The sequence below is a fragment of the Camelus bactrianus genome, chromosome 12 (assembly GCF_048773025.1).
Source record: "Camelus bactrianus isolate YW-2024 breed Bactrian camel chromosome 12, ASM4877302v1, whole genome shotgun sequence".
Taxonomy (NCBI): domain Eukaryota; kingdom Metazoa; phylum Chordata; class Mammalia; order Artiodactyla; family Camelidae; genus Camelus; species Camelus bactrianus.
In genome coordinates, this window is record NC_133550.1 from 17,892,391 (window position 1) to 17,947,272 (window position 54,882).

Below are 54,882 nucleotides of genomic sequence, written 5' to 3' on the forward strand. Positions count from 1 at the left end.
GGCAGCAGGGGGAAGAGCTGAGGTGGGCACAGACAGGCCCTGGAGAGATTTCTAAATAAATGTTCTGGAACAATGGGGTAGATGCTTACAGGGATAAACAAACAAACAAACAAACAAAACACGTCAGATTCACACCCCACACCTTAAAAATGAAATAAATTGCGTGTGGATCAAAAATTTTAATGTAAAAATTAAACTCTAAAAGAACTCAAAGAAACCATGAGAAAAAAATTTAAATCTGTAAATTAAGCCAGAAGTCAAAAAATAAAATAATGATAAATTTGACCATAAAAAATAAAAATTTTTGCATGGCAAAAACCAAAAAAAATCACCATATGCGAAAACCAAAAAAATCAGCATAGGCAAAAACCAAAAAAATCTGCATAGGCAAAAACCAAAAAAAATCACCACAGGGAAAGTCAGACAAAATGTCAAACCATGAAGAAGTACTTGCAACTATCACTACAACGTTATTTCAGCAAAAGACTAGGCGTAGTCCCAATGTCCATCAAAAAGGAACTGGTTAAATAAATCGTGGTATATCCACACAATAGAACCCTGAGCAGCCATTAAATAATGAGAACGCTTTTAATGTGCTGATATGGAATCATCTCCAAGATACAAAGAATGAAGTTGCACGTAGACCAATGTGTGGAGCATGTTACCATACGAGCTAAGAGAGAGGAGGGATGATATTTACCATTTGTAAAGGGAGGGGAGCACAGTTGCTTAGCTATGCCTGCAATCTCTCTGGAAAGATACCTGAGAACTAGTCACATTGGTCCCCGCTGGGAGGGGAAGAAGGCGGCTGGGAGGGAGACTTCACTTTTTGCATCCTTGGAACTTTGAATGATGTGAATGAATTAGCTAGTAAAAATAATATTAAAGTTATGATTATTTTCTATTAAAAAGGACAAGAAAAGAAAAAAGGGGGAGAAATGACACAAGAATGGAAGAAGAGAAAGACCAAATGTACTTTTATTTCTTCATAGCCGATGCAAAGCTCGGGTCATGGTAAGATGGTGCCCCACCCACCACCCTCTCCTTCTTCACTGGCTATCCCAGCAGCCATGCTCACAGAGCATTTTAGGGAACAGTTGTCCTGTAAAAGCTCACCACCAAACCACGATTTTCACAAATTTGAGTTTCTAAGCCTTTGCTTTGAGCCGGGCACCGTGGATGTTATGGCTGGGATAAGCAGCCCTGATTCTGGGCAGGGAACGTGTACTCTGAGAAAACTGTGCGTTACATGATTGTGCAATGGAGCACCCTGGAGAAAAAAAAGAGGGGCTTATCCCCAGCCAAAACGTTAGAGGGGAGAGAGAAAGAGAGACTGAGAGAGGCAAGGAGAGAGGAGGGAAAGAGAGAAACAAAAGGAAGCAACTGAGTGTCCATCAACATGTGGCTGGAGTGCCACGGTGCTTGCATACAGGGGAACGCCATGTCACACAGCCATATGACAAAAGAAGAGGTGATTCTTGGTGCCCGGTTGTTGAATATTTTTCACCTCCTCTATGCCTAAGGCTGTGCTGTATGCCATAAGCATGAGGTGAGGAACCTGAGGTGTGGTGAAGCTTGATCAAAGGAAAACTCTTTTGAGAAAGGCCAGCTTGCAAGGAGTTTCCTCACTTCCGAAGTAGAGCAGGTGAGAGAGGGCTGGGCAGGGGAACTGGCCCACATTTTAGCCTATGTTCCTGTACTCTTGTCACTGCAGTATCACTATTTTGATACTGTCATCAACAGCAATCTCTTATCTAGGGAATCACTTTACAGTTTATCAGATTTTCAAGTATCACATCTCTGGCTGGGCAATAACCAACTGAGTGTTATTATCCCATGAGTTCAGCTCCCTACCTGCTGGAACTCTCTACTTATATGGAGAAACAGGATTTTGCACTTGAAGTTGACAGAGAAGAAGGAGGTAGATACAGTCGGAAGCCGCAAGCTCTCCTTTTGCCTCGGGTCAAAACTACTGCTGCCTTGGGCAAGTCCCCACCCTTCCTGCAGGGGCCAGCCGGGCCTCAGGTGAGAGGCAAGTGAGACACTTGCCTTGGGTGCAGACTTTTAGGGACACATGCCAAAAACTCAGCGATCAAGATCAAAAGTATTTTAAGGCAATTTTTAAAAAATGCAAAAAATCCATGATGAACAGAATGTCAACATTTTAAATAAAGATGAGAGCAGCACCGCTGATTTCTCCTTTAGCTTTAGGCTCCGTTACAGCTCACAGCTCTGCTCCCTAGGCCTCATTTCTCCATCTCTAAGTCAAGGGGTTTGGACCATTTGACCTCCCCGTAGCCTGCTGGGCCTTGATGCTTTATGGCTTGGTAATGAAGTGCTGCTGAAGAATTAGGGAGCGTTTAGCAAAGTGCTAATTGTACTGCTCAGACACAGTATGGGTGGGAGACAGGGAGACTTCATCCAGACAGTGGGACAGCAACGGAGCTGAGACAGCTGGAGGAGACAACATCTGGCCAGCTTTCTCTCTTTCCCCGGGGCTCAACCTCACCTATGCCGCCATGGATGGGAGAAAAATCCTCTCCCTGCCTCTTTCTTGATTTTCCCCTGGAAACGGGCTCATATCCAGTCAGAACTGAGAGAGAGCTTCATTCAGACGTGGCTTGTGGCCAGGGGCCTGCTGGCTAACAAAGCCTCCTGAGGATGCCTGGTAACCTACAGGTGAGACGGACGTCAGGGAGACAGACGTGCCTGCTCTGTCTGGCCTGGGACACCCCCAGCGCTGGCCCTCACTCCTCCCTCCTCCCTCCCTTGCCCCTAGATGGGCAAAGCATCATAGCTTGTTCTCTTGTAACCTGTCTGAGGGCATCCTTGTGTTGATGGAATCTTCTAAGGTCAGCATGGAATGTGTGAGACGGCCTAATGGACACAAGGCTTGAGAAACTCTATGAACGTGTCAAGACAAAGGAGCTAATAATCATATAGTTGCGGATCCCATTTCCACGGTGAATCACTTGCATCGCTGTATCACCCAAGTCAAGGATGATATTCCTCAGGGAGATGTGAAATTGACAATCCACACAAGGGCTGCATCTCCATCCCCTGGGACAGCCGTACTGTTCGCAGGACCCAGTTTTCTCAGAGCCTGACTTCAGATGTGCTTTCCCCAAGCTGGGAGATGAAGACTCATCTCTGAACATGTCATTCATCACTAGAAAGTGGCCGGGGCCTTTGAGGTCCTGTTCAGATCAACACGATGAGAGAATCCAGCTCTTCAGGAAAACCCACCTTTTCTCTTTGGCCCCAGTGACCCTCGGACGTTTGCTGAGCTGCAGGGAAGGGCAGCTGGAGACAAATGGCATTGGAAAAACCAGCCACCTCTGCCCTGGATGGGAAGAATAGCTCCCTTCATGGAGCTGCTCTGGGGTGCCAGGGTTATCCAGGTCCTAGAGTGAGGAAGTGAATCAGCCCTTCCCAGCCCTTCAGTCATCAGGCATGTTCAGTACCCTCTGGTGGTGTGGCATTTGGATGTGTTTTGTCAAAAACTAATGAACATCTCACTGAGGCGCTGGAAACAAACATACACCGCGGCCAGTTCTTACACTCGCTGAGGGTGAAAAACAACTCCCTTTGGCTTCCCAGCCAGCCGGGCCCAGCAAATGAATTTAGAGGCTGAGAAGTGAATCTCTGGCTCTCACATGGACTCATCCATCAAGAGTTTGACCCCGGCTGGCTGCATGGCCCGGGAGCAGCTGTTCTCAACTTTGGGTGCACACTGGAATCATCTGAGGAGGGGACTTAAAAAAGCACTGATGCCTGGGTTTCACAGCGCACCCCCCCACCAGAAATTCTGATTTAACTTGTCTGGGGTTCCATCACAGCAATGGGAGTTCTTCAAGCTCCCCCATATTAAGAGTTCTAATATGCAGTCAAATTTGGGAAACACTGCCCTGGACTAGTGCTTCTCAAACTTAACGTGCAAACACAAGACCTTGGGATTTTGCTAAAAATGCAGATTCTGGCTCAGTTGGTCTGGACGGGGTGGGGGGGCCTGCAATTCTGCATTTCTAACAGGCTCTCTGGCCACGTGATGGTGATTTGCAGACCACACTTTGAGTAGCAAGGATGTGATGGTACAAGATGATAGCTACTAGCCACATATAGCTAATTAATTAAAATTAAAGCCAGTTAAAATTAATTAAACTTAAAAAGTCAGTTCCTCAATTGCATTAGCCATGTTTCAAGTGCTCAGTCATCACGTGGGGCTAGTGGCTTCTGTGGCTAACTGAACCTTCTCCCACCCCAGTGCGTATCTCAGCAACAAAGAGCATCTTTAATGAGTAATTCACTATGTGTAAAGAAAGGTGAAGCGAGGAGCACCATAACCACAGGAAATGTTTCCAAGCTGGTAGAGTAAGTACGGCCACTCCTTTTGTGTGTCTGCAGACACACCACCCTGCACCTTTGCAAGCCGTGCAACCCAAGGCACCAAAGTGGTAAAAAAAAAAAAAAATCTCTTAATTAGTGCATGAACTTAGCCACTGTTTCTCAAAATCTCTCTGCCTCTTCCCTACCCTAGCCCTGATCATACTATTTACCAGCTCTCAGGCTAGAAAACTATCCTAGAGTTATTATTTGTATTAGTGCCACTGAGAATCAGTGAAGACAAAAGCAATCGCTGCCTTTTAGTTTACTGTCAAGGGCAGATACACAAATACACTCACAGGCATTCATATTAGGGGAAACTAACATTTGCTAAGTGCTCTCGTTTTATTAACATCAGTAGGTACAGTCTCACCAAGAGATAGCATATTAACTAAATTCAAGTAGAATGTAGTATTTACAACTCATCTAGAAAAGGGAGTGATGTGACACACTATTAGGCTGCAGTCCTCGAGCCTTTAGCTCCTGGGCACTTTGCCTGCAATTGCCACCCTCTGCCACCAGGTGGATGCTCTGTCTTGTCTGTGGGCAGTAACCTGACATAAGATTTCTATTTGAATACATTGTCCCTGACAAACTGGAACCGTTTATTAATCGAGTTAATTATAAAGATCACAGAGGATCAGTAATTTATAAGTGAAGTTACATGATTCCAAGCCAGATTTAAAGAGACAGAAATGCCTATATACAATCAGGTATCTTTTCCACTCATGAACTATTTCCTGACTGGGAAATACAGTTAAACCTTGAACAATGGTGAGTTTGAACTGTGCGGGTCCACTTATGCATGGATTTTTTTTCAGTAGAAAACATTACATACTACACAATCCACAGTTATTGAATTCGTGGATGCAGAACCAACCGGGTATGTGGAGGAACTGCAGATACCCAGGGCCAACAGTAAATTATACACAGATTTGGATTTTCGACTGCAGGAGGGTCGGCGCCCCTAAAACCCCTTCCCTTCAGGGAAAGGTCAACCGCATAGCGTTGGTGCTGTTGTGACCTGAGCAGAATCAGCTTCTCTCATGTCCTAGAGTTAGATCCTCTGGAGCCTCTCATGCAACTGGATCAAAAAGCCTTGTAGACTACTGTTTAGCACAGGGCTGTATTCAATTTCTTGGAGCTGTAGTGGAAAAGAATCTGGAAAAAAAAAAGATATGTGTATGTATAACCAAATTGCTTTACTTTACACATGAAACTAACATTGTAAATTGACTACACATGAATATAAAAAAGAATTTTTTAAAAAAGCCTTGTAGATAATTTCCCCCCAAATATCACTCTTCCCACAGTTATATCAAAAGTCTTTTTGTGTAAACTGAGGTTAACCACTATCTTAATCTTCCTAGCTTTCATGATAAACTTAGAAGTTCCTGTTCTCCATCCTAGGGAGAAGTTGTGCCCAAGTTTTGTGTCCACTTATCCCCAGTACCAAGGTTCCTTTTCAGGTCATATTGAAGTTTGTGAATCCTGAGTTTGTGTTGCTGATTTCAAAACAATTCAGACACCTTCAATTCTACACTTCAAATCCCAGGATATACATCAATCAACCTAGATCTGTCAGCTGTGATCCAAACTCACGGAAACATAACTAGCAAGGCAACAATGTTAATGGGCCTCACCTACATTAAACACAGAGAAATGAGATTGTTTCTTTGTGGTGTGGTATGGTAGGTCGGTGGGGCAAGGTAAATGAACACGTTGGAGACCACGGAAAGCATACCGAAGATAGTAAGTGACTTTCAGCCTCCCCTGGAAAGCGCGGTGCTGAGGCTCCACAGCTGAAGCTCATTAATCCTCACAGCCTGTGAGTAAATCGCTGTTATCCCTGTTTTATGGATGAAGTTCAGAGAAGCTGAGTAACTCGCCCGAGGGGACAGAGCTGGGAAGTGCAGTTGCCAGATCTCACCTGGGCAACTTCAAGGGCAACAGTAAGGATTTGTGCATTTCTGGGAACTTTTAGGATGAAACCGTACAGGCATCTTGATGGGCTGGCATAGGAGGATATTGTGGGGACCTCGCTGGTACCTGAGTTAATCCACCAGAGGGAAAAACTTACAATCAGGGATGGAGGTGGTGGAGAGAGGGGGATAATGGCAGATCTCTGGGAAGTCTAATGATTAGTAAGTAACACCATGGCACAGATGGGACCAAGCTGCTTTCACTGCCCAAGCTGCGTGTAAAGGGCTGTTCTCAGTGAAACGCTGGAGCGGCGCACTCAGGCGGATGGCCTTTGCACTGTGCTGCATCATACACACCACGTCCCGATACGTCATACTGCAACTGGTTTCCCTTGTATTTTGGCTTTTTATGTGGCTGTCTTCCTTGAGGCGGTGGTGATCTCCTTAAAGACACGATCTATGTCAAATAGACCTTTATTTGTGTCCCCGACACCTACCAAATGCCTGATGCAGAGCTGATGCTCAACCCAGCGCAGTGGATGGAATGCCAGCCGAGGGGTGGGAGGGGGAGAGAACAAGAAGGGAGACAGTCAAAGAGGACACCCTGGCTCTGAGCCCAGGAGTCTGGGGTGGGGTGGTTTCAAGGGCAGTGGCTGGGTGTCAGCGGAGGAGCTGGCCTGCGGGCCAGAGCAGGGTGCGGGCGTGCGGAGTCGGGGTGGTGCCCTGTCTGGCCCTGGACAGGTGCCTTGCTCCACAGGGCAGATGAGGTACCTTCACTGGATTTGCGGATGGGGAAGGGCGCACACACGTCTTTCTGCTCCTTCCCGAGGTTGTTTTTGGCAGAGGAGCCCACTAGAAGTTTACCACAGGTTCCCTTGAGCTTTTCAAGGACTTCCTGGAGGGCAGGTCCACCCCACCCACTGGGGTAGAATAAACTTGGTTTCCAGGCGCCTGGCTTTATAGGGGACGAGTGTGTGTGGCGGGGAGGTTGTACCCTGCTAGGCCCAGAGGCTCCCAGTCTAGCTCCTTGCTTTCCATTAATACATCCCACCCAGGAAGAATTCATGGGTCACGAGTCCCCAAGAGGCAGAGCTGGTGGAAAAAGGTAAGACGTCATTCCCATCCGTGGAGTTCCAGACTCAAGCTCAGAATGGGTCAGTTTCTTCCTAGCACCAATCCCACTTCCTGTCAGAGAAATGGAACGTAAGAAAAGTGACCTCCCACCTATTGCAGAAGGAGGTGGCCTTTGAGAGTTAACACACTCCCACCCCTGGCAGCAGGCTTTCCGAAGTCATGCGTCTGTCCCCTCCTCTGCAACCCTCAGTCCATCCTTCTCCCTCTGCTCACTTTTCCTTTCTGCCCCCGCCCCTTACCTTGGGCCCCTCCTTGCCATGCCTGCCCATGCAGGGCATGTATCATCCCACCGCCTGGAACTGCAGAGGACACCTGCTCTATCAGCTGGGGCCACAAATAACTATCCCCAATCCAATCTTCAGACCAGCACTTCTCCACCCTTAATGGGCACATGAGTTATCTGGAGATCCGGTAAAATGCCAACTCTGATTGAATGGATTCCAGGGACCACTTTTCCAGTAGCAAGAATTTAGAACACTTCCTCTGTAACAGCACTGTGCTAGGTAGATTTTGTGGGGAAAACTGGAAACGTAAAAACTATGGCCCCTGCTCTCAAGGAGGTATGGAAATAGACACGTGGATTTTTCTGCATGGTTGAGGGACAGGTGAATGAATGGATGAATGAATGGGGGCACAACTCCATGATACGGGCTACATATGCGTGCAAAGAGTTCAAGGGAGGGAGAGAGATGAGAGGTACAAGCCAGCCACTTTCACACATCTGGCGGGTTGGCGGCCCCTTGAAGGGTGGCCCCTGGAGCCACCGTCGTGCTGTGTCATTGCCTGGCGAGTGCCCAGAGCACATGCTCCCTGGCTCTTGGAGACAGCTGTGGCTGGACAACCACAGCTGCTTCACGTGTAACCTCTGCTGGGAGGGCTCCAACATCTCTGCCTCGAGGCGCTGGTGTTTTTCCCTTCACCCCAAGAACTGATGAGAGAGACATATGTTCCTTAAAGCCAGAAAACCATGCCCTTCAAGAAAATGCAAGATTTTGCATGAAAGGGTTTTGTTTGGGAAAAAAAAAAAAAAAAAGAGTGAAATGGGAAGGTCATTTCTTTATAAAAATACAGCTATGTCTTCAGAAAGTAAGCCTTTAGAAAACCCAGACATCATTCTCTTTTGCCCCAAAGGCCTATCTAGTAGGAGATAGGGAGAAGAGAGAAAAACGAGAGGTAAGAAAGGCAGGTCTGAGCCAGACCCAGTGACAACCAGTGGCATTCATGGGGTCCTGTCCCTAGTGCTACATCTTATTCCCACTGGCCCCCATGGCTGACTCCACACTGTGCTGGGACCCCTGCCATGTCTTCTGGTTCATCTGCTCTTCTTACTTTCTTATAGATGCCATCCTGTCCTCTCACTATACCTCCACATTTCAAAACCCCACCCATCCTGGGAGACTCACTTCTCCTAGGAAACCTCTCCCAGCTTGCTCTATGCCTTCCAGAATGCTGATCTTTCTGTTTTCATTTGCTCTGATTTTTAGGAGGGAAGATGGTACCTTGCTTGCAGCATTTGTAACAGTCTTTTTTTCTTATTCCCCTGCAGACTAATAGATAGTCTCTTAATCCTCTCTGTATCCCCAATTTATACAGAAACGAGTGTTCAGGATGAGCGCTAAACTGGATTTGTATGGCCCTGGGACAGGACAGAAGAGACGGGGTGGGATTCTTAATGCCGTTTGGGTTGAGAATACATAGTAACACATTTATGCTCCTATGAACCAGAAAGTACACCATAAATCTGGAAACCCTATCCTGGACAGTCCTGATCCTGTTACTCTGCCCCAAAAATGCCAAAGGAAAACATAAACACATCTTGAAAGGATGTCTGAACTGAGCCCAACAGAAACTGAGTGTCACTGAGCGAGCTGGCCCTGCTGTGCCTCCACCGTGGCCATCTGTGTGAAGTGTATGCATTCACCACCTGCCATATTTGGAGAGGGCTCACCTCTGTGGAATGTGACTCCTTCCTCACTTTATCACTATTTTTAAATGCGATTTGTGTAGAGGGAGAGAAAGAGATCTTTTCTTTACAGTCTGCCTACAAATATCTTTCCCAATAAGGCTATGTTTACATTGAGTCTAAATTTAATAACCCCGTAAAAGAGAGAAAAATAGGGAAAGTTATTTTGTCTACACAATGCAAAATGACTGGTTTAATCCACCTGTCTCACTGAGTTGGTCTGGTTTGGGGTAGATGCACTGATTGTGTCTGTTTAATTTCTCCCTGTTCTACCCCCTTTTAGGTCTGCTGTGAACGATGGGACCTTCACCCTCAGCCATCAATGCTCTTCTTCCACTAAGCGGAGGAAACAGCAGTTCTTTAACTCCATTTCTACAGTTCTAGACACCGCAGTGCTTCTTTACCGAGCTAGCACCACTAGGATATAAGATTTTTCACATTAAGGAATGAACATTTATTTTCATCATGTTTAATGGAGACCTTTCTAAAATGGAACACAGATTTCTTTGTTTCCCCCAAGAGATCATCTTAAACTTGAGTTAACACTTTACTGGACACTTAAGTTCATCACTGTGAACCACAGAGACAGCAGCAGATGCCAAAAACCAGAATGGATACTCCCTGGAGCCATCGAAGACTGTAGGGCTACTGACCCCTACCCTATTGGCCCCAGGCTACCGTGTTTTTATTGATTGTTCTTCTGTCTCCTCTCTTATGGTTCCCTCTTGCTGTTCTTACTGTGTTTCATCAACTGCTTTCCTGTCTCACCTCATTTTTCTCCATCTAATTGATGAGGTCAGATGACTGTCAGTTAATATAATATCTAAACTGTGAATTAATAGACACAGAATAAGAGGGACTCGCATATGCATAAAATGCATATGCTTTACTCCATAACACAAATTCTTGCTGTTCAGAATTCTGAATGGTGCTTCTTCCCCAGCTCACCGGTTTATTTTCCCTTCTTTTCAGTTTCTTGGCTATGTTCTGGATAGTGAGATTCCTGGGTAAGTCATCTCCAAATCAGTGATTTTTTTTTCCTCCCACATATGGGTTCAATTCCACTCAGAGTCAAAAATTAGAGGTTTTTAAGCTGTAGTTGTTTGGATTCATGAGTGGGTTGAATATTAATATTGGTATTTAGTTGACTTTAGAATTTAAATAATTTCCATAGTTTATTTTGGCTTTGTTAATTTAAATTTTAAATTTTATTTGGCTTTTGTCAATTCTTATCTCTGATGAAAAAACCTTTTCCCCCATGTGGAGTAAAGAACTAAATTTTGTATTCACAAATGAACCATGATTACTGGAAAGAATCCAGAGTTCTTATATGGCAATATAGTTCACTGGCAAAGATGACTCCTAGCTGCGGGGAAGGTACAGCTCAAGTGGTAGAATGTGGGCTTAGCATGCATGAGGTCCTGGGTTCAATCCCCAGTACCTCCTCTAAAAATCAATAAACCTAGTTACCTCCCCTCCAAAATAAAAAATAAGTAATACAATAATAAATAAGTAAAACATTTTTTAAAAAAAGATGAATCTCAGAATTAGAGGATGAAATCAAGAGCGACTTAGCAACAGAAGTATGTATCATTTTGTTGCCCGTTGATCTAGAGCACTTTGAAATTGGCTTCCATTTTTTCACATATTTTAATGTTTTCACCCCAAATTTTTTTTGGTTGACTTTTTATAGCCACTCGTATTTGAGGTCAATTGTGTGAATGCCTAGCTTTATAGCTGCCTATGTATTGTTTGTATCATAAAATAAATTATATTTTGCATCTAAATGCAATAGTCCACAGGGGTCTACCTACATCCTTCTATGTGCCAAAATTGTGCTAGGCACTGATCTTGTACCCCAGGGAGCTTCTAGGCTCATTGGTAAGATATGACAAATGACTACGGGGGTCGAGGGGGATGAAAATTACACAAGAAAGTATGTAGTTTTCAGTATAGTTGTGGATACAGGCTTCAAATACCAGAGGGATTCAGAAAGGCAGAGAGACATTGCGTTCTAGAGAAATCAGAGAAGGCTTCTCAGAGGGGCTTTAACGTAGACGGTCTTGAGAAATGTGTGTAATTTGACCATTCTACCCTCGGGGTGGAGAAGGAAGGACCCATGGCTCTAAGGAGGATGTGGGACACTGTGGGAGTCAGACCAGTTTTCTCCTCACAGGCTGGGGCTGGGGAAAGGCTCAGAACTTAATGCAAGGCCTTGAACAGAAAGAAGGTTGGGAAAAGAGCCAAAGAAGGCCCACGGCAGGTAGAGGAAAAGTTGGAACTCGTGCTTTAATCCTTCACCCGCCTCCCTCCAGACTGGACACAGCATGGAGGTATTTTTTAAACAATGAAAGTTCCTCGGCTTCCTGACCAGCATGCTTGTACTGAAGTTAAATTCTGCACACTTGGAATTCAGGGGTCTACTCTGAGAAACTTCAAAGCCCGCGGGGATGGAGAGAGGGAGGAGAAGCCCAGAGTCCCCTGTGAAGGCCGAGGCCTGAGCAGCTTCTCCCAAGTGCCTTCTGCTTCAAGGAGGCAAGTGCTGCAGAAACCCCAATGCTGGGAGTTCCAGTTAATCAAATTCCAAAGTCTAAGCTTCATGGAAATTTGCATTTTGCCTAAAGTTCTTTGGGGGACCTGACAATCCTCAGGGACAGAAACCATTTACTCAAGAGGAAGAAGGCCTGTTTGGGGGCTTTTCCTCCCTGATGTAAATGGAGACACTGGGAGCCAAGAGACAGCACAGCTGAGCCCACAGGAGAGAAGGCAGCGTTAGGCCAAGATGCCAGAGAGTGCTTACTGGGGAAGGTGAGGTGAGGTGGGAAGTGAGGGCCAGGGGGCCAACTAGGAAGTTCTGGCTTCTCCCCTGGCTCACAGAACTCCGTCCAGCTGGAGCGGCCTCCTCCCTCCTTGGCCAGGGCTGCAGCAGTGGCCGACCGTCCCTGGCCAGAACGGCTCAACCCGGCCGACAGCGCCCACTCCCCCCGGCGGCTCCCGGACCCCGGCCAGGAAGAGCAGACACCAGGTCTGAGCCTGGACCTAGACATTCCCCCACCTGGGCAGTGTGCACGGTTCAGTCTCCCCTCCTTCCGTCGTCCTCTGTGTCTCCTCGAACCCCCTCCCCAGGGCCTGCCCCGCCCCCCGCACCTTCACACAGGTCTCTCTCTGTGCTCTAACACACCGGCCCCTTTCCTGGCGCTTGGCTCCGGTCAACGTCTGCTGAGGTTCCAGAGGAGGCTCATTCATCGCATAGCTGAATGGGGGAAGGGCTGGGGGGCTGTCGTTCTGAACCTCCAGGTAGGAGCCCAGGGGCCAGGTGCTCCACAAAGGGGCTAGAAGATAGGTCGGGACGACCCACCAAATTTGGCTCTGCCGGCCATTCTCCAGGACTTAGGACTCCAGATACTTCGTGGGCTCTCCCTGCGCCCTTCCCCTCGCCCCCGGCCCATGGTCCCAACGCAGTGCCCCTCTCTCCCTCCCTCGCCGCTCCTTTCTACCGCTTCCCTTCCTCCCTCCCGAGTCTTTTCCGTCCACGGTCTAGGGCTCGCGGCCTGAGCCTCTGCAAACACCCCCCGCCCCTCCAATCCGGGCAGAACTCCGAGGGGAGGGGCCGGAGGCCCCCCTTCCCGCCTGTGGTCGGAGAGGGCAACGCCGCAGCCCCGGGTGGGGGGAGAACAGGGGCCGTCTCTGCGCCCCGCCTGATCAGGCCACTCGGCACACTAGGGGTGGGGGGCGGGAAGCAGGGCTAGCGGAGAGGGGGGGGGGGGTCTCGCCTGGGCAGGTGCGGGCTCTGGCTGGGCCCAGGCGGGCTCCGGGGGCGGGGTCTCAGGTTACAACCCCGCGGGGGGCCAGGGGCGGCCCGCGGTTTGGGCGAGTTCGCCAGCCTCGAGAGGGGCCGGGCGCATATAACGGACTCCTCCGCGGCGAGAAGACGCAGAGCGCTGCTGGGCTGCCGGGTCTCCTGCCTCCTCCTCCTGCTCCAAGGGCCTCCTGCATGAGGGCGCGGTAGAGACCCGGACCCACGCCGTGCTCCTGCCGCCTCGCTGCGCTCCGCCCGGGCCCGGCTCCGCCAGGCCCCGCGGTGAGCCATGATCCGCCTCGGGGCTCCCCAGACGCTGGTGCTGCTGACGCTGCTGGTCGCCGCTGTCCTTCGGTGTCATGGCCAGGATGTCCGTAAGTCGCCCACCCGCTCCCGCCTGCCACCCTTCTGTGCAGTCCCTCCGCATCCTCTTCCCTGGCCCCCTCCCGCCTGGAATCTGCGGGTCCAGGTTAGAACAGCTCCCGGGGTCAAGGCGCGCCGAGAGGTGGGCGCAGGATGCGCAGAAGCTCACCGAGCGGAGTTCTGAAAGTCAGGGGCTCTGTCCCAGGGTCCTCCGTGCGGGTGGCGGTTGGAGGCATTTGCAGGTCCCTACGTTGCTCAGGAATATTAAACAAGCAAAGTGTTGGGTCGGAGATTTGCGCACGGATTTAAGCGCGCTCTTTTCCACCAGCTTTGATAATTAGGCGTACACGCCACAACTCTTCTCTCCAAAGTACTCAGAATTCCACACAACAGGTTGTGGCCCATCAGTCTTACGAGAAGTAGGAGAGAAAGTGGACGAGCGAAGGAGAGAGCAAACGCCAAGGGACTGACTTCGCAGTCATGTCCAGGAGTTGGTGTCTGGGGGTTCAATGGGGAGTTAGACAAAGGAGATGCTCTGAAACTGGTAAGCTGAAATCCAAGGCCACAAAGAAAGGCTTTGGAGAGACGCTCTGAGACATCAGCGCCTCTAGAAGGAAGATTCCCTCTCCTAACGGCTGGCAAGGTGCAGCCCTCTTCGAATCTCGGCTTTCCCTTTGCCTCTAAGGGGTACATAAACTTCCCGTAGGAGAGGCCATCTGAAAGGCGATAACATTCCAATTAGACCCTGCTTTTCAAACGCCTTGGAAAACAGCTCCCCCTCCACGCCAAATAGCGCCCCCTCCCTGCCGTCTTCCCCTCTAACCACCCCCCTCAAGGTACTACAATGAGTTACTTTTCTAAAAGTTTCTGGAACTAACCCAGCCAGGCTCTGCAAGGGGTGTGTGTGTATGTGTGTGTGTAGCAGAGGAGGCGGACACAGTTGGTCGATTGTTATAACAAATTTCAACAGAATATAGTTAGAGATGGCAGTTTTACAGTCTGGTGCAAAGGCGATTCGAACTGTACCTTTCCATCGCCTCCTTTGGTAGTCCTACTGTCTGGGATTATATTTAGGACAAATGAAGCCTGGAAAGTGTATTAGGTAGAAAAGTTTTTCTTTTTTTCTTCTCTTTTTTCCACGTGTTTGGGCACGTTTCCGACTGCTGGGATTCCAGCCCTGTCTTTGTATGTTACAGATTGTAAATCAATCGCAGGGGAACTTTTTTTTTTTTTTTTTTTTTTTTTGAGGTGGGATATGGGAATCAAAGTTCCTCTGCCGACGAGGTTCTATGCCGTCTAGCCTGCCACCAGGCTATCTCCAGAGACAGTTTGGAAGCCTGCGGGCCCAGAAGGACTTTCCGTTCATTAGAGTGGCTGACCTGGGCAAGACTGGAGCCGGAGGCACAGCCGCAAGGAGCCCCGGGCTTGTGATTTTGGCAGGGGAGGGGGTGGACAGGGGCGGGGTCGAGTCGGATGATGAATTAAATTAGAGGCGCGTTCGCCGGCACTTGTTGGAATACAGTGTGTCTATTAAGTGGTCCTGGCTAGGGCTGGCTATGTATTTGTCCTAAATTTGCATGTACAACTCACAAAGCTGTTTTCTTGGCTGATGTCTGCCTTAGTGTACAGTGGAATTAGCTAGGTGACTCTAAAATAATTCCCAAATTCTCCATCTGGTAATAGAGGAGCTCACTGAAGTGACAAAGCACTCTCAGCGCCTCAACTTTCCTGGGAGGGAGTGAATTCCACAGTTTCTTGGGCCCAGTTCTTCCAGTCGCTCCTCCTCCTCCCCAGGGGGAGTGCACTGGAGCGGCTGATTTTGCGCTCTGGCGCATCCCAGCTCCGTAACCCCCTCCTCTGGGTCAGCGGACCCAAAGACGTGACGTGGAGAAAGACGTAGTCGTCTGCGTGGACGTCAGGAATGTCAGAAACCTAGAGCCCGGGCACGCCCCTCCTCCCCATCTTTCCACGAGTTTGAGAAACTTATTGGCGGTGGCGGCGGCTTTGACCCACATCTGCATTTCACAGCCCTCTCCTCCGAAAGTGCCTCTCGGCTCAGGGGAGAGACCTCAATCCTCCTTTGTGAGGCTTGTTTGCGTTGGGAGATTGGCAGCGATGGCTTCCAGATGGGGCTGAAACGCTGCCCGTATTTATTTAAACTGGTTCCTTGCGGAGACCTGTGAATCGGGCTCTGTGTGCGCTCGAGAAAAGCCCCATTCATGAGAGGAGAGGTCCGGTGGGTTCCCCCGGACTCCCCGACCCCCTCTCCCACAATGCCCCCCTGTGCCCGCCCGCAGCCACCTCCCGGGCTCCAGCCCTGCGCAAAGCCGGGGAAGCAAAACAGTTCTCCGAAAGAGGTGACTTTTTAATTGGTCTGCTACAAAGAATCAGTTATACCGCGCTGCGGTAATGAGGGGAACCCGATCAGGCGCGCCGGGATGCTATCGGCCACCGTTTCGAACAGCAATTATGGTGGTGCTGGGCTCCTCTGTCCACACCTAGAGGATCCGGTTACGGTGCTGGCTCCCTTCTGGGGCAGTCATTTAATCCCACTTTTCACCCTCCCAGTGTCTGTGGGCGAGCTGTATCCAGAGCCGCAGGCACAAAGAGTCACCCAAACGGCTCTCACACCCAGCTCAGCCGGCCCCGCCCCTGCTCCCGCGCATCCCAGGGCCTCCCTTCCGAGGGAAATTCGATCCGCATTCGGGGTGCACCCCCCTCTCTTGGCACTTTCTTCTCTTCCCCCCGGCCCCTTTTGGGTGAGGGTGGGTTCTTCCTTAGTCCGGACGGGAGACCAATAACCTCTCCTCCTTCCCCACCTCTGGCTTTCTACAGCTCCACCTTTTTTGGCGGTGGGTGTGTCCGAGCAGCTTCTGTGTGTACCCTCCGACCCCCCCCCCCACCCCTTGATTATCTTTCCTAAAGGCTGAGTGGATTTTTTCTAGTGGAAAAGAAAAAAGAAAGATTTATCTTTCAGAGTCACCTTAAAGAGCAGGGGGCAGGCCCATTCCTTTCTCCGCCCACCTGGTTTGTGGCCCTTTCCTATTATTCATCCCCTGCATCCTCCAATGCTTTGGGGATTTTGATGAGAAAAACAGCACCGGGCGCTCCCTAGCACGTGGTGCGGGCTCTGCGGCGCTTGGCGCTCTCTGGAGCGCTCTTGTCAGCACAGGTTTCGTCTGCAGGGAGAATTCCAGACGGCAGGGCGCTTGTGGAGAGGGACCAGTCCCTGCCCTTCTTGGGCTGCATTCTTGGAGGAGGCCAGGCCTGGGCTGGCTAATCTTAGCCCAGACCAGGCATTCAAAGCCCCGGTCCCCGCAGTGCCCCCTCCTCAAATTGGGCTGTTGTCTTCAGACAGAAGCAGGGTCTCTCCAGAGAGGGCTACACCCGGAGGTCAGCACCCGCAGCCAGGAGGGGTTCTTTGGCCCTGCTTGTCTCCCAGGGCCTTTTATTAGCACTGCTGATAAGGCGTGTAATGTTTGACTGGGCCTGCCCCCCTCCCCAAATTGGTCCTAATCCTAATATGCTTTAAAGAATGGGGCAAGATCCTAATTCTAACAGCTCCTCCTTTCACACACCCCTCACCCCCATGTGTGCACTTTTGGAGCCTGGTTCTTATAGAGTCTAATTTTTGTGGGCAGAATTTTCTACATGCCTTCTGAATTTTAGCTGTCAGTTGTATTTAGCAAATTCCATAATTCCCAGAGGAAGGCAGAAAAAAGAAGGTCTCTGTTCTTGTGCTGGGGAGGCGGGGCATCTCTCCATTTCCCTCTCCTCTATCTCTACAGTCCCCAAGGTCCCATTCAGAGGCTCATCCCCTCCTGCTACCAGTCAGCTTGCCCCTGACCCCAACATCATCAGGTCTCCCCTGCACTAGATGCATGAAGAGCATACAGCACAGTCTGCTGCCCTTACCTTCACTGCTGGGTCAGGATTTTCACTGGTGAATAGTGGAGTGCAGGGTGCACGGTAAATACTCTTCGACTACATGGAAGAATGAATGATGTCTTAGGAAAATAATGTTCAAGTTCTCTTTGTTCGGGTGGCCTGAGCCCGCATTCTTCAGCATTTGAATTATGTCAAGTTGACTACAACCTCTTTCTCTTTTTCTCTTCTGGCTCCTCACCCCCTCCTTCTCTTGGCTCTCTGCTTCCCCTGCCCCACCCCTGGTGCAGAGAAGGCTGGCAGCTGTGTGCAGGACGGGCAGAGGTATAATGATAAGGATGTGTGGAAGCCCGAGCCCTGCCGGATCTGTGTCTGTGACACTGGGACTGTCCTCTGCGACGACATAATCTGTGAAGACATGAAAGACTGCCTCAGCCCCGAGACCCCCTTCGGAGAATGCTGCCCCATCTGCTCAACTGACCTCCCCACTGCCAGTGGTCGTAATTTATTTATTTCCTGTTCCACATAAATAAATTACTTGCGGGGGCAGCAAATGCCCTGCCACAGATGCTGGTCCTCTCTGAGAAGCAGAGGGGCTGGTTATCCGTGGGACCCCAGCAGCAGCTGAGGCTGGAAGGAAAGGCTGCTTCTCGCTCGCAGGTTGAAACTGAGTGAGCCCGACACGCTAGAGGGGTCCTTCCTCACCTAACACCTCCAGAATATATGCTCCCCAGACGTGGAGGACAGATGTGATTCCACACATGTAGCCTCTCTGGAATCACCTGTGCAAATTACTAAGCGCCACAGTGGAGACTCGATGTTCCTTCCGGCTGAACCGCAGATGAATTCTCCTTCTATTACCCATGCCTGGTCTTCTCTGTCCAAGGCCTCCGAATACACGGTCTTCAGTGTGGAGAAAGCTCTGCTGGCCGGCAGGGAGACAGAGAGGGCAGGCCCCATTTTGGAAAGTGGAATATTGGGGGCAGTTTCCTTTTGTTTTTGCCTCTGTTGGAATTGACTGCCAATCAGGAAGCAAGTTATGGGGAGAAGGAGGAGCTGGGTTCTGGGAGTTCTGGCGGCAAAGATGGGGATGGGCCTGGAATAGAGCCCCGTGTGCTTACACGTTGCTGGGTTGCTATTAACTCCCAGCTAGTCACAGGGCTGGTGGAGGTGCGGGCGCACAGCAGGCCCCTCGCCTGCACTCGAACACGTGCCCTGTCTCCCTGGAGGAGGTGTGGGAACACGCGTCTAGGCCTCTAGGGTGGCCCTCACTGTTCCCTTCCTGCTCAAGCAGAGAAGACAGTGGAAAATGAAGCGAGCAGTTGCCTTTCCTTAACACTTCACTCACCCTGGAAAGCTGTTTGGGGAAGCTGCTTTTATGTCCAGATTCTCAGATCATTTCTGAGGGGCCCTATGGGAGTGAAGTGTTGATTGCCTTTTCAATTTTGCTGCTACAAAGGGGGAAGGGGTTATTGATTTGGGATGGCATTGGCTGCAATGCCCTCTGTAACTCCTCTGCTCTGCTGGTTTTTTTGTTTGTTTGTTTGTTTGGTGCTTGCTTCACGGAGACCCAGCTTGAATGTAAGACCTTTCTAACTACCTAACTCTTCTTCTGGGGTGGTGGTGGGGCGGTGCTTGGGCTACAGGAAGAGAAGAGACTGACTCTCGCAGTTTCTCAGTTTCGGGTGCTTTCTTTCTTGTGGCTGATTAGATCTCCAGTTCATCATTTTCTCTTTGTACGGCCCCTGCTCCATTATTTTGCATGCTGACTCCTTTCTGAATAACAAAATCTGGGTCATCTCTGTTCCTCACGGGACCTCAGCAACTCCAGGACCCCAGTGCCCTTAGCATCCCAACAGAGGGGTTCATGGGAGTAACAGGAAGTCGCCTCCTTCTCTGGTTGTGCCGCTTTCTCTGTTTGATCCCTTAAAGAGTGTTGGAATGACAAGAAGTTGTTCTCATCCACCTCATGAATCTTATATTTTCCTTCTCTATTTTTTCCCATTTGCAGGGCAACCAGGACCAAAGGTGAGGATTTTTGTTGTTTGCTTTTTCTTCCACCTTTACATTTCCTTTTCCGGAAGCAATGCTATGCTTATGCAGCCTGTGGTTCTTAGACACCAGCACTTATCTGTTTCAGAGGCCCCCCCAAGGCACGGGCTATCGGGCAGGGTTTTGTGATTGGGGCTTGGAGGGCTTGCTTGGCTCAATTCTGACAAACTTGTTTTGCGTTTCAGGGACAGAAAGGAGAACCTGGAGACATCAAGGATGTAAGTACAAATTATGTTGCATCTCCTGCTCTCACTGGGTCATTTCCTTGTGGTCCCCTCTAACTTGCCATCCTGTGGATCTCTCTCTCTCTCACAGATTGTAGGACCTAAAGGACCTCCAGGGCCTCAGGTAAGAAAAGGAGAACTCCCTTCCTCCATGCCTTCCTTGAGATCTGATACAGATCTGCAGGCCCCTGGTCTTGCTGTCATCTCAACACTTTCTTCATTTTCAGGGACCTGCAGGTGAACAAGGACCCCGAGGTGATCGTGGTGACAAAGGTGAAAAAGTGAGTAGAGAAACAATGCTGCCTGACCCTTGTGGACTCCCCAGGTTCTCTAAGCCCCCCTGCGCCCAAAATGCCTGACCGCCTCCTCAAGGGCAGCCTGCGGACAGATAGTTCTTGTATAAACACCACTTCACGCTGGGGCCTTTTTCTCTTTCTGCCAAGGGTGCTCCTGGACCTCGTGGCAGAGATGGAGAGCCTGGGACTCCTGGAAATCCTGGCCCCCCCGGTCCTCCTGGCCCCCCTGGCCCCCCTGGCCTTGGTGGAGTAAGTATCCTTATGTCCCCTTCCTTCAGGCTGTCCCTCCAGAAGAATGGCTTCTAAATTGCTATTTGCACTCACCTCACCTGGCTGGCTCCCAGGGCCGCCAGCAGTGTGTACACAGCTTGTCCATGGGCTTCTCCCCCAGGCCTATAATTTAGTGGAATCACATAGTAAGCATGAGACTGTGAAACTAAGGGATGACTTCTCTGGCTCACCGGGCTTCTGCAAAGAAAGTCTTCAATTACCTGACTTCCTGGCATCTGTGCTGTGTGGCTGATTCTTGGGAGTGGGTGGGGGGCTGGAGGAGAGGATGACTGGGCACTTGTAGTTCCCTGGAAGGAGAGTGACCACTGTCCTTGGAAGACATTTAATCCTCGTCTTTGCCAAGTACATTCCAAGCAACTATTTATTCTCATGAAAGAGCCCCACTGATTGAAGGTGTGTGGCTTGAGTCATTTTTGGAATCAAACCAATCAACAAATTATGTTATTGCCCGGTTTTTACAGGTTTGCCATTTTGATGTTTGTTATGTTTAAAATTTTTCAACTTGAAGGCCTCATAGATGCCCGCTACATCCCCTGCTAAAATATTTCAAGTCTGTTGATTTTAGTCTTTTGCTGGGCATTAAAATCTTGGAAAAGGAAAAAAAAACTTTAAGAGTGATATTTTTAGTTATATTTCTCAATTTATGTTAAATAACATATTTAATATTTTAGAATTAAAAAAAACCTGTAAAATGAAGTGTAAGTAACTGATACTCTTCCAAATGATACTTCATCTCCCAGGGAAATTATTATGGTGCTGTCATCTAATAACACATTTCCAAAACTATTTTTCAGGGATCATTCGTAATTCTGATCAATGCTGGTTTAGTCTCCAGACAATTAAGAGTTTATCTAAATAGAATTTTTTTTCTCTCCAGATGTAGCTTACCTAGCCAAGTAGGAAAAACACAGGGCCTCTCAAGCTTTTAATGTTGTTGGGTGTATTTGCAGAACTTTGCTGCCCAAATGGCTGGAGGATTTGATGAGAAGGCTGGTGGTGCCCAGATGGGAGTAATGCAGGGACCAATGGTAAGAAAAGACGCCAATTCTTTGCAGCTGAAATGGCAGGAGGTGGCCCATAGCAAAGCCAGGGACTCTGACAACCTCACTTTACAGATAATTGCTAAGAGCAGCTCTTCCCCGTCAGTTACGTAACCCCCAGTTTAGCTAGCCCAAAGTATTTGGTCTTCAATGGCGATGGATGCCAGTTTTAATGATGTGCTGGAGTGACTGAGAAGAATGAGGATGGAGAGAGGTATATAGGCTGGTCTGTTAGAAGGCCAGTCGTGTTGCTCTTGGAATGAGAACTGAAGAATGCAGACAGCAGCCACTGTTCTCCAGCATCCACAAGACTTCCAGCAGGAAATCTCAGTCCTGCAGCTCCGACTTGGCACATGCTAAATGAAACTCAGACTTTAGTAAACATGGCTGCTGTCCAGGAGAAAGCAAGGCCAGCTACTCTGTCCAAATGGTACCTATAAATAAAAATAGGTTGTGTGGGGAGGGGGAAATGAGAGGGAGCAGCCACTGCAGGCCCCCTGCCCACAGAGTAACTCCTTGTCCTTTGTCTGGGCTGTTGGCTGGGAGGAGGTGGCTCCCTGGAGGCCGTGGGCGAAGCCTTTCCAGTAAATCTCCTTGTGTTCTGTTCCAATGCAGGGCCCCATGGGACCTCGCGGACCTCCAGGCCCTGCTGGTGCTCCCGTAAGTACTGGGTCTTTCCTCTTGGAAACTGGAGATGCAGATGCTTTCACGTTCTCTGATATTAGTTTGTGGGATCAACCTGGTGTCATCACCTTACATTTTAGGGACCTCAAGGATTTCAAGGCAACCCTGGTGAACCTGGGGAACCTGGCGTGTCTGTGAGTACCGGCACGGGCCCTGCCCTCCTCCGGGGGAGCCTCCAATGATGTACCACTCAGACCCCAGTCCTGTCACCTCCTGGGCTCTGCCCAGTGCTTTCCCACAATGGAGGGCCCAAAGGACACCTGCATTTCCCCTCTGAGCTCTGGAGGAACTCTGACAGAGAACCAGATGTGGCAGGGACCACCCGGAACTCTGTTGTGTCAGTCCTGTTTCTGGGTCACCCCTCATCCGCTGTGTCCCACTATGATCTGCTCTGTGCCTCTGCTCAGATGCCAAGTGGGTTCTTCCATCTTTTTTTCCTTACAAGGGAACTAGCTTCCAAAAATTACAGTTTCAAAGTTTTGCCCACTGATGAGGTGTGTTCCCCTTCCAACCATTTCTTAAACTCTCTGATTTTGTTTGTAGGGTCCCATGGGTCCCCGTGGTCCTCCTGGCCCCCCTGGAAAACCTGGTGATGATGTGAGTACACTTGAGTAGTCAAACGAGTGGTCACCTCACTTGAAGGGGTCTGGAAAGGGGCTGCTGGCCTGGGTGGGGCTGCAGACACCGCTCGGCTTGGCCCAGGGTGGGAGTGTGCTGAGGGGCAGAGCTGGTGGAGGGAGACTTACTGCTACATTTCCACTGGCAACTCAGCTTGCAAGTGCCCTGGGGACTGCTTTGGACCCAGTGGGAAGGGAACTAATTAAATTACCATTAGCTCCAGGAAGAGAAATTGAGAAATGAGAGATGGGAAAGGGAAAACACAGGGGAAAGATGTAGAGAAGGAAAAACAAAGAAATGCTCAACAGCCTGCCATTATCTTAATTGCAAATGAGTTGGGAGAAGCTCGGCCTGAGGCAGGATGTCTGCAAGGGATGCCAAGGAAGGGAAGAGACAAGAGGCAGCCCCCCGGGCTATTCTTGGGGATGCAATTAGTTGGTGAAAGTCTCTTGAGGTTAGGGAGCGCTAGGCTGGTCAGCAGGGCCTGAGAGGGGAGAGGACACCCGCTAGGGGAGGCTGGGGGCCGTGGGGACGGAGGAGCTTGCCCAGGCCACAGGCTGCTGTCTGAGAGAATACGTGGTGACCCAGGAAAGGCCTGCAGGGGCGTCTGGGATCTGAAGGAGGCGGGGGAGATGAGGGAGCCCCTGGGCAGCGGCATGCGGGCCAGGAGGGGAGGCACCGCTCCGGACTGTGCCATCTGTGCTAACGTATCTTCTGAGGAAGCTGAGGTCTGTCTGTCTCCCTTCAGGGTGAAGCTGGAAAGCCTGGAAAAGCCGGTGAGAGAGGCCCTCCTGGCCCTCAGGTAAAACCCCACCTTGCCCAGCCTGAAACCTCGTTCCCATAGACCCCCTCCTTGCAGCCAAGGCAGTGGCCGCCCACCCAACTCCTCTAGTCCCATTAGCTCACTCCTAAAATGAAATTCCAACAGTCCCTATGTGCATCATGTCTTCATGCTGATGACCACGTCTCTGATCCTAATGTGGGCCCCGGAGGCTGGCAGTTTATACCCACTTTGCACAAGATGGGGTGAAGCACAGTGAGGGGGATTCTGGGACTGACTGAGAGACTGTCCCAGTGCTGAGCTTCCACTGCTCCCTGGCGGCCTGGGGAGCTGGGTCTGAAGGCTCTCGAGCATCCTGGGGCAGCCTTTACCCAGTTCTGAACATCTCCTCTTTTACAGGGTGCTCGCGGCTTCCCAGGAACCCCAGGCCTTCCTGGTGTCAAAGGTCACCGAGTAAGTATCGTAGGTGAGGGTGCTGGAAAGAAGGGATTGCTCAAGCGAGAGAAAAGCTTTTGGGGACATGAATGTCCCTATTCGGCTTCCCCAGAAGCATGATTGAATGTCTTCTCTTGTCGCATAGGGTTACCCAGGTCTAGATGGTGCTAAGGGAGAAGCTGGTGCTCCAGGTGTAAAGGTAAGAACCAAGAAGCGCACGGGGATGGGGAGCGGATGACAGGGAGGTGCTAGTGAGCTTGCTTAGTGTAGTTAGGACGTCCAAACAGCTTGGGTTGGGAACAACCAACCCTACATCCTAATGGACAAACAGCAGGTCTGGGGAGCTCTCTCCTTCACAGAACTAAAGTTTGGGGGTGTCAGTGCTAGCTGAAACCAGAGCTTTTGGCTTCTTCCCTGGGAGTTATCTGGGGGCTGGCAATGGGGTCCCAGTCACTGACCCTGTGCATCTTTTTTCCAGGGTGAGAGTGGTTCACCAGGAGAGAATGGTTCTCCAGGCCCAATGGTGAGTATGAGCAACACCCCTGGGGCCTCCAGACGCTCCTCAGACACCCTCTAAAGCCTGGTAGATGGCTCTGTTGTAAATGCCACTGCTCCCTTTATGCAAAGTAGATATTCAATTCTGTAGATTTGATCCAATTATGAGCAAAGAGCAAACTGTATCAAATAGATGATTTGTTCAAGGTTTCACCAACATTTCATCGAAAGAGCTTAACAAACTTAAGGTGTGCTTCAATTTTTTAAAAATTCTGTTTATTTTTAACATTTTGGGGAGCTCATTCATTGAAAGAAACAAGATGTACTTGTAACAAAGCTCCCACTACACAGCAGGAGGTTGCGTCAGGAGGGCGGGATCAGGGGTACCCAGAGCTTCGCCTCCTGGGCACTGCTTGCTCCCTCCCCTCCGGTGTCCCAGGAGGGCCTGCAGGTTAAGTGATGCCACAGAGTGTCAGTGAGTCAACTCATGCTTGTGCTGTCCTGGTGTGTGTTCCAGGGTCCCCGCGGCCTTCCTGGTGAGAGAGGACGGACTGGCCCTGCTGGCGCTGCGGTGAGTTAATTGACAAAACCCAGAGCCACCATTTGCCCAGCACTTCAGAGTTTACAAGGCACTTGCCTTTAGGTTTATTTCACTTGACCCTCAGCACAACCCTGCGGGCTGGAGAGAGTAGCATCACCCCGTGGAGATTCATGCTGAGTCACAGGTTCCCAGGCTGGGTCTGCACAGTTGAAGGATGGCGGGTGGGTGGTGGGAGGGCTCATTGGTGAGGGCAGGAGTCTCCTTAACTAGTCTGAATTATTCTGCTAATCCCCGCAGCACCACCCACTCCCCAGTCAATCCCATTTGAATTTATGGACAGACTTCAATTGGCTATAGTACTGTGCCCCTTTTTGTTCTTTCTGGTTGCTCAGATTATGCCCTGGAAAAGTATAACAGTTTAGCATCAACTCACTGACTTGACATTGCCACACTGCTGGTGATACCCCGGTGGCCACCACTTCACGGGCACTTCCTCTGTTTAATACCCGAGGTGCTATGTCTCATCCAATTTTCCCTCAAATCCTGTGAGGTAGATTCTATTGTTCTCCCCATTTTAGGGAAGAAGAAACTAAGGCACGGAAAGGTTAAATAGCTTAAGGCAAACAATGCTTTGCAGCCTCAGACTCTGGTGGCCTCTCGTTAGTGGGGGAAGATAAGAGCAGGAGGATTTGCAGCGATGGAGGGTGCAGGGGTTTAGCTCTGATCCCTTAGCAATAGAGAGCCCCGTGGGCGCCTGGTCAGGCGAGTGATGCGATGAAATCTGCATTTAAGAGAGATTACGCTCTCTGCTGATTTCACACCCAACCACCCAAGCTCTGCAGCCCCTCCTCGTGGGTCCCGGCAGGGCCGGCCAAAGTAAATTAGCTTCACTCAGTTGTACTGCTTTCCAGATAATGTATCTGTTTTGGCAGAGATTTCCCTCAAAAGCAGATCAGTGAAATAACAAGCAGCCTCGACCCCCATTTGTCAGCCAGAGCTGCTGGAGTGGCTTGTCCCAGGGTCACTTTGTGTGAGGGGATTAGAGAGTGCTGGGCTTGCCAAGAAACACCGCGATTTCTGCAGATTATCAAGACCTGGCTTGTGGCTTTTTGGCCAGGTTTGGAGCCACGGTGGCTGCGCCCTGTGAGGGGCGGAGATGAGCTGCATCCCTCATCCCTGTTCTCCTTCCTTCCTGGGCACGGGAGGCCCTGCTTCTGGCTTCTCCTCACTGGTCCCTGTCCTCACAGTAGTCAGGCTAGCAGGGGCTGCACAGGATTTGGCGGAGAACATTGACAACGTCATGTAGTTCCAAGTGCAGGCCTGGTGTCGAGGCCAGCCCGGAAGCTGAGCTGGGTTGGCCTCACCCTGCTGTGGTCATGTGTTCCCACCTCCTCAGGCCAGACCAGATGGTGCCCACTCTCCAGCCTTGCTGCAGGGGGAGCCCCGGATGCCCGCCCAGCTCTGGCCTCTCAGAGCAGCAGCACAGCTCCCCCTCGCTCACCGCAGCCCGGCCTCTCCGCCGGCCAGCTCCTGCAGGGAGGGTGCTCCAGAGCTTCTCCAAGGGGCCAGGCCAGCCCAGAAGGGGCTCTGGCCAATGCTGAGGCTTTATGCTCCCTGTGACTTTTCTTCTGTTATGTCTTCTCTTGCTGCCTTGTTTAATGCCAACCAGGAGAGTCTCAGTCAGGAGAAATGGATCATAGCCAGGAGGAAGATTTAGTCTTATTTAAAACAGGAGCTCCCCCTAAAGCATCCATCTTCAGCTTCAGAGGAGAGGCAGAGGCCGGCAGGCGGGACTCCGCTGAGGGAAAGTCGCCCTCTGGCCTGTTCCAGTTCCCTCCAAGGACCAGGTGGCAGGCCCAGCTCTGCCTACCCTAATGGTTCCCTGGGCCCTGAGGGGCCTTGAGAGAGAGACCAGACAAGCTCAGCACAAACCTGGGGGGAGCCCTCAAAGGGCTTCCTATAGAGGAGGAGCCGGCAGCCTCGCCTTTCTGTGAAAGGAGTCTCGGGATAACGAGCTCAGATGTGGTCCTCGGGCTGTGCCCAGTGCCCTGTCCCCATCACAGAGCTTCTTCCTGGGCTGGTGGCAGAAGTCCTGCAGCTTCTCTGTTTTCCTTAGAAGCAGGTTGTCTTGTGGGTTGGGAGTCGGGGTGCAGATCCTAGAGTTAGCCAAGCCCTAACCAAGGAGGTTAATCGAGCCCTAAAGTGCTTTCCACTGTGACAGGCAGGAGCGACTGAGTCAGGGCCACTGATTGGCTGTTTTATTTTGTTTGGCCCAATCCATCGAGTCTTTAAATGATAACTCAGCCTTGAAGTTGGAGATATTTGGGGTCTAAATGGAAGTTTAAGAAATGATGGAATAGCTGGGAAATTACTCAAGCATATTTAAGCTGAGAAGCAGCCCACTGCTTGCCCAGCCACTGTGGAGAGTTCTGGGGCCTCTTTGTGGATATTTAGCAGCTCACACCTCACCAGCCTCACTCTCAGCCCTGGGGCACCGGCTGGGTGGGCCAGGGCAGGAGGGGGACTGGTTGGGTGGGAGCCTCTCACAATGGCTGCTTCCTTCTCGCTCACAGGGTGCCCGTGGCAACGACGGTCAACCAGGCCCCGCAGGGCCTCCGGTAAGTTCGTTCATCCCCGGCAGGTCTACCTGAGTCCCAGTCAGAAGGCCAGTGAAGTTGGCAGTGTTTACTCAGTACCCACACAGTGCTCTGGCTTCTGCCGAAGGAAGGAGGACTAAATTTTCATTCTGCGCGAGCATGTCGATAACAAGCTTTTGAAGCAATAGTTTATTTTTCTCAGTCACCCTTTTGGCACTTTTTTTGAGGAGGGATAGGGAGGGAGGTGAAAGAATCACCTGCTTCTTGGCGTGTATATAGTCAGAAACTTGCTTTGCCTTGTGAAGCCAGGCTTGGGGACACTAGCAGTGGGGACCCTTTTCATCCAGGGACTTGCAGCCACAGTGGATGCAGAGCAGTATCAGTGCAGAGGTGGGAAGGAGCGTGTGGTGTAGAGGTGGCTCACCTGGGAGGCTGGAGAGATGCTGCCGAGTCAGCCTTCACCTCTCCACCCGTGTCCTTCCTCCAGGGTCCCGTGGGTCCTGCTGGCGGTCCTGGCTTCCCTGGAGCTCCCGGTGCCAAGGTGCGTGCCCTGCTCGTCGAGTCCGGAGACCCCCTTTCCCCATAACCCTTGCTGATTGCCCCCTGGGTGATCCCCCTTCCCTTCGGAGGAGTGTCCCACCCGCTCCCGCCCCCTCACCGCTGCTCTCCGTGGAGGCAAGGAAAAAGTCAGGCATTTCTCAGAGTCACCAGCTGGAAGGGAAAGTAAGATGGAATGATAAAAAGCTGGAGGTAGAGTTACAGCTTCAGAATGGGGAAAGGCAGAAAAAGATGGGGAGACACCCGAGAAGTGGGAGGGACCAGAAGACCAGGAACCGGAGGAAGGAAGGTAAAGCTCATCTGACTTTAGACCTGAAAGGGAGTTGGAAGGAAGTGGGCTGGGAGACGGTTCCATGCTTTCTTCTCACCCCTGCTTCATCTGAGGGGCTTGGCTCTTCCAAGCCATGTTAATAGGGTTCTTCCGAGGATTAGCAGAGGCCAGTGGGAGGCCAGCCAGTTCAGGGAAAGGCCCCCGTGGCCCAGGAGGGATTCCAATGCGCGTGAGTCCCTGGGAATTCTCTCCTGTTGCCGCCAGGACATGAATAAGGAGCCTCCATGTGGTCACTGGCATCAGGTTGCTTTTCCCCTCCTGGGGGTTTCCACGGCAACCAGACAGTGTCTGAGGCCCTGGGAGCCGGGTGAAGGAGACCCATTGTGGAGAGGGACAGCAGAAGGTGAGGGGGCCTGACCTTTAGAAAATAATAATTACAAAAGTGAAGCGAGAATGTTCTGAGAAGAAACCTGAGGAGGCTCTGCCCTCCCTCCAGGTCAGCAGTCCTCCCCAGGGACTCCGCGGTCCAGAGAGCCCAGACCGCAGCCAGTTGTAACTTTCAGGAAAAAAATGAATGTAAAAGCAGAGGCCATTTTGGGAAAAGTAGGGTCAGGGCGCTAGTCCCAGCTTGCTTTTGCCCTGGCTTTCTGGCTCCCTCCAAACAGGCTTGGCCCAGAGCCTGGTTCACACATCAGCCAGATACAGGCTGAGTGGTGCCCTGAGCTGAGATGTTCGAGAGCTTCAATGAAAGAAAAAATAGGTGGGGAGTGGGGGTAGAGGTGCCTGCCCATCTCAGCCATCCTTCCGTCGTCCCAGGTCACTGGGCTGGCAGGATCCTCCGGCTCGGGCTTTTCTGATGGGTGCTGGCAGGACCAGCATGATGTCTAGGCAGTGGCACGAATCCGTGTGTTTGCTTGTGGTGGTCACAGTAGAGAGGGGAGATGGAGAGTGGAGCGGTCGGGTAGGAAGTCATCAGGGCGGCGAGCTCAGCCAGGTGGCCCGTGTGGGAACACGTGTGGGAACCGGAGTGCCACATGCAGGGGGTGCACGTGCATGACTCAGGGTTTTGGTGCGTTCAAACAGCTTGTCCTGAACTGTTGCTGCCCCATGAGAGGTCTCTGTCCCCCTGACTTGTCCTCACACATCCCTCCCTGTCTCTTTCCAGGGTGAAGCTGGTCCTACTGGTGCTAGAGGTCCTGAAGGTGCCCAGGGTCCTCGCGGTGAACCTGGCACTCCTGGGTCCCCCGGGCCGGCTGGTGCCTCTGTAAGTGCAGCTTCTCTTTGGCCTGAAGGGTCTGGGGTCTGTGGCCTTGACACACTTGACTTGTGCTTAAATATGAAGGAAGTAGAGCCCCAGTCATCAAACCTCCATTCTGGCTCAGAGCCTGCCACCCCCCCATGTCTAGAGACCTTTTCCTCTATTGCTCACTCTCACCTTGAGATGTCCAGCAGGGCCATGCCTGGAATGGGCATCTGGTGGCCCAGCCCCTGGTCCTTGGGGGGGAGGGCTGGGACGTGGCTGGGGTTTATTCTTTGCTGCGTATTATATGACACTGTCTCCTTTTTCAGGGTAACCCCGGAGCTGATGGAATTCCTGGAGCTAAAGGATCTGCTGTGAGTGCTGCCCTTGGACTTGGCTCCTCCGGGTGGGGTCACTCTCTTTTTAACCCCGTCCTGATTCCCTTCTCTCTGCTCATGCTGACAGGGTGCTCCTGGCATTGCTGGTGCTCCCGGCTTCCCTGGGCCCCGTGGTCCACCCGGCCCTCAAGGTGCAACTGGTCCTCTGGGCCCAAAAGGTCAAACGGTAAGACCCAGAGTGATCCCCAAGTCCCACCCACGGCCTCGGAGTCAAACTCTTTCCTGTGCTCACACTGTGTCCTTCGGTGGGAGCCTTTAAGGGTTTCGGGAGGTGGAGGCAGGGCCATGGAGAGAACCAAGTGTGAGAAACTGCTTTTCTCTTTTGTCAAGGGTGAGCCCGGTATTGCTGGCTTCAAAGGTGAACAAGGCCCCAAGGGAGAACCGGTGAGTATCTGCTTACAGCCCTTGTCTTTCCAGGCGGCTGCTCCACAAAGTCCAGGGCACCCCTGGCCCACTGCCCACCTCCGCCGTAGCCCCGGCCCCTCATCTGGGCCCTCTCAGGCTGTGCCCAGAGAGAGCTGTGACAGGGCTGAGAAGCTGATGCAGCTTCAGCTCCCATCTTTGGCTTGATCGGCTTGACCAGTTGGAACTTTATACTCTCTCTCTTCCCACTGGGCCACTTCTGCTCCCCCCAGGCTGGTCCTTTGTGACTCCCCTTTCCCAGATGATCCCCCAGCCCTGAAACAATAGCCACAGCCACTTCCTCCACAGGCTGGGCCCGTGCTTGCCCCAGGGCCAGGCCAAGGCTCACCGTGTTTCTCTTTTGTGCTGGTTCTCAGGGCCCTGCTGGTCCCCAAGGAGCCCCCGGTCCTGCTGGTGAAGAAGGCAAAAGAGGTGCCCGTGGAGAGCCTGGTGGTGCTGGGCCCGCTGGTCCCCCTGGAGAAAGAGTAAGTGGGTGGGGAGTCCCATGTTCACTGGGGCGTGGCCTGGGGATGCAAGGCAAGTCCCTGTGGCTCTGGGTCTGTGCCAAGCATGTGGCCTTCTGGACACCATGCTCCTCTCTTCCCCACCTGCACCATAGGGGTAGGGAACCTTCTCCTTCTTCGTGTCCCTCACCCCCTGGGGATGACACGAAATAGAGCTCCTTCCCAAAAAGGTGGGGACAGGCCCCAAAAGTTAATCTCTCAGAATCTTGCAGGCCGTATCTTCTGCTCCACAGAAACTAGTTGGGGGTCTGGTGGGATGGACCCCCTGGGGCCTGGCTAGGCTTTCTGCAGCCACAGTTGGGTGAAGGGCAACTCTAACTCACTGCCTCTCTTCTCCACTTCTGCCTAGGGTGCTCCTGGCAACCGTGGTTTCCCAGGTCAAGATGGTCTGGCAGGTCCCAAGGTGAGTGGAGGGACAGGGACTGGGGTCCCCGCATCACTGGTCAGATGGCTTTCTGCTGACACCCTGCCTCCTCTTGTGTAGGGAGCCCCTGGAGAGCGAGGACCCAGTGGCCTTGCTGGTCCGAAGGGAGCCAATGGTGACCCTGGCCGTCCCGGAGAGCCTGGCCTTCCTGGAGCCAGAGTAAGTACGGAGCTGCTTTAGTTCTTGGCTTCTGACTCTGAACAGACCCCTCCTGCACCGCCCCACCTGGTCCCTCCAACCCTGTGCTGCCAGGATTGGACAGTCCTGGGGCTGCCCTGACACCCATCCTCTTCTCTCCCCTGAACAAAGGGTCTCACTGGTCGCCCTGGTGATGCTGGTCCTCAAGGCAAAGTTGGTCCTTCTGTAAGTCCATCATCTGGGGATGTTGGGAGGGGTTGGGGGATATGCTTGGGGAGGCAGATGGGAAAAGAGACCGGAGTTGGGTGGGGGCGGACTGTGAATTTGAAGTACTGTGGAGGGGGACAGATGGTAGGTCCTGGGGCCAGGTGTGGCCTGTGCAGTGGCTGTGAGTTCTGAAAATGCCACCCTCTTGTGCATTTGGGCTTTTCCTTGTGGGAAGACAAAGCCTGATACACACTTTCAGCAGCAAAACTTCTAAGCTAAGCAGTGCCTTGTCACTGATGGGGCCGGTGTGTGATATGGGCTGCTGGTTGCAACCCTGGCTGTATGTCTGGCCAGTGTCTAGCCCTGTCCCTGCTACACAGTAGGCACTTAGCGGATATTGGATGGATGAATGTGGTCGAGTGTCCATGTCCTGAGAATGGTTTTCTTTTTTTCAGGGAGCCCCTGGTGAAGACGGTCGCCCTGGACCTCCAGGTCCTCAGGGGGCTCGTGGGCAGCCTGGTGTCATGGGTTTCCCTGGTCCCAAAGGTGCCAATGTAAGTAAACACCTGTCCTTGTATTTCCTTCCACATGGTGCTACTGCCTCCCTGCCCCTGGGGAAAGGGCTGGCTCCTGAATAGAGTTAACCCAAGGGCCCTGATGAGCGGGCCCCACTGTGCCCTGGGCAGCTGGGGCCTCCATGCCCCGCAGGAGTGCATGTGATCTGGGGAACCCCAGGGCTCTTTAAAGCCCTCAGGACATCTCAGCTGTGACAGTGTTCCCTGGGGCAGGGCTCTGAGCTTAAGAGAGGTGCTGATAGTCGGCTTTAGCCTTTGCTGTTCATCAGGTCGTGGCCCCAAGCTCATCTCCCCAGCCTAGCGACCTACCCTACTCCCACCAAAACCTTCTGCCTCATGGCCCTGCACTCTTTCTTCCAGGGTGAGCCTGGCAAAGCTGGTGAGAAGGGACTGCCTGGTGCTCCTGGTCTGAGAGTAAGTACCCTCCCTACTGCCATGCCTTGGTGTTTGCTGGGTATCTGCAAAGAGAGGGAAATCTCTGGCCTGCCCCTGGGACCCCTAGTTGACCCTGTGGATTCCTGTGGCTGAGCCCATGCTGGGCCCTTTGGGAGTCCACAGGGGAGACATCTGGCTGCTGACAGCAGCCCAGGGAGATGGAGAAGGCTCCCATGCTGAGAAAGACTGAGGGAGAAGGAGGGGGCTGGGGAAGGATGGGAAGGGAAGGTGTGGAAATGGAGTTCAGGTGGGGGATCATCTGGAAACTCTGGGCCACACAGTGCACCTGCCCCGTCCTGGGGTTTGTAGAACTGAAGAAAAGTGGATCATTACATCACCCCTTTCTCTCTGTCTAGGGTCTTCCTGGCAAAGATGGTGAGACAGGTGCTGCAGGCCCCCCTGGACCCGCTGTAAGTACCTGCCCAGCCTCTCCAGGTGGCCCATGGGCAGGGGCTTGGTGGGCGGAGTAGTGGGGCTGACAGGTGTGGATCTGGGCTGATCTAGGACACCTGACCTAGACTGAGGACGGCAGAATGTCCCTGGGGGCAGTGTGGACCCCACCCTGGTTGTCAGGGATGTGAGTGTCCTCCCAGGGTGGGAGGACAGTGAGGCACACATGCACGCCTTGCTTGGGCAGTGCGGGACGGTGTCTGCCTGCCCTCCTGCAGGCCGCCCCAGACCCTTCTGGGCCCAGCTGAGGCTCCTAGCTTCTCTGGAACACTGGCTCAGCTCACCTTCATCTTCCTCTGCAGGGACCTGCTGGTGAACGAGGCGAGCAGGGTGCTCCTGGGCCATCTGGGTTCCAGGTAGGTGGCTGGACCAGCTTCCTGTTCAGTCCCTGTCCACGCCCAGGGCTCTGGGGGCAGCAGCAGGCACCGCGGGCGGAAGGCCCGCCCTCTAGAGGGGGCCCCGGGGATAAGTCTTCCCTGCACCCCCGGCTGTCGCCCTGTGCCAGCCTCCCTGGAGGGTGGGGCAGCAAACTCATTCCTTTCCTAACCAAAACCACTTTGATTTCTAGGGACTTCCTGGCCCTCCTGGTCCCCCAGGTGAAGGTGGAAAACCAGGTGACCAGGTGAGCATGGGATTCTTTGAACCTGCAGCCTGTTTAGGTGGGAAGTCTATTCTCAGGCCCAGGAGGCAAGGGCAGGAGGGCCCCAGGAGCCCCAGGAGGCCAGCCACCCCTCCCTCTACAGATGACAGTCTGAGCTCAGCCTCCAGCAGGAGGGACACTCGGCCAAGGCTCTGGGACAGAAAAGCCTCTGCTCTCTCACACGTCCTTCTTTGTTCTTCAGGGTGTTCCTGGTGAAGCTGGAGCTCCCGGCCTCGTGGGCCCCAGGGTGAGTGTCCTGTCGGCCATTTCTGGGTGGCCTCCTTGGGCCTGCTCTCTCGTTCGTTGTGCGGCTCTGCCTGCCGGCGCCTCCTGGCAGCACCGCCCCTGGCGTCCTGGGGCCCGGCCCTGCTCCCCACCTCCCTGCTTCTCCCCGGGTCTCCTCTCTTTGGGCCTCCACCCCATCTCTCTTGACTAACTGCTCCTTGGTGTCTCCATGACAGGGTGAACGAGGCTTCCCAGGGGAACGTGGCTCTCCCGGGTCCCAGGGCCTCCAGGGGCCCCGCGGCCTCCCCGGCACTCCTGGCACTGATGGTCCCAAAGTAAGTGAGGTGGTCCTGCCAGCAGGGCTCCTCTGGGCCCGCCTGGGAGGCCCTGCTGAGGGATGAAGGGGAAGGGGAGGGGGCTCCGGAGGAATGAAGATGGAAGGAGGGAGGGGTGGAGGATAAGACAGAAAAGGGTCTGGGCAGAGGAAGAAAGGAAGGAAAGGGGGCTTGGGGCACGAGAGTCCTGGGGGAGGAGCTGCCCACCACAGGCTCCCTCTCCCCACAACAGGGTGCATCTGGCCCAGCCGGCCCCCCTGGGGCTCAGGGCCCTCCAGGTCTGCAGGGGATGCCCGGTGAGAGGGGAGCAGCTGGCATTGCCGGGCCCAAGGGAGACAGGGTGAGTACCTGGCTGACCATGCCTCCCCCGCAGTGTGCTTCCTCATACTCCCTCAAGCTCCTCACAACCCCTGGGGGTGAGGTTCCCAGTTACCCTCCGAAGGAACTTGGAGACCCGCCTCCAAGGCTCTCTGTCTGACCTGACATTCTCTCCTAACCCTTCCCTCCGTCTCACTCATGTTATTCCTCATCACTCACCCTGAGACCACAACAAATCCCCCCTGCAGGCTCTGAGCTCTGCCCAGAGCCCCATTCTGGGGGAGCTGAGCTGAGCTGACAAAGGGGGTCTTGGAGAGCATGCCTGAGGTGGCCTGTTTTCTCTATCCCACAGGGTGACGTTGGTGAGAAAGGCCCTGAGGGAGCCCCCGGGAAGGACGGCGGACGAGTAAGTGAATGCTGGTTGCAGATTTCCTGGGGTTGGGTGGGGACAGATGCAGGAGACCTCACGGGTCCCCAGCCCTGCACTCAGGGGACAGGGGGGCAGTGTGTGAGTGTGGTCTCCTGTCCTTTTTCAGTTCTGTGGGCTGGACAACCACATGGAGTTGCCTATCAAAACGGGGGCCCAGGATGAGAGGGAGTTCTGGGGGCCATGGGAGGGTGCACCAAGGTCCAGTGGGTGTGGGGTCCCCTCTGGGCTCCCCGTTGCTAGCTGCCTCTCCCCTGCCTCTCACTTCCGCCTTCTCTCCCCAGGGTCTGACTGGCCCCATCGGCCCCCCTGGCCCAGCTGGTGCCAATGGTGAGAAGGTGAGTTTGAGTCGTGGGTCCCTTTTCTTGCTCTGCTTCGCCTCCTCTATCAAGCCTCCTTCGTCTCCTGCCAAAGACTGCCAGTTCTTGCCCTCGCTTAACAACTGTTACCCTCCTGCCCACCAGCGGCTGCAGGGCATTGAGGGTGGGGGTCTTCTTAGGAGCAAACTCATGGCTGTGTGTGCCATTCAGGGGAGCAGTTGGACAGGGGTACAGGTGCCTTCAGCAAAGGCCCCGAGGAGGGTGCAGGTGTGGCTGAAGCAACAAGGAGAAAATAGGCTGCGGGTCGGTGGGGGGACCAGAGCCCCCGTTCACCATCGGGGCTTCCTGGGTGCACTGTGCTCTCGAAAGGCCCACTCAGGCCCCACACCGCTCATCCACGGCTCATCTCCCCTCCCCACCTTAGGGAGAAGTTGGACCTCCTGGTCCTGCAGGAACTGCTGGTGCTCGTGGTGCCCCGGTGAGTATCTGCCCCTGAGCCTGGCCCTGCAAGCCCCCGGCACGCGTTCCCTCCCTGCCCTTTGGGTCTGGGTCTGGGTCTGGGTCTGGGGGTGGAGAGGAGAGATGAGAAAGGAAGGGAGAAGGCACATCACCCCCACGATGTGATCTAGGTGGAGGGTCTTTGGGTCCTCAGCTCCTCTGACCAAGGGAGGCTTTCTGACCTGGGTCCCTCTACGAGGGAGCTTCCTGACCCCTTCTCTCTGGGGTTACTGTGCAGGAGGCCAGGCTGGGCCTGAGGGGGATCTGGGCTCACAGGAGGGAACAGAGCAGGCAGGCAGCTGAGCCTCACTCCTCTTGGGCCTCTTCTCTCACAGGGCGAACGTGGAGAGACTGGACCCCCCGGGCCCGCTGGATTCGCTGGTCCTCCTGTGAGTATCTCTGTCCACCCTCCCTCCTGGGCCCTTCCTCTTCCCAGCTCTGCGTCAGTACCCGAGGGCACCTTCCACCTGCGGGGCAGCGAAGGACAGAGTTTAAAGAAGAGGAATGGGCTCCTCTCATCCCACATTGCCACACTGATGTAACAGTCCTACCTCAGACCCAGTGTTCAGGCCCAGGGTGGACACACACAGTCACACTCAGAGTCTCTGGCCCTTTGGGAAGGACTTTGAATATTTGCCCCCACTCACCGGCTTCCACTTTCCCCGACAGGGTGCTGATGGCCAGCCTGGTGCCAAAGGCGAGCAAGGAGAGGCCGGCCAGAAAGGTGATGCCGGTGCCCCAGGTCCTCAGGGCCCCTCTGGAGCTCCTGGGCCTCAGGTGGGTAATGCTGAGCTCCCCCGGAACTGTCCCCACAGGGCGGGGAGTGCTGGGTGCAGGGTGAGGGGCCTGGGCAGGCGGAGGGTGGCTGGGGGATGCCCGCCTGCATTTAGGGCTCTCCACCTGCAGACTCGGAGCCTGCTGCTGCCGCTGCTGCCATAGGAGGGGGAGGCTGCTGGGAGGAGGCATTTGTATTCAGGGATAAAGGCTCTAGTAGCTGAACTGGCTTTCATTGTCTTGGGTGTGGGTGTGGGCGTGTGGTGGGGGTGCTGGGGGATGACATAGGGTCCCGGCTGTGTCTCCCTGAGGACAGACAGCTGGGGACAGAGCAGCCGGTCTCTTGTGAGCAGCGGGGAGATCTTGGACTGGCTCTGCAGAGCCTGAAAGGCTTCTCCTCCCCGAGGTCTCCTAGAACACGAGTCTCCTGTTGGCCAGGATGGGAGGCCCGCCTGTGACAGCTTCTCCACGCTGGGATTTTAGTGCCGAGAGAGCTGCATCTTTGAGAGCCTAGCCCTTAGGAGTCCTTGTTGGGGCTCAGCCAGGCCCTGTGCCCAGAAGCCCACAGCCCTCCCGGGGAGAACCAGGCCTCACTGTCTCCCTCCTTCCTCCCCAGGGTCCTACTGGCGTGACTGGTCCTAAAGGAGCCCGAGGCGCTCAGGGCCCCCCGGTGAGTGAGGCCCGCATTCCCACTGTCGCCCAGGTGGGGTGGAGGGTACTGTTGGGGCAGCAGCTTTTTCCATGCCCCACCCCCGCTCTCATGAAGAAGGCCTGGCCCCAGAGACTCCACCCCACCTCCCTCCTTCTCAGCCCGGCTTTTGCCCCCAGTCCAAGCCCATCCCAATCCAGGAGGAAAGAGGGCGCCCCTCTCTGCCGGTGTGCAGTGATCCTGGGAGTTCCCTGGCCCCAGGCTCGCCCCTGCTCGGCTCCCTGAGTCTGCCCCCCTGCAGGAGCTGGAGGCAGAGAGCTGCAGCTGCACGAGGTCATGGCCAGACCCCACGGGGCCCTTTCTCCCTCTCTAGCTCCCCTTGCTGCTATGCAGTCCCCGCCCCTTCCCACACCAGCCTCTGAGACCCCCCCAACACTTGGTTCTTGGGCCTCCTGAGGGCCCAAGGTACTCAGGGTCTCTCCTCTCCTCACATAGGGAGCCACCGGATTCCCCGGAGCTGCTGGCCGCGTTGGACCACCCGGCTCTAATGTAAGTGTCACTCCTGGCTAGGTCCCGCCTTACTCCTGGTGTGCGAGGCACAGGCAGGGGCTGAAGAGTCTGGTCCGGTCTCCTGAACCCCTTTGGGCCCATTCCTGCTCCTGGGAGGAGTGATTAATTGACCATGGGGACCTGCTCTCCTTGTAGACAGCTAGGAGCAGGGGTCTTGGTGACCATAGGCTTCTGGCTCGGGGGCAGGATGGGCTGGTACAATTGCTTTCATCATGGACACACATTTCTTGAGCACGCTGCGTGTACCTGGCCCTGTGCTTTATAAGAAAGTCCACGACTTGCCCTTGGGGAGTTTGCAGTAGAGGGAGGAGGGATGCTGAGAAGTCACCCAGCTCAACACCGCCAAGCACAAAGGAAGCAAGTACAGAGGCTTAGGGGTCAGAGGAGCAAGGCTGGAGATGTTCCTTGAGGATCAGTGGTAGGAGTGAGGCCAAAAGGAAGGAGGCAGGAGGGATTCCAAGCAGATCAGAAAAAGGAAAGTGTGCTGGGATTTTCGTGCAAGAAAGCTGCATCTTTGAGAGCCTAACCTTTAGGAGTCCTTGGGGCTGGAGAAGCCAGGCTGGCTGCCCAGAGCTCACATGGGAGAGAAGATGGAAGAGGCAGACTGGGGTCAGGGGTCAAGCTGCCCTTACTGTGAAGGAGGCCCCTAGAAGGGCGCTCGCTGTCCCTGGGGCCACACTGGCTCTGGCAGCCTGGATGGATGGGGAAGGATGTGATGACTTCTCATTACCTGCATTTGCTCCTTCTAGGGCAACCCTGGGCCCCCCGGTCCCCCTGGTCCTTCTGGAAAAGATGGTCCCAAAGGTGCTCGAGGAGACAGCGGTCCCCCTGGCCGAGCTGGTGACCCTGGCCTCCAAGGTCCTGCTGGACCCCCTGGCGAGAAGGGAGAGCCTGGAGATGATGGTCCCTCTGTAAGTCCTGCCCCAGGCTTGTGAGTGCACAGAGCCTGGAGTTGGGGGAGCAGGGCTGTGGGGCTGCCAGGGTGGGAAGCACCTTGGAGAGAAGTGCCCTGCCGGGCAGGAGGAGCGCTGACTCTGACCCCAGCAGTGCACAGCCGGTTGCTGTGTGGATGGGGGCGGCTCCGTGTCAGTTCTCAAGTTCTTTCCCCCTACCTCTCCTCTCTCAGGGTCCCGATGGTCCTCCAGGTCCTCAGGGTCTGGCAGGTCAGAGGGGCATCGTTGGCCTGCCTGGGCAGCGTGGTGAGCGAGGATTCCCTGGCCTGCCTGGCCCATCGGTGAGTGGGGACGCCCCTTCCTCCAGGACAGCTGGGCCCAGCCTGGCTCAGTGCTGGCTCTTCATCCGGTGCTGTTGGTGGTGGCCTACTCACCCCCTGAGCCTGCTACCCGCCCCACATCCTCAGAACTGACCCCTGGTCAGCCCTCTCCCCAGAAAGGCTCAGAGGGGCCTCGGAGCACACACTTACTCTCCTTGTCACTGTCTCCCAGGGTGAGCCTGGCAAGCAAGGAGCTCCTGGTGCATCTGGAGACCGAGGTCCCCCTGGCCCTGTGGGTCCTCCTGGCCTGACTGGTCCTGCTGGTGAACCTGGACGTGAGGTGAGCAGTGGGACCCACTGTGGGGTGGCTGTTCCTGGGGAGAGGGGAGCCCTGGAGAAGGAGGTGACAGGATGGGCCAAGTCTAAGCCTCTGGGTATGAAGGGAAGGTCATGATAGGGGAGAGAAGGGCACACGGGAGGGAGGCTGGAACCATCTTGGTGAGAAGGCTTTGGCTCCAAAGCTTCAACTGGCCAGAGGGAACAAACCTGAGCTCCCGAGGGGAGGATGGGGTGCAGAGGGGGTTTGGTGGGCAGCTCTGATGGCATCTGTTTCCCTTTGCCCAGGGAAGCCCTGGCGCTGATGGCCCCCCTGGCAGAGATGGTGCGGCTGGAGTCAAGGTGAGTATCTGGGGCTCTACAGGTGGTGGGGCAGGCAGGACATTCCATCCGCCTAACAGGCTGGCCTGGGGTGGTGAGTCAGGGCCCAAGTCGTATCTCAGTCTGGAAGGACCTTCTCTCCTTGCCTCTTCTGGAACACTCCTCTCTGAGCCTAAGACCTCTCTCCTAACAGGGTGATCGTGGTGAGGCTGGCCCCGTGGGTGCTCCCGGAACCCCTGGACCCCCTGGCTCTCCTGGCCCCGCCGGCCCAACTGGCAAGCAGGGAGACCGAGGAGAAGCTGTGAGTATCTTCACGTCAGTAAAAGCTGGAGGTGGAGGGTGAGCAGGGAGCTCTTCCACCACCCCCCTTCCCCCGACCAGGCCCTGGAGGCGTCCCTGGGTCCAGGCGTCTCTGGCCATGGGTGCAGCAGCCTCAGTGCCCAGGCTGGGGGCAGATGCAGAGAGGCCGTCCCTGCCCTGACTGTGCTCTGACGCTTCTCCCACTCTCCTCACAGGGTGCACAAGGCCCCATGGGACCCGCAGGACCGGCTGGAGCCCGAGGAATGCCAGTGAGTATCTCAGCATCCTGTGCTGGGTCCCCAGCAGGCAGGTTGGGGGCTGCAGGGACCCCGGGGCTCCTGTCTTGGGTGAGGCCAGCAGAGGGCTCTTGCTCCAGCCCGAGCTGACCCAACCTGTGTCTGTGTGTCTTGTTCCCAGGGCCCTCAAGGCCCCCGAGGTGACAAAGGAGAAGCTGGAGAGGCTGGCGAGAGGGGACTGAAGGGACACCGTGGCTTCACCGGTCTGCAGGGTCTGCCAGGCCCCCCTGTAAGTGCTGCTGCCTGTGCTTGGCTCCCCAAGGCCTCCCACTGCGCAGAGCCCACCTGAGCTTCCCATGCCCCTAAAATGACTTGGGACCATCCTAAGAAATGTCCAGGACTTCCTCAGGGTCGGAGGGAGGAGCGAGTGGAAGGGACGTGGGGGTGGGACAGGCGTCTGCTCCCCCAACTCCCAGTATCTACACATATTCAAGAAGGCCTCCCAGCCTGGAAGATGGGGCCCTATCTGTGCTGAACTCTGACCTCCGCCTCTTCCTTCTGTACAGGGTCCTTCTGGAGACCAAGGTGCTTCTGGTCCTGCTGGTCCTTCTGGCCCTAGAGTAAGTGAGATGGAGTGAGCCCTTCCTCCGGGGTGGGCCCAGGCCGCTGGCCAGGTGTTTGATGAGGAGGGAAATGTTGCTGCTTCTGGGGAAGCCTTGGGCTCAGCGGCCCTCACTCAGCAGTGGAGGTGGGACTGACTTAGTGAGACCACGGCCAGAAAAGTACCTGAGATCTCAGGACGAACACGAGCAGCTCTTGGCTGTCAGACAGACGTGCAGGAACAGGATTTTACAAAGAGGAGCTTAGGAGGGTAGGCGAGCCGTGAAGCCATGCTGCTGGCTCTTGGCCACACAGACCAGCGTGGGGTTCTACGGCTGAGAAGTGGGAAGAACTGGGAACGGGGCGGCGAGTGCTACCAGGATGGCCACCTAACCAGCCCCGGCTCCTCCCGGACCTGCCCTTTGTTGATGGCTCTTTCCTCACCACTTCTCTCTCTCTGCCTGCAGGGTCCTCCTGGCCCTGTCGGTCCCTCTGGCAAAGATGGTGCTAATGGAATCCCTGGCCCCATCGGACCTCCTGGTCCCCGTGGACGTTCAGGCGAAACCGGCCCCGCTGTAAGTGTCCTGACTCCTTCCTGCTGCCTGGGGTGTCCCCAGCACTGGGAGGCTGGCGCTCTCTGGTGCTGTAAGGGCTTGTTTCGGGGCATCAGCCTGCAGCTAATGTGATGGCATCTCTTTTATCCTGGGATCTCCCTGGAGGTTCAGAGAGTCCATAAGAAACAGAAGAGAGGGGCTGATGAAAGAACGAGGAGTGTACTATGGTTTTCTTGGTCTTGACCTGTGGTGCACCCCCACCCCTCAATGGCACTGGGAAGAAGATACTCTATACATTCTAGCAGGTGGGGATGGACACAGGAGGGGTGTCTCTAATTCCTGGCTGATTTCTCTGTTTCCTGCCACAGGGTCCTCCTGGAAATCCTGGCCCCCCTGGCCCCCCAGGTCCCCCCGGCCCCGGCATCGACATGTCCGCTTTTGCTGGCCTAGGCCAGAGAGAGAAGGGCCCTGACCCCCTGCAGTACATGCGGGCCGACGAGGCAGCCGGCAACCTGAGACAGCATGACGCCGAGGTGGACGCCACACTCAAGTCCCTCAACAACCAGATTGAGAGCCTCCGCAGCCCCGAGGGCTCCCGCAAGAACCCCGCTCGCACCTGCCGGGACCTGAAACTCTGCCACCCTGAATGGAAGAGCGGTGAGCCTGGAGGGCAGGACACCTGGCCCAGGGAGTGGGAAGGCAGCCCACTGGGCACGGCCCCCTCATGCTGAGGGAGCAGATGCCTCTTAGCACAGGGCAGAGCCAGGCCTGGAAGGTTCTGGAATGTGGTGCTTCCCCGTTTCACAGCAGAGAGACTGCAGCCCTGGCCTCGTCCTGCCATGGCTACATGGTGGAAGTGACTTCAGGGTAGAGCTCCAGCCACTGGGCAGCCCTGCCCTTTTGCTTGCACCCCTGTTTAGCCCTGGACATTCCCATCCAGGTCCTCCTACCCTAGATCCCTCCCTCTGCCCTCCCTTTGGCCGCATGTGGCCCTCACACCCTGCTCTTCTTCCCCTGGTGTCCCCGAGGGCCTTTACTGCCTCTCCCAGGCAGGCCTGGCCCTCTCAGGAGCAGGTGTCTGTGCCCGTCTGAGCCCCGATGGGGTGTTGCCTCCCCCCCCGGCAGGAGACTACTGGATCGACCCCAACCAGGGCTGCACCTTGGACGCCATGAAGGTTTTCTGCAACATGGAGACTGGTGAGACCTGCGTCTACCCCAACCCAGCCAGCGTTCCCAAGAAGAACTGGTGGAGCAGCAAGAGCAAGGACAGAAAGCACATCTGGTTCGGAGAAACCATCAACGGCGGCTTCCACGTGAGTCCCTGCTCGCTCCAGGCCAGAGACGGCGCCTCAGAATCTCCCTCTGCTCTCTCCCTGCAAGTTGAGAGCTCGTTGCCCACATTCTCACCAGTTTTCTTTGGGGCTTTAAGAAGAAGGAAAGAGGAGGAATAGTATTTTTTTTCCAATTTAGGGGTGGAGGGAGAGGTCCTTGGAGGGCTTGCTTCACTCCCTAGAAGCAAAAAGTGCTTGCTCCCAGTGACCTGCTGCCCCAGCCCCACTGCACTTTGGTTGGTGGCCCTTGTGGCCCCTGTCCCCGGCCTCATGGCACTGCTCTCTGCCCTGCAGTTCAGCTATGGAGATGACAACCTGGCCCCCAACACTGCCAACGTCCAGATGACCTTCCTACGCCTGCTGTCCACCGAGGGCTCCCAGAACATCACCTACCACTGCAAGAACAGCATCGCCTACCTGGACGAAGCAGCCGGCAACCTCAAGAAGGCCCTGCTCATCCAGGGCTCCAACGACGTGGAGATCCGGGCTGAGGGCAACAGCAGGTTCACGTACACTGTCCTGAAGGATGGCTGCACGGTGAGTCAGGCCGGCTGGGCCGCCAGAGAGATCAGCTTCCTGGGACCCGGGGCTCAGGCTGGAGCAGGCAGAGGGTTGGTCCACAGCAGGTGTCGTCGTCCTAAAGGGGTGTGAGTGTGAGGGGCTATGTGGGGATGGCACACAGAGCGACAGGTGAGGGCGAGGTGTGTGTCCTTCTGTCTCCTCCACTCTACAGTGACTCCTGTAGGAACATCACTCCATGCGTGTGGGTCTGCCCACCCGCCCTGGGCCCGCTGCTGTCTGGGGGGAGTAGGGAAGAAGCAGGGCAGGGCGGAGGAGGCCCTGCTGCTGGGGACTGGAATCGAGGTAGAGGTCAACTCCAAAAGAAGTCGAGGGGGCCCTCAGGGGTGTTCTGCACTGGGATGCTCAGTTTTGGGGTCCTGGGCAGCTGGCACTGGATTGCAAGGCACCCACTGACTCTCCTCTTCTTTTCCCCTAGAAACACACCGGTAAGTGGGGCCAGACTCTGATCGAGTACCGGTCACAGAAGACCTCGCGCCTCCCCATCATTGACATTGCACCCATGGACATAGGAGGGCCTGAGCAGGAATTTGGTGTGGACATAGGGCCTGTCTGCTTCTTGTAAAAACCTGAACCCAGAAACAACACAATCCATTGCGAATCCAAAGGACCCAAGTACTTTCCAATCCCAGTCACTCTAGGACTCTGCACTGAATGGCTGACCTGACCTGATGTCCATTCATCTCACCCTCTCACAGTTTGGACTTTTCTCCCCTCTCTAAGAGACCTGAACTGGGCAGACTGCAAAAATAAAATCTCGGTGTTCTATTTATTTATTGTCTTCCTGTAAGACCTTTGGGTCAAGGCAGAGACAGGAAACTAACTGGTGTGAGTCAAACGCCCCCTGAGTGACTGCCCCCCAGCCCAGGCAAGAGGACCCCTTCAGGTGCCGGGCGCAGGAACTGTGTGTCCTACACAATGGTGCTATTCTGTGTCAAACACCTCTGTATTTTTTAAGACGTCAATTGATATTAAAAACAAAAAAAATTATTGGAAAGTACCTATTGGCTTGTCCTTTGTTCTTTATTTTCCTTTCTGTGGGTTCTGTGGGCACGACCAAACCGCCATCCTCAGGCCTTCCTCTCTTGACTGAAGCCACACTGCCTGGATGAGCAACCTCACATAAACACAAACTGGCCTCTTTTTGTAAACCTTGGCATGGCGTGGAACCCAGGGGTGAACTAGGTTCACCTAAAGATCAAGGTTTGGGAAGGGAGGGGCCAAAGTGGAGTGGCCTTATTCCCGAGAGCAAACCCAGACACAAAGCTCCGATGGGGATGCGTGGGCTGCATCCTGCTACCTGGGGGGATCGGAGTTGCTCCGAGAGAGGACGGGGTGCACGGTGCAGCCGGGGGGGGGGGGCAGGGGAGCACGTCCACAGGGGCCGGGATCAGTGCACACAATCAGACAAGCTTGGTGACCCATTTATCTGGGCCTTTCTCTAAGACTTCAGTTCAGGGAGAAGAGTTAGCGTAAACACTTACCCCAGTCCTTATTCCTTTTTCCTGCCTCCCCTCCCTCTGGCCCCCCTTCCTCACTTCCTGGGCTGGCACTTAAAGCTTCCACGGGAAGTCTTCTCAACACCAGGCTTATGAATGGACAGTCTCCCACCTCTTGCTTTGCAATGTTTCGTGTGACAAAAATAAGGAAGCAGTTGCCTTTTCCCTAGAAGGGGCTAGTTCACAACAAACTAAAAGAATAAAATGCAAACGTGATTAAGAACACATCTTTAGCACAGCTATCTCATAATTCAAAATAAACGACCCTTCCATATACCAAGAGAGCTAATGAGGGCACCGGGGGAGGTACACAGGGGCTTATGAACACTTCCTCAGACCACAGGTGGAGCTGAAGAGTTGAGTTTGGTTCCAACCTGCCAGCCACACTGAGGGAGCCCAGCCTGCCCCCCACCCCGTACACTTCTCGGCCCACAGTGGCATCAGAGCGACTTACTCAAAGGCAGCTCAGCAGATGGCGACCATCAGCTCACACCTTGGTAAGAGGAGTCCCACTTGCACTAGGATATCAAGCTGATCCTTCACAGCCCACTCGTTTCCCGCGTTCCCAGTAAAACCTAGAAATACCAGCAGCTGCTGCGTAGGTAACTGATGGGTGAACCAGAAGGTGGAGCTCGGGGGACGAGAACAGCGGGACAAAAGCCCTGCATGTGCGGTCAGACCACAAAGCTCCGCCCCGGGCGGCAGTGCTGCCCCTCCGCACCGCTGCTGCCCCTTGTCCCGACCTGGCCCAGAGGCTCGTGACTGACTGCTGTGATCCCTGACGCCCCGGGAAAGGCAGAGTAACCTCTCAGATAACATTCTGACCCACCTGGCTTACTAATTATAGGCCTCAGTCCAGTTACTTTTCCTCTCATGAGCTGCCTGGTCTCTACGAGAGCATCCGGTCTCCAAGGGCTTTAGCTTGGAGTCAGTTTGCTGGGTCTGAGCTCCAGCAAAGACTTACTCAAGTCCCTGGATCCCGGGTAAATCGCAGAACAACTTCTGAAATAGTTGCCCCTTCTAAACAAGAGAAGAAACACAGAATGAATCTTTGAAGAGTACATAAGGGGATGAAGACTTTTACTTACAAAGGCAGAGTAAGGAATATTTTGCCCAGAGAAGTACTTGGGACCTCTGAGATTTCTGTAGAGCTTTTACAAATAGGCTGATTCTTTTAATAATTTGTTTCACATTTGGGGCTAAAATCCTTGGAAGGGCAGTTGAGTCAGACCTCAGGGATCCTGCTTTTGGGGTAGATAAATTGTGGCCTGTATAGGGCCTGGTAAGTATCAAAGGCTTGTGATGGAGTTTGAAACTTCTAGCTATGACTCTGGACAAAATGCATAGAAAATGCAATCCTTAGCATATAGCAGGTGCTCAGTAGACACTTCTGGAATGAGTGAATGAACAAGAGAAGGTAAGTACATTGAGAATAAGAGTTCACAAAGGGGAGGGAAATAGCTCAGTGACAGAGCATATGCTTAGAATGCATGAGGTCCTGCCTTCAATCCTCAGTACCCCTATTTAAAAAAAGTATCCTGTTCTAACCTCTTTGGCAAGTGGTGTTGGGAAAGCTGGACAGCTGCATGTAAATCAATGAAGTCAGAACATTCACTCACACCACACACAAAAATAAAATAACTCAAAATAGCTTAAAGACTTAAACGTAAGACACTATAAACCTCCTAGAAGAAAACATAGGCAAAACATTCTCTGACATAAATCTTAGCAATGTTCTCCTAGGGCAGTCTACCCAGGCAATAGAAACAAAAGCAAAAATAAACAAATGGGACCTAATTCAACTTATAAGCTTTTGCACAGCAAAGAAAACTATAAATGAAACAAGAAGACAACCTATAGAATGGGAGAAAATATTTGCAAATGATGCAACTGACAAAAGCTTAATTTCCAGAATATACAAAAAGCTCACACAGCTCAATTACAAAAACAAACAAACAAACAAGCCAATCAAAAAATGGGCAGAAAACCTAAACAAACATTTCTCCACTGAAGACATCCAAATGGCCAACAGGCACATGAAAAAAACGCTTGATATTGCTAATTATCAGAGAAATGCAAATCAAAACTATGATGAGGTATTACCTCACACAAGTCAGAATGGCCATCATTTAAAAGTCCACAAACGGGGAATGTAATTTGGTGCAGCCATTATGGAAAACAGTATGGAGACTCCTCAAAATACTAAAAACAGACTTACTATATGATCCAGCAATCCCACTCCTGGGCATATATCCAGAGGGAACTCTAATTCGAAAAGATACACACACCCCAATGTTCATAGCAGCACTATTTACAACAGCTAAGACATGGAAGCAACCTAAATGTCCATGAACAGATGACTGGATAAAGAAGCTGTGGTGTATTTAAACAATGGGATTCTACTCAGTGATAAAAAAAGAATAAAATAAAGGCATTTGCAGCAACATGGATGGACCTGGAGATTGTCATTCTAAGTAAAGTAAGCCAGAAAGAGAAAGAAAAATACCATATGATATTACTTATATGTGGAATCTATAAAAAAAATGACACAAATGAACTTATTTACAAAACAGAAACAGACTCACAAACATGGAAGACAAACATGGTTACTGGAGGAAGAGGGGGTGGAGGAACAAACTGGGAGTTCAGGATTTGCAGATACTACTAACTACTATATTTAAAATAGATGAACAACAGGGTCCTAGTGTATAGCCCAGAGAACTATATTCAATATCTTGTAACAGCCTATAAGGAAAAAGAATATGGGGGGGAGGGTATATAGGTCAAGGGATAGAGTGCATGCTTAGCATACACAGGGTCCTGGGTTCAATCCCCAGTACCTCCCCTAAAATAAATAAATAAGTAAACCTAATTGTCTTCCCCCCCAAAAGATTAAAATAAATAAGTAAATAAATAATAAAATAAATTTTTAAAAGAAAAAGAATATGAAAAGGAATATATATCTATGTATAACTCACTATGAAATGAACACAACATCGTAAACCAACTATACTTCAATTAAAAAGTACACTAAAAAAAAAGAGGTCACAGCAGAGGCCAACTCAGAAGCTACAGAGAAAAGATATCTCCAATGAAGCTTCATCTCCAAGAAATGCGTTCTTCCCATATCTCAATCCACTAGAAACATGATGGTGATGGCAATGGTATCTGAGCCAACCACTTCCCCTTTCTATTTTGGTGTTGCTGAGAGCAAACTCTATGCATCTGTTCAAGAATTGACAGCATGCTACAACTTCGCAGAGCATCCCAAAGTGCAGCATGGGATGCTGAGAATATAAACAGGCATGAGGGTTCATAGCATCATGAGATCAGACTTACTGCTGTATGTTAAAAAAGTGTAACAGCTCTCATTTGAATATCATAGCTGGATTTAAAGGTAACATTGAGAAGCAAGAAATGCTGCTGAGGTACACGGTCACAAAAAGTATTCAAAACCTTAGTACTAATATGAGTAGCTTTTTCAAAACCACACGAAAAACATGCTACAGGCTGTTTGGAAAATGGTTAAACTAAATAAAGAGTACAGCAATGTGAACACCTTCATGTGTTTAGGGCAGTGTTCTCAGAAATGATGCACATTTGCTTCCATCATTCATACACAGAACAGTCATCACCACCGTGTACAGACCATTAAAGGAGCCAGGTTAACACGGAAACTCATGTTTCAACCCTCCGCTTCTGGGTTACTCAGTCATGGTCAGAATCAGCCAAGTAGTCAAGAAATTAAGCCTTCGTTTGAAGATTCAGAGGGCAAAAACCATTAAATAAATATTGAAAGTCAAGCTATGGGAATGGGGACAAAAATGAATGTAGAGCCCTGCCAGCAGCTGTTGCCCTGTTGGCACCAGCGCCGGGAAAGGAGCTGGAGCCCACCTCAGCACGGCTCTGAAACCTGACTATTCAAGCTTCCACCGAGACTCCCTGCCATCGTGGGGCTGCAGCCTGCTCTTTGGTAGCTGGAAGGGTGGACACAGCTCAAGAAAGTTTCACCTTCACACCAGGTTCTCGTAATCAGCAAGTCATTCCTCCGCAGGGAAGCAGCTTCTCACTCCCTAGACACCGCCGCACTACCTCTCCCAACCTCCAGGGGGCACTAAGTGCTCTGTCCTAGAACCACAAGAGGACAGTCTGTCACCACCAGAGGCAGACGGAGAAAAGTGCGGCTGCTTTCCCTGACAGGAGCTCCCAGGACCGTACAGTAGGGCTTGTCCCCTTCCCTTCCCATCCTGTGCTGACCCACTCCGCAGGCAACCATTCCCCCAGAGGTACCGACTAAGACGTCCAGGCAATCAGAGGAGACTCAGATGAATCAAAAGCAGGGTTTATTTTTCTACCAAATCCCCCAATCCATGTTCCAGCCAATGGATGAAGGGTAAATCAAGCCCCACATGGACTCTTGGTAAAAACAATTGTAATTTTCTACAGGAAAAAAAAGTTTTTTTTTTTTGATAAAGTTCCTAGGCATTTGGGAGCAGATGAAAAAATTTCCCACATGGAACGGTCTGTGCTTCCTTATGTATTCCAGTGTTCCCGCCCTGCCGCCTCTTCTGTGACGAGGCCCTGACAACAGTCCTGCAGATGCACTGACAGCCCTATCTCCATGTCACTCTATTGTCTGATAACCTAGATCCATGGTATGATTTCGATTTATAATGCCCCAAGAACAGCTGAAAAGATCTGAATTAAAAGTCTTCAAACCTTCTTTGAGTGCCTACTACGTGCTGGGCATAGGCGAGGCACTAGGCAGTTATCTGGCTGGTTCTGAGAAATGTAAATGGTGTTACAGAGAGGCGTTTTCCTCCACGTGGCAGGAAGATGTTTGCTGGGGACTGAAAACCAATTTCCCCTCTACTTCTACCACCTGGGGTAGGTATGGAGCTCAAGCCCTGGGAACAGCTGATGCCATGGAAGAACCAAGGGCAGTTTCTAAACAGCTGTGGAATTTGCCCCACAGTCCACATAGTGATGTGTCTCCAAGGAGCTCTGGGTCATGTGGCCAATGTAGGAAATCTTCACTGAAGTTCTAGGGGAAAGAAAACCAAGAATTATTTCTGTTTTGGAGATAAAATAAGTAAGAAAAATTGCCCAAATAATTTACTGCAAGCTCAGACAACAATGGCCACTGGTCTCAGATACATATCATCGTGGTTACACAACCAGGAGGCGAGAGGATCTTTCCACATCACCAGCGACGCTGTGGCCTGAGCTGACCTTCTAAATATGTGGTTCTCATAGGGATGATTCTACCCCACAGGAGACTTCCGGCAACGTCTGGAGACATTTGGGGTTGTTACAACTGTGCGGGGGAGGAGGTGGCGTTACTGGCATCTGCTGCATAGAGGCCAGGGATGCTGCTCAACAGACAGTACGCAGGACAGCCCCTCACACCAAACACTGTCTGGCCCAAAATGGCAAAAGTGCTGAGGCTAAGAAACCCTGCTCTAAACCCTCATATTTCAAATGTCTGCAGCAGACCCTTGTCACCTGCAAAATTTTAAGTCATGGTTCTAGAAATAACCCTACAGGTCCATGACATGTAGTAATTTGTGTGGCTAGAGAGTAAGTCTGGCCAAACGCCCAGTGCTCACACCTTGAGAAAGCTTTTCTTTACTAGTCTCATCAGGATTCTAACGGGATCACACAACTTGACCACATTTCATGGAGAAAATTCCATGCCTAACTGTTCACAGTGATCCCTGATAGGGACTTGGACACTGCCTCTAGAGGACACCAAGGGTCTGCCGTATCTGTGCCTGGGAGGTATCGCCTGTCCCCTCTCTGGTTTGTGGGTCCCCAGGCTCTCCTGAGCAGAGGAGGCCAGCTCACGCAGCCTGACAGGCCAGAATCCAACACAAAGGCCCCGGGCACAGGGAGAGGAGGAACGTACCGCATGAAGACCACTATGTTGTGCACCCGGATATCAGGTAACGTGCAGAAGAAGCTGCCAAACAGCAAATATGGAAATGGTCAGTTTGGTTTAAAAATTAAAAATAAAAAAAAAAAAAAAAGGAGAATCAGAGTGCTGAGTTACACCCCCAAACTGACGAGCAGTCAGTCCTGTGTGGGCACCTCCCCTGCCCCACACCCGCCCTCCTGACCTGAATGCTGCCATGGCTCACTGGTCTGCATCCCCACAAGTGGTCCTTCACCTCCCCGACATCATGATCTTTTGCTTTTTTCATGCCCATCACAAAATGCTGGAGCTTGAAAATGTTTCGAGTGGCCTTACGTTCTCTTTTAGAGATTCCAGCACTGCACTCACAGATCAAACACCACACCCTCCAGAGAAACCTCAAGATAGCCAAAGCGAGGGAACCCATAGGCCAAAGGCTGGAAACTAAGGCAGCATCAGCCCCAATCAATCGAGCTCAACCCTGAATCCCAGTAAAGAGCACGCAAAGAGAGAATGCTGTCCTTACTACACATAGGAAAACGGTCCTCCCATCTCAGCCTTCACGGTAAAATTCACCTGAAAATAAGACGCCAGAGTCAGTCTGTGGCTCAGCAGCCTTGACACAGAACAGTACTATTATTAGCAACCCAGGGACCAGGGGGCATTCCTCCATCACATACAAAATATTTCCCCAAGACTGTCGTTAATCCAGACTATGAGCCTCCAACTCATCTTCCAACTTCTTCCCTTTTGGAGCCCAAAGGACCCCAGACTATCACACCACCTCTTCTTCATTGTGAGAAAACTGCTTTCTCTTACAAATTATTTTGTTCTCGTAACACTTAAATGCTCGTTGATTCTTTTTCCTCTAATTTTTCATAACTACAGAGCCTATCAGGGCTTCCTCATCAATCAGTTTCCACAAGTGGAAGTGAGGAGACGAAAAGGAAAGTAATGCGGGGATGGCATTCCACAGCCCCTATTCTCCTCTCAGGCCCCAGGGGCAGGGACCTAAAAGAACCACATACCAGATGCTCACTCCGAGGCGGAATGAGGGAGACGTTGGTTGTCACGTATGACCCAACCACTGTGTTCATGTACTGGACCTGGCTGGACAGGCTGGTCACGGCCACAGAGTAGAAGTTGGAGTTCCTGATTTTCAGGGTGGCCTGCATCAGGGCAAGTGAGGAAATAAGTGTAAGTGTCCTGGGTCCAAGACCTGCAGGTGCACAACCGAGGAAGGGAGGCCCTACCCTTACCGTGATGGCGAGGATGACAAGGGAGTCCTGCTCATTAAATGTGACTTTCACCACTTTGATGCCGTCATCATCCACAAGGACTGAATGTGGAAACAGGAAGAAAACCACCAAACCAGATGCCAGGAGACAGAGCAGGACAGACAGAAGGACATACTGCTTACTGCAAATGACAAAGCACACGACCCACCCAGGCCATGAGTCAGGTATCAAGGTCCAATCAGTCAAGATTTAGTGTAAAATCTGGAATGAGGAGGGAGGGACAAGAAAGTGCAAAGAGCAAGGAACCACAAACCAGGCAAGGATAAGTGGAGCAGGGGAAGCCTTTTAAACCCATCTGAATGTTGTTCGCAATCTGGGAAGAGAAGCTGAAGAGAGGAGCTGTGTGGACAGAAACATTTCTTCACCCCCCCGGGACACTCTCTTCTCCAACTCCTCCCAGTGCAGTTCCTTCATCTGGCCCTCAGAACATTTCTACCTTCGTGTTTCCTTCCCCAGATTGTGATGGGGGCAGCGATATCTTGCTTGAGCAAACAGTATTAAAGGAAATGGGAAGTTTACAAGAACAGATAGTTTTCAAAAAGTTACATATAAAAAGGGACTAGGGACAGCGGTAGACACTAGCAGGAGAGAGGCAGGTGACTTACGTTCTCTGAGGACGCAATCTCTGGTCACTGTGTGGGATCAAAGCCACCAACTCATTTACTTGCTCTAGAAAAGAACCAAACAATTATTTTGGTAAAATAAATTCCACGTGTTGCAGTACCTTCCTTCACCTACACCGCCGCCTGCCCCAACATATCGCTTGTCTGCAATTAGACGTTTCTAAGATACTAGGTTCACATTTTGGGTGGAATGAACAAGAAACAGTGAATCTGTAGAGAGTGCTACAAGTTACACAACACTTATCAGTGCTGCCAGGATAGTGACACGAAACCTGAGAAATCTCGGATCTTGTTCCAGCTTTACTGTACGGCCTTGGGGAATTCATTACCTCTCGGGGCCACTGTGTCCTCATCTGCAATATGAATGCTTTAATTTAGATGGTTTCTAGGGTTCTTATCAGCTCTAAACCTCTGTGACTCTCCATCTAAACAGTCTGGACTTTCTGAGAGCCAATTTAGTGATAGATGATTCTGCACCCAATCCAGGCTCCACTCCTGTGCGTGCTTTTCTCTCCCCACTTGATTTATTTTTCAGACCTTAAGTTGTTAATGATTTACTATCTGTTTCTTTGAACAGAAGCTTCCAGGATGGTGTCTGCTCTCCCCCACAACACCCATGATAGGTCTTATGAGTGAGAGCAATAAGGAAACGTGCCTGTCAACAATCTCACAATGTAGAGCAAATTACATGTCCCCAACCAAGGAAACAACCAACAGAAGAGTGGAAGTGAAGAAAAACAAGGGCTTCAAATTTAAGGAAACTCAGAGAAGTTGTGGAACCTGCCCAGGTTTACTAAGTCAGCTGAGCTGGCTCCTGCTCGGGGCACGGTCTATAACTAGGTATTGCTGTCTGAGGAAAGCCCTGTGGGTTCCTTGGGATTCTCAGTGGGGAATCATCCTTCCCATGACCACTAAATACTCTCACCTGTTGGAATGTAACCTGTCCCTTGGCAAGTGAGACAAGTGATGCTATCTCGCCCGGTGAATTCCACATATGGGAACTGAGCAATGGCTTCTTCCTGCTCCCATTCAGCCAGCAAATCCTCCCTGTCATCTTTCTTTTGCTTGCAGGAAGTGGGACGAGCAGAGGCGGAATGCTGAGACCCCATGGCCGGGACGTACCACTTGTGTCATGTCCTAGGATGGAAAGAGGCAAGAGAGTGCATGTTAGTGGCCATTCATCTTTCTATGAGTAAAGTGAAAACAAAAATGACCTAACTGGCGTCCCAAGTGTGATCCCGAACACCTGCGTAATTTCTGCCCAGCCCTTCATTTTGTAGCAGTGCTGCCTACTCCGCTCCGACACACACCGCCGCTTTCGCCAACCGCCAAGCGGGGCCGGCTCCTCACCGCCCCGAGATGTGCGGCACCCCAGCAGCCATGTGGTCCAGCCTCACCCCCTCCTGTCCGCTATCTGCAAACTCAGCGCCCTCCTCAAGAAAACCTTCCTGGACAAACAACAGGCACCAAATTAATAACAGGCTTCAGAGATTCCCCATCCCCCTCCACCTTCAGCCCCAGGAGGCGGGCTCCGGCCACACCCCTTGGCAAAAAGCAAGCTCCGAGCCCACCAGAGTCGCCCAAGGGGGAGCCAATGCCGAGGACCCCGGACCTGCAAGGCACGAACTCCGGGCCGCACCTCCCCGCCACCCGCCCGCTTCAGCTGGTTTACCTGCCTCTTGGTTCCTGCGAGCTGCCCGCATTCGTTGCGCATGCGCCGAATGGCAAGCAGGCAGGGGGGGACGCCGGCGTGAGCGCGCGCGTGCGTTCTTCGCGGCCCAGCTGATGGAGCCGGTAGAGGGCGGCAGAGAGCCGGGGAGAGCAGCCCCTCTCTCGGCTTGAGGCGGGTGGACACCTGCTGCTTTGCGGTCTCCCAGAAAAGGTGGCAAAGGGTCGAGTCAAGTTTCCAGAGGAAGGGGGAGGCGGGAAGCGAGGCCAAAACCATCTTCAACTATTCTTTGAGCACAGGGGCTGTGTAGACGCTGAGGGTACAAAGATGCTCAGCATGCACGCAAGGAGTTAGAGGACGCTTATTAAAGGGCGGGTTTCTTTGTGGGGACTGCCTGGTTGAGCTTTACCGGCAGCAGAAGGAAGTGAGGGCAGACATTAAGCAGGTGAAGTTACTAGAGATGATGATGGGGGAGAGGAGAGTCTGAACTGGGTGCATGGGGGCCCTGCCCGGCGAGGGAGAGTGAGG

At 52.8% G+C, this 54,882-nt stretch overlaps 2 protein-coding genes across 7 annotated transcripts; one reads left to right on the forward strand and one right to left on the reverse strand.

The window, feature by feature from the left end:
* Positions 1-13,168: 13,168 nt before the first annotated feature.
* COL2A1 (collagen type II alpha 1 chain) lies at positions 13,169-44,351 on the forward strand. Of its 2 annotated transcripts, XM_010964201.3 has the most exons (54): positions 13,169-13,575; positions 17,740-17,946; positions 19,461-19,477; positions 19,687-19,719; positions 19,817-19,849; positions 19,953-20,006; positions 20,169-20,270; positions 21,263-21,340; positions 21,968-22,012; positions 22,117-22,170; positions 22,580-22,633; positions 23,403-23,456; positions 23,835-23,888; positions 24,016-24,069; positions 24,349-24,393; positions 24,883-24,936; positions 27,480-27,524; positions 27,991-28,044; positions 29,498-29,596; positions 29,902-29,946; positions 30,038-30,136; positions 30,301-30,354; positions 30,750-30,857; positions 31,246-31,299; positions 31,381-31,479; positions 31,630-31,683; positions 32,121-32,219; positions 32,601-32,654; positions 33,032-33,085; positions 33,428-33,481; positions 33,694-33,747; positions 33,968-34,012; positions 34,227-34,325; positions 34,558-34,665; positions 34,996-35,049; positions 35,355-35,408; positions 35,815-35,868; positions 36,224-36,277; positions 36,558-36,665; positions 37,279-37,332; positions 37,807-37,860; positions 38,631-38,792; positions 39,008-39,115; positions 39,327-39,434; positions 39,719-39,772; positions 39,945-40,052; positions 40,267-40,320; positions 40,469-40,576; positions 40,854-40,907; positions 41,355-41,462; positions 41,810-42,098; positions 42,567-42,754; positions 43,067-43,309; positions 43,770-44,351. In XM_010964201.3, the coding sequence occupies exons 1-54, from the start codon at positions 13,491-13,493 to the stop codon at positions 43,914-43,916; spliced, it is 4,464 nt and encodes a 1,487-aa protein (XP_010962503.2). In that variant the 5' UTR covers positions 13,169-13,490; the 3' UTR covers positions 43,917-44,351. The 2 variants fall into 2 exon arrangements, with proteins under 2 accessions (XP_010962503.2, XP_010962504.2); XM_010964202.3 differs by lacking the exon at positions 17,740-17,946.
* A 4,825-nt stretch (positions 44,352-49,176) lies between these two features.
* Positions 49,177-54,480, reverse strand: TMEM106C (transmembrane protein 106C). 5 transcript variants are annotated; one of them, XM_045523609.2, is made up of 8 exons: positions 54,358-54,480; positions 53,611-53,822; positions 52,668-52,731; positions 52,024-52,183; positions 51,793-51,933; positions 51,291-51,340; positions 50,759-50,812; positions 49,177-49,894 (listed from the first exon to the last, which is right to left on the reverse strand). In XM_045523609.2, the coding sequence occupies exons 2-8, from the start codon at positions 53,792-53,794 to the stop codon at positions 49,798-49,800; spliced, it is 750 nt and encodes a 249-aa protein (XP_045379565.1). In that variant the 5' UTR covers positions 53,795-53,822; positions 54,358-54,480; the 3' UTR covers positions 49,177-49,797. The 5 variants fall into 5 exon arrangements, with proteins under 5 accessions (XP_045379565.1, XP_010962501.1, XP_010962499.1 ...); XM_010964199.3 differs by having other exon boundaries at positions 54,362-54,419; XM_010964197.2 differs by having other exon boundaries at positions 54,298-54,358.
* Between the last annotated feature and the right edge of the window lie 402 nt (positions 54,481-54,882).

Bases quoted from the DNA above. Each gene is read 5' to 3' on its own strand.
- COL2A1 (XM_010964201.3), top strand. From the start codon at position 13,491: ATGATCCGCCTCGGGGCTCCCCAGACGCTGGTGCTGCTGACGCTGCTG. The intron at 31,300-31,380 runs GTGAGTGGAGGG...CCTCTTGTGTAG, and splicing joins ATGGTCTGGCAGGTCCCAAG to GGAGCCCCTGGAGAGCGAGG. The intron at 31,684-32,120 runs GTAAGTCCATCA...TCTTTTTTTCAG, and splicing joins AAGGCAAAGTTGGTCCTTCT to GGAGCCCCTGGTGAAGACGG.
- TMEM106C (XM_045523609.2), bottom strand. From the start codon at position 53,794: ATGGGGTCTCAGCATTCCGCCTCTGCTCGTCCCACTTCCTGCAAGCAA. The intron at 51,341-51,792 runs GTATGTGGTTCT...TCTTATTTTCAG, and splicing joins CGCCTCGGAGTGAGCATCTG to GTGAATTTTACCGTGAAGGC. The intron at 50,813-51,290 runs GTAAGGACAGCA...GCTGTTTGGCAG, and splicing joins GGACCGTTTTCCTATGTGTA to CTTCTTCTGCACGTTACCTG.